Raw genomic sequence first — 71,250 nt, 5'->3', positions numbered from 1 at the left:
AGATGGCTAGCGTGTATGTTAAGCATAACAGAATTACCGAACCGCAATGAAAACGGCATAATAAGCCTATTGCCCGTGCGCAGGCAAACCAATCGCGTATGAAAATTGTGACGTCACAATTTCTGAGCCTATGCCAGTAAACATTTCTGCGGTAGAGCTCTGGGAAAATCCTATAAACACTAACCAATGTCTGTCTCACTATGGCAAACATTAGCTTATTCGAAAGCCAAGACTGATGTATTGAAATATAGGGATTTGAAATATTTGACATGAGTAATATTGAGTGAACTGTATCACCGATTGTTATCTGTTAATGTTCAATTACGGTCAATGTTTGTATTAGCTCCCTTGATGATTCCTTTCTTAGTTAGCTCTGTAAAAGTAGATTTAATTACCGTTCTACAATTTTGCCTGATGTAGCAAATAATGATGCAATTGCTTCTTATATATGTTTTGTTAGAAGATGTGGCGACTCGAGTCTTTGGTAGAACCACTTCCTCTTCTATCAAACGAAGTAGTCTCAGAAGCAGACAGAATCACTCATCTTGGGAAAAGCTTGCAAAGACTGGTAAGCTGTGTATTCATCAAATGCAAATGCTTTTCATCAAATTCAGCAAATGCTTTTCTGACGATTGGTTGTAGAGAACAAATATTTGTACGAACAGTAAGCTCGAGATGGGACTGGTTCGATGCAGCAATATTATACGGTTACTTCATGGACCATTCATGAATGTGCCAAACACCAAATCTCGGGCAAATAAAAGTATTATTATCCAGTAAATGCTACTATAACATATGCCTCCTATAGTGCAAATTCTAGATAGTAGATGCTACTATAACATATACCTCATATAGTGCAAATTCTAGATAGTAGATGCTACTATAACATATACCTCATATAGTGCAAATTCTAGATAGTAGATGCTCCTATAACATATACCTCCTATGGTGCAAATTCTAGATAACAAAGAATTTGTGTGCAGTTTTTGCTTTGTACTACTTGGAAAAAAACCATGTAACGTAAAGTGCCAAGTTGGTGAACTTTCTCCAATTCGAATTGGATAATGATAATATTGTAATTAGTCTCTCTTGCAGCCCTTAGAAGAGAAAGTAGTGTGTGTGGTTATCTCTATTATATATATTTGTACCCTGGCAGTCTAGTGTGGTTATCTCTATTATATATACTTGTACCCTGGCAGTCTAGTGTGGTTATCTCTATTATATATACTTGTACCCTGGCAGTTTAGTGTGGTTAACTCTATTATATCTACTTGTACCCTGGCAGTCTAGTGTGGTTATCTCTATTATATATACTTGTACCCTGGCAGTCTAGTGTGGTTATCTCTATTATATCTACTTGTACCCTGGCAGTCTAGTGTGGTTATCTCTATTATATCTACTTGTACCCTGGCAGTCTAGTTTGTCGTAAAAGATCGTCAGGCTTGTCATTAAAGCTCAGAGATAGGTAGCCGCACAACTATTCAGAAATCATGAAAGGCGATCGATTTGTGTTAGAATGTCGATACACCAAGCTGAATGTCACCAGTTGTAGTCTCGTCGAAAGGTATATCTAATTCAAACTTCGAACCCTGGAGATGGATAGATGGACAGACATGCAATTACGATAGCAAAAAATTTGTTTTGCTATATTTTATACATAAAATGTTGTTTATTTTTGTTAACAATAGAAATTGCTGTCTAGAACAAAAATTATGAGAGAATTGATGAAAGGTGTGCTCCTCCTTGACTGATTGTAATTTTAATGTAATCATTGACTATAAACCGATTGAAAGTGTTAAAAGAAAAATTAGATACAATTCAAACGAAACAAAGTGGTCGATACTAGCGAATACTTACTGTACTGTCATTTAATTAAAACATCTAGTCTTCTTCTGTTTGAAAAACCGAAGCGGTGTTCTGGAAGATTTGGGAATGAATTAGACAATTTACACGTATCTCACTCTTCCTAAAATGTAAAATCCCTGTAATGTAAACGCTCCCGGAACCGACTGTTTACATTGTAGGAGCATCTACCGTAATTAGTGTGTAGAAGGAGTTGTCTGTACAATCAGAAATTTCGTACTACAATCATAATGGGTTCAAGGCTGGGATGTTTTGGACCGATTTCTTTGCACTAATGAAAAGTCTGGTACTGTCCCCATTTTCACCATTTTAACCGCTAACTGTTTCGGGTAGATTAAAATTTGTAATATGTCATTTTAGTTATACGAGTAGGCGTGCATTGAGTTTTTTCATTTAAATTCAGTACTCATCTGCGCCAGACGCTAGTTTGTTTACTTGACTTGCAAATTGAGTTTGTTTCTAGTATGAAATTCAAATAAGGTTTTTTGCTGAGTTTCTAAAGAGAATATACTGTGAAATCTCTAATTGAACGCCATTGCGCTCTATTTTTTTACCTGTCTTCTATAGTGGTGGTCAATTGGAGATGTTGTTCAAATACAGGCTGATGTTGTATTTTTCAGAATTTGGGAAGATAAATTTAGCCTGAATGTTAGAAGCAAATGTTGCTATATTTTTGCCCTTTCTTTCCCGTGGAGCGGTATTAAACGTTTTGGGTGCAATAAATGTGCTAACATAGCTCCAACTTGTCAAAGATCTCGTAACCCCTCGCTGCCGTCCATGTACAAATTTAGCTATCAGCCTACTGCCATCCATTTTACTAAAAATTGCTGATGTTGCTTCATGATATGTAGGGGGAAGACGGGGCACAGTGAGCCAATTTTTTTGTTTCTCAAATAAAATATAAGTGACTGCTTGAATTGAGCTGAAACTTGGTCAATAGAAAGTTCAACATGTTGTTATTATTGTATGTGAATTGCAATGCTCCATTTTGGATCAATCGCGAGAATTTATTGTTTTTGCAACATGTTACACCTGGCTCACTTTGCCCCACTAGCGGGGCAAAGTGATCCATAGCAATAAATATGTGATTTGCTTGCACAAAATATATATTTGATATCTTTAACTGTGTTAAAACATAAAGTGTGAACATTGGCTAACTGAATTTGACTCATGACTAAGACATAGAACATGGTAAACTAAATATACATAGTTTATAACATAAAATGTGGGCGGAAGTCATATGAGCATTATCATGAAATAATGTAGTAAAAAGTGTGTCGCTCACAATGTCTCTATCAGCAGTATTATTGAGAATAGTTTATCTTACAGTATAAGCAGATAAATCCACTCTGAATGTAGTTCGATTTCTAACCCTCAGAGTCCCACAAGTGTTTACTGGCTGTCCCAAAAATATAACTATAGATTCGAAGTCAACATCATGAACGTCTTCCTCCTCTGGATAAACAAAGCAGTCTCCAGCTTTTCTCACGAAATTGATGGTAACAGAGTTTTCATTACATTTCATGACTTTTCCTGCATACTAAACATTAATGGTTGACTTGCAACAAAATTCACATTACAGTTATTTTGTATCAAAAGATTCACCATGTCTTACTCTGCTGTGTTGCAGGTGAGTCTTGTCTTGTCATGTCTTGCGTGCTGTCTTGTCACGTGAGAACATCATGTGACAAGACGATAACCAAGTTTCATGGCTACGTCATCGAAATATAGAGATTCCAATCTACGGCGGCTTTTTGTTTTTGAACGTTTAAGAGCTTGTAATCACATTTCCACATATTTTGCACCTGCAACACAGCAGAGTAAGACATGGTGAATCTTTTGATTACAAATAACTGTAATGTGAACTTTGTTGCAAGTCAACCTTTACTAGTTTCGTACCAAACTAAAACATGATCATTGATGTTAATATTGTCTCTAGTAGGAGTTGGCACATCTTCCTTTTCATCTTCATCTGGACTTTCTTCATCAGAACACAATAATTCTTGGGCTAACTCTCTTCTTCTGATGAAGAATCTGTTTGCTGTTTTTTCTTAGTTTTTGTTGTCTTGTTCTTAGTCACAGTTACTTTGGATGTTTTTAGCGTAGATCTAAACCAAGTAGACACATGTTGCTACACTTTAAACACCGGCTCACCTGCTTTCTTGTTTCTTGACCAGCTTGGTGGAATGCTCAAGTCATTAGCCATGCTGTATTCGTAAGCTAGTTTACGAACTTGTTCAGTAGATAAACCATAAAATCTGTTGTCTAGATTTTTTACATAGCCAGCCAACTCTTCTTCTTGCTTCTTGGTGTAAACTAGTTTCACTTCTACACTGTGCACCTCCAACACGTCCTTTTTCAATATGCCTCTTAAGAGTTTTACAGTTCACACCATGAATTTTGGCAGCTTCTTGAATTGACTTTCCATTTCCTTCTTCAACAATCTTTGCAGCATATTCTACTTGACTTGTCTGCCTGCCCAGTTTTACCTTTGTAGTTTCGTACCATTCTAAAATGTAAGCAGTACTTGCTTTAGTTTTGTGTAACATTTCAAGAGTTTGTGTATGTGCGAGGCAAAGTGAGCCATTGGCTCACTTTGCCCCAATTGACTTTTCCTGAGAAAAATAAGCATGCAAGAAATTGTAGATGCGCAAGAGTTTTCATTTTTTACATGCTTACTATAATCATATGGAGTAATATTTCTCTATATTTTTATTTATGTAAAACAAAGCATTAACGCAAAATGAAGACCACAAACTCAAAGCTGGAAATTTACAAAAAACATCAAAAATCAGTTTTTTGTTAATAAATTTCTTACCTTCAGCTTTCCACTGCTCTTTCTTTATTCAAAAGGACCTCCAGTGATCACATGATCTCTTGTAAAAACGATAACTCCAAATACAAAATACAATTTAAAAAATATATGGTGGATCACTTTGCCCCTTGGCACACTGTACCCCGCCTTCCCCTATATATTTTTTCAATTTAAAACTCTATCTAGAATGTTTTAATTATATATTTTATTTTACCAACATGTTAACAAACACTGCTATGCAAAAATTTCAATGTATCTAAACTTTCTGCATTGATAAAGTGACGTGATGCTACGATCGCTATGAAGCTGAAACGATCCTCTAAAATGTTCCTTATTCTTACAAAACCATTACTTCCACCACCATCAGAGTCAGTGCTTTTATTGTCATTATCTGTGTAATCACGAAAATCTGAATCTGCTATGATGTCATCAACATAAGTAATTATTTGTTTTCTAACTCGAGAAGCACTTACAAAACTTACACAAAAAATGTTCGTTTTTAAAATTGGAAATTTCTGAACAAAGATTTTAAATTGCTTCGTTATTTTAGGCTAATGTTATAGAGAAATCATCGGACAACAATGTCACTACCATAAAGTCCTAAAGATCGTTGGTTATGATATTAACGATGAATAAAATTAAGTTCCCACGCAATTGCTGGGAAAGTCGCAAAAATGCGCCTACGGCAGTCGACCATAAAGAATTCATAAATGCGTCCACGGCAGTGAAAGGGTATATAAATATGATTTGAGAAACCAATGAATATCTCTAACATTTGATATCTATTGCTTGTAATTGACCTGCGATGATATTATAGTCTATGTACTGCTTTGCAACTTGTCGGAGCTTTCAATTTTTATTTCATTTTAAATTTGGAGACATTTTTATTTATATTTAATAATATTGCATGAAAGCTCATTGCACTCATTGATGTGTTAGCTACAGTTCGCAGCGTCGATCCATTGTAAGCCGTGGTAAGATAACCACTAGGGTGCTATTAAATAATATGCTATAAATCTACAAATTTATAAGTTATTTAGTGATAATTGATCAAGCGCTGCAAATATATATATATATTCATGAACAAGTGACTTAAACGAACCATACTTACATTACTTTACTTGCAGAAACAAAAATTAACACTATTAGAACAAAAATATTTCCATCATTTGTTTGGATAGCTGCGTTCTGATTGTTGCTTGTGATGGAACGACATCTTCTGGTTGTCCAATACCTTCCACAATGTCTTCTGACTTCAACTTTTATTCTGCACTGCTAAGCTAGTCGATATTAACGTCTAAGCAATGTTTTGGCAGAGCAATACTTTTACACGTTGCATTTAGCATGGATGCAATGCTTTAAAGTTTTGCTCGCTAAACGCAACATTTACCCTAAAACTAGTCGTTCATCTACCATCGTAAATGTAAATTGTTATTATATACATGTACTTCATCAGAGAGTATGTTTTAAAAATTAAATATGCCATGCTCCAAAATAAAGCAAATTCTAGCCTCGATTTGTAATGTTACCAATCTTGAACAGATTGAACTTCAAACTAAATATTCAAGGTTTATTTGTTTTATCAACTAAAATTGGAACTCTGGTACTCGCAAGAAAAATATAGTAAACTGGACTATCGACTTGGCAGCCAACTATTGATATTTTTCTCTCTTTTTTCCTCTCTTCCCCTCTCTTTTCTCGCTATCCATCCCCCTCCCCTTCTTGAAATCTCTAGTATTTAACCTTTGACTCACCTTGGATATGATTTGGATGTTTTAATTTTGCAAGAACAAAAATTATTTTAATGAGTTTTTTTACATTTTATTTTGAATAGGGAAACTTTTTATCCGAATAAAACATGTAAACTATTCCTACCCTGATATTGTTGTACACTAGTGATGAGCATGGGCAATAAAACTCATTGAACTCGCGGGTTTATCTTCACTCGAGTCTCGGATAATAGAGATTTTGAGCATTTCGGTCTTGCGGGTTCGGGTTTGGACTTATAAGTTTGGGTTTTGGTACACGGATCCGTTGAGTAGAGTGGACAAAAACTCGGTCTAGTGCGCCATGAGCTCTAAACACTGTTTAACAACCCGCCTGTTAGCCCTTTGAATCCTGGCCTTTGCGCGTCAGTAACCTTGGGCAAAATTCGTCCAATCACCCGAAGTTTTTCAACTTTCATTATATATATCTGAATGTACTCATAATACAATGATATTTGGTGAAACACTGGTAAAAACTGTCATAAAACAGAAAAAACAGTACTTGACCATTATTCGGGCTAAAACTATAAAAGTACAAACAATATTAAAGAATTCGTAAAACATTTACGATATGATGTCCTTTTGAGCACATGTTCATCATTATTTTATGATTCAAAGTATACTGGAAACTTATAATTGGTATTATAAAATTCTTTATTTGTGTCACAATCATTTATGACTTACCAACAAGTGAGTCGTGTTGATCTTTTCGCGATGTGGTTCAAATAAGATTTGTTATTGAAACGATGGAAGTAGGTAAAGATTTTTGAAAACTTACAACTGGAAGTGAAATTTCTGGTCTGATATCTCGTGCAAAAATTAATTTGACTGGTTTACGCTGTTACTTAGAAACGGCTTTTGTAACCAAAGAATGCCGCAATTCCGGACAATAGATATTCTGACACTCTACGCAATGCCTGAAAACCGACAGTTGGGCTTCAAGCTTCAAAGGGTTAAGGCTGCGAGCACGAATATCGGTCGATAGAAAATAGTAAAAACCAATAGATAAATTGAATAGAATTATGGTTGCAATGTAAATTTTAGAATATGTCTGAGGTGTCGAAATTTTAGACATAAAACCCATATCAACAAACCCGATACCCGAAAAATCCGTTGGCCAAAAAAACTCGTGCCAAGCCCTACCAGCTACCGATACTCGAAAAACTTGAACGTAAAGCCTGGTTTCCATATGACAACGTGAGGCGCGCGACAAGGCGCACGGCGTCGTGCGTAGGCCAGCTGTGATATGGAAACGTCAGCAGACGACGATCGCGCGACGTGCGTATGCTGATCGCAAGGATCCAACAGAATGGATCCTTGCAATGGGTGTGTGCGATGATGTATCCCACAATACACCGCTAGACCTTTTCAACTTATCTCACAATTCAAACGAAGGGCTGTGGCTCCGAAGAAATCGGTCTTCCGTACGAAAGAGTAAGCCTGGTTTTCATATGGCAGCGCAGTTTCGCAACGAAGGGCTGTTTTTTCCGAAGAAATATGTCTCTCATACGAAAAAGTAAGGAAATTATCCACCCTGTCCAATGCAAGCATGGCGCCTAAGCGCGATATGGAAGCACTGCATCGCGGTCCAAGAAATGCATTGCGCACGATCACTGGGCCGCTCACGATCATTGCGCTGTCATATGGAAACCAGGCTTAAAAGGACAAGTCTAAACTCGTTGGCCAAGAAGCACTCGTGTCCAGCACTATTGTACACTAAAATTTAAAGGTTGACTTGCAACAAAATTCACATTACAGTTATTTGGTATCAAAAGATTCACCATGTCTTACTCTGTTGTGTGGTAGGTGCCAAATATGTGGAAATGTGATTAAAAGCTCTTAAATGCTCAAAAACAAAAAGCCGCCGTAGATTGGAATCTCTTGATTTCGATGACGTATCCGCGGATTTTGGTTATTGTCTTGTCACGTGATGTTCTCACGTGAATTGAAAGGCCAATACAAAGCTCAATATCAAACTTATCGTAGCAATAGTTTACGACAAACACTTCGGGTTTTACCTAAGACCCCGTATCAAATATAGATGCTTGCTACTTTACAGTTTCAGCTTGGCCATTTCGTCCGACTATTCAACATACGTGTTACTACATGTCCGAGTTGCGATCATAAAAATGTCAAATTCTGAAGAGTTAAGACCCTGGCGTTTCGAGCCTGACGCTATATCTGAAGAAGATCCTCAACAGAATCAAACCTCTCAGCAAGTAAGCACCGCCACTAGCCAGCTCTTATGTGCCAAGCTAGCTAGTAGTAATAGTTTTAGCTTGAGAGCGATAGAACAAATATTATTATTATATACATGTATATGATTTTAATGATGATAATTATCGCTTCATATTGCGCAAAAATAATTACATATTTTTCTCGAATGACAACATTAACAATTTTAATATTTAAATCTAGTGCTGCACTGATATACTGTTGGATAATATCGACCTGATGTATTAGCTATGGTTGCATAGACATATCTGTTCATTTCTTTAGGAGCTAATACCACCGGCTTCAGAGTGGTGTGTCTGCAAGCGCTGTCAAGACATGCCATCTCTTCCTGAATGTTTGTGCTGCCATGATGCTGAGTTTGCGCATCGTCTCCATGACCGCGGGGAGCATGAATGCCTGTGTATGCATCTTGGTGTGGACGAACTTGTGGCGCCTGCACCCCTTGAGTTGGGGTGGAATAATTACCTGCGATATCATAGTGAGTTGGATTTACGTTTAATGCCAACAACACCAAAGCTATGCTAATGTGTCATGCATTATCTACAATTCTTGTGTTACACATTTAATGCATCGGTTGAACACACATATTCTGAACTTGTGGAACACAAGGAGAATTGTTATATTTGGCTTGTACCCTTACTACAGTAGAGAGTTTATTAGTTTTATGATTTTATTATATAAAAATCGAGATTGTTTTGATGATCAGCAATTATTGTTTTTCAATGATTGTTTTGGTAGATAATCTATTCCCATTTGGAGAGCCATCGCCAAATGCTCCGAAAAGATTGTGTGCATACCGCAATCTTGTGTTTTGGTTTATGCCGCAAATCTTGTTTGCAAGTCTGCAAACTCTTCTTCATCATCCGTTGGTGGGAAAAGAGCTCGAATCTTTGACACCAAGCAGGCAGGTAGAGACCGTCGCTCACCGCGACGAATTGTCAGGTTGTCAAATTGCGTCAAAAAAATTTGTCAAGCTGTGAAGTAAAAACTGTCAAAGTTTTACCTTGACAAGTTGGCTGCTGACTATTAAACCGCAGCTCTGATCCATCATAGTGTAGGCTCCGTATAGTGCGCAATGCCCCGGACTATCACATCTTCTGTCACCTGCCAAATCAAGCTCCCAATTGATTGCTGCCATCAGTCCCTCGTTATGCAGGGTGTACTGCTCAGCAATACACTGTAAAATATTGTAAAACTTCATTATACAAGATTAATTTGTATCATTATCATTAATCTAAGAATGTAGAATCCTCTTCCCCCTTTTTGTGTTATATTATTATGAAGAATCAGAATTTCAAATTATAATATATTTCGCTTGTAGGATGACATATCTTCCTTTCAAGAAAAAAATTGTTTCTAAATTTCGTTATTAAATTAGTGTGCCTAGCTTTTACTCACATTTTCCAAGTTTATGGGTAAATATTAACACTCACACCATGTAAGTATTCGCTTTGTTGGTAGAGGCAAACGCTGTGGCTTGGTATCGCGATGTTCAGGAGCGAGAGAAAACGGAGGTTCTGCGTAAGGCATCCGCCCGAAAAGAGTGATGCAGCTGCCAGCAGGGGGTTGATGACGTGAGCTCTGTTCACCCTGGCAGTTGTTTCCCAAGAGTACGATTGGTGACAGGAGGCATATGTAACCTTGAACTCTACCCATCCGCCTTCTCGCACCATCGTGAATGAGCAGGGAAGGGCGCAGGCGTGACAGTGAAATAGTCGCTGGAGTGCTGTCACACTTACTATTATTTTCTCCTCTTTGAAGGATTCGGGTCTGAAATCACAAGACAATAGTTGACTTGCAATGAGATTTGTACAACATCATTTCCTGTTATTATATCATATTTGCTTGATCAGAAAAAGAATAAATATATAGCCATGAAATCATGACACAGATTTTACAAAACCCTATCAGAATCCATGATATTGTAAAAATAAAATGTGAGTAATAACTCTATGGATATTTTTTATATTTTGTCAAGTTTGGTTTAGTTCAGCTCTATCTTACATGTAATTGGAGAGCGTTTGACGCTGGCCAACATAGCGCTCAAACTCTTCCCAGTCTTCAGTGGTTGGCACAAACTCTTCATCATCTAATACTAATAATAATCATCTAATAATACTAATATGCTATTAACGATGATACCAGAAAATGACAATAACTATTTTATATAACATATCTATAAGTGAGTGGGGGTTAAGAAATTTGGCGAAATTAATCGTGAAACTTATAACATTATTTTATCAATTATAGATTAATATATTACGTTTTACAGATAGATATGTAGTATGAATTAGTTTTGTTATTATGATAAGAATAATACACGTAATTAAAAAGACAAAATACTAATAATATCATGTTACAATTAAATGACATTAATATTGTAATATTAAATAAAGATTAATACAGTAGTATTAAGAGAATACTAGAAAATAACCCGAGTTACTACTACTAATACAAGTGGTTCATAAAATAAATTACTCACATGCTTTGGTGGCATGTGGAGTATGCAAACAGGTTAGAAAACACATGTCGTCATTGAAATGGCGAAAACAAAGGTAAGAGTAAGCAGGCGAATAAATAAAGTTTGTCACATCCAGCTTCACCCAGTTGCTCCACGTCCGGTAAAGGTCTGGTCTTTTCTCTGCTCTTGGCTAAGAAAAAAGGTGCTTCTCAGCTTGCTAGCTGCACAAACACGATGTGGCGCGTTAGAGATTATGACGAATTGAAATTAACAAGTTTAATACGAGAAAGCATATCTGCTATTTGCGATAGATCAAACTTGAACTGAAACTAACATTATCTGATCATGTGACTTACAATTCCCGCCATATGGAGCGAACAACTTCTACAGCATTTTTTGACCATCATAGCGGACCAAAAGGCTCATCATTTTTATCAGAGGATGATATGCAATCGTTCAAGCTAAGTTTAAAAAATTAAACATTTTTTTTATGCTATGTTTTGAGATATCAGTGCTCAAAGTTGCAGCATTACGATGCCGATAAAATAGACGCGTAAGAACAATAGACATGGTTTTTATCGCAAGCGTGAAGTATATTTGGGAAAGTAGTTCGACGAATAAGGATGTATGAAAGTGTAAACATAAACCATCTCCCACACATACGTCACATTTTAGCCATTTTGGAAAACGAATCCAAACTAGGGCAGTCTTGTGTCGCTGCGATTTTTTGTTCGTTTTTGAGCTTTTAAAAGCTTTTAATCACATTCCCACATATTTGGCACCTACTACACAACAGAGTAAGACATGGCGAATCTTTTGATACCAAATAACTGTAATGTGAATTTTGTTGCAAGTCAACCTTCAAGGAAAAGTAGCTAAGGTAAAAGTTGGACTCTCGTTCGATGTCCTTTGAAAACCTGGTTGCTTCGAAACAGTATAGCAATTTTCCCACGACCAAACGAGTGGATGCGAAGTTTGGGAGCTGCTACCGATTGGCCTGGCAACTCTATGAATGGAGTATTTATGAAAGATTCAGTATACTTTATTTATTACTTGCTATCTAAATATACAGTTTATGGGGTTAAATATTGTAAATGTTTTTTAATTGTTGACTGGATTAAAATGGCTAACCTTACTTGTTATAAAAAATAACGGAATTTCGGAATTCAAATGAATTGCTTTTCGAATAGCTCTCCAGAGCAGATTGTTGTCAGACACAAAGTTGGACTCTTGTTCGATGTGTTATGAAAACCTGGTTGCTTCGAAACAGTATAGCAATTTTCCCACGACCAAACGAGCAGATGCGAAGTTTGAGAGTTTTTATGATAAATGCATGTGCACACAACTTACGAAAATTATTCATTAACAACGTCGCAACCCTTGTTTCAAAATCTCATCAACAAATTTAACCATCGTTTTGTAGAGTCGTTAATGTATAATAACGATACAAAACACATATAAACCTATTCAAATATATTACCAAGTCTTTGTAAATTGTCGAAATTATCTTAAAACATACCCATCTGAACGGAAATGAGCTGAAATTCTTCACAAAACGCTTGACAAGCTTGGTTTAATAAAAGTTAAGACTGAAAATTGAAACGCCGAGCGACAGAGAATAGAACGATTAAGTCGTGTGCATTTCACGGAAAAATAACGTGCACATTTCACCAGTCTATAGCATTGTCGAATTGCCGAAGGTTTCTGTTATTAACATAGGAGTACTGAAATCATTTCATGAAAGTTTCATTTTTGCCAATTTCAAAGTAACTGACATTTTAGACACTCTTGAGTGCTTTGGTATTCTAACTGATGTCCAATGCGGTGTAAGTAAAGGAAATGATGATGATTTTTTTTCTAACGATCCTTATGAGGTTATTACACTATTTAATTATAAGTTTGGATGACTACAGAACAATGACTACGTAGTACAGATTTTCTAAAAATCTATATAAATATCACAACTTCTTGATATTGCTAGCTATGACGTTTTGAAATGTAAACAAAATTGTGCATTGGTTTTATATTATTACTATATTAATAATATTGGTTATTCTAATAATATCAGTGCATTTTACTTCTAATATTAGCCAATATTGCATTTCTCCTATTGCAGGAGGAGAGATATAAACATAATCTTTTCCTTTCATTATAGCTATTTGTTGTATATAATAACACCCACACCCAGTACATTACAGCTACCATTGCAGTTATCCTACTGCACTGCAGTGCCATTTGACTGCTAATATTGCATTTCTCAACCATCAGTACCCTTTCTTTTTCTCCAATATCTCTTTGGTCGTGGGCTGTATGACAGTGGAATTTCTAGTAGTATATTTCTTCAAATTCGATCATCCAAAATTACTATTAGAAAACTATACAATTTATATAAGCGTTGTAACATGAATTGATTTGTGTACATGTCAAGGAAATAAATTACACTAGTGTGTGAATTGCAGAGGATCCTTTATTACAGTTCTGACTTCTACTAGTGTTTCGCATTGCCTTATATTTCGGTTCCAGTGCGCCTCAGTCTTTATACACATTCATTTACTGTTGCAGATGATGAAATGCACTCACCCAGCTGCAAAACAGCAGTCAATCATGTTTCATTTTATCGTCGTTCAAAGAGGTCTGCTGCAAATGTTCGACATGAGTGTGATATGTGCCAAAGAAGTTTTCCTTTAGTAGCTTCACTCAAAAGGCATGCGAAGACGCATCAGACACGAAAGGAATCTTCTTCAAAAGTAAGAAGACGAAAAAATCATAAAGGGAAAAAAGCAAAAAAAAGCAGATTTGTGTTTAATAGAGGGCTCTCCACGACGTCTATTGCCTTTGCAAAGTCTTCTCTGAAAGATAATTTCCATAAAAGAGATTCTGGCAGCAAAGTGCGACATGGTGCTAGTCATCGACTGCAAAGCGCAACTGAGCAGATGCAGCCTGATGGAGCTAAAAGTAATTGTGACAAGTTGTATAAGACACGAGGGAAAATAAGGGAAGTATCTCTCTCAGGCTCGACAAATGATGTCACGCAAAACCTGATGACACAAAAGAAGAGAAAAGAATACTTACCAACAAAAGTTGTTTTAGAGCGGGTGAACTATGATTCCAGCCCTATTTCCATTGGTCAGAAACGGTATGGCCCCCGACAGATTCAAGGTCAGCAGGTACAAGATGTTTATACAGATCTTCAGGTTTTTTTCCAAATGAAATTTGCTGTCAGATGTGAACCTTAAAAACATACAAAAAGTCTAAGAAAATGCTATTTGATTTTCAGGACAAACAAGAAAGGTTCAGTCATTATCTAGAAGACTCCAATCAGGAAGAAAGCACTCTTCCTTCCCAGACACTCAATAAGCCTGAACTTCAAACTTCGTGTATGTACAACAACTACTGTACTTTTTAGACTATTAACTGTACCCCTATATAAGCCGCCTCTGCTTTATTTTCAAAAAATCGATATTAAAACAATACATAGGCTGCACCTTTTGTATAGGTTGCAGAACTCATGTCGGTGCTTTTTAACATGGCAGCAACTTTGCTGGTTAAAACGGAACAGTGCCGTTAGGCACTGTTCCGTATTAACTGACGCTTTTTAACCCAGTGCCTAATGGAACAGTACCGTTAGGTATTGCTTCGGTAATCAGTACGGCAATTAATTTATGCAATATTCTCTTACCTAACTTGTCATTTTACTCGTTTCTGTTTTCATCTGATAAATAAAAAGGTTGTGCTCTGTGTTATTTTAGCTATGCCAAAAAGGCAAGTTGCGAGGGACACATCGTCGAATGAATCCGTTGTAAGAACTCAAGAAACAGGCAAACATAACATAAGCTCTCATGAATGCCATGCTTTCCCAGCAAGCTTTCAACAAGAATGCCTACTACAAGAACACATAAACTCACATGATGCCTTTGAATCAAGAGCTAAGGTTTCAACAAGCACGGATCCCATACACATTTGTCAACATTGTAAGATGAGATTCACTAGTGAGGAGTCCATGGTCACTCATCAGCATGAGGTTCATCCCAATCAGTTGTCGACACTCTTTGTTGACTCAGGGATCAACAAAGGTTTCTATAGTTGTGAGCTCTGCACAAAGCCTTTCAGTAGTCTTAGTTGTCTGTTCAACCATGTTTCTACCCATCAAACGACTATCAAACAGCATGAGAAACGCCACAGATGTAAGAAGTGTTCACTGAGCTTCACCCTTTCATACACACTGAGGAAACATATGGAAATGCATCATGCTGTCACCAATTTTTTCTATTGCGTTTACTGTTGCTTTTCGACTTGTGTAAGATCCCAATACGAAAGACACACGACACTACATAAGACCTTGGCTTTAGATGTAATACGTCCGTATCGTTCATTTGATTTCAGTAGTCTGCTTAAATATTACGAATGTTGTCGCTGTAGTAGAGAGTTTTTCAAAAAGTCGTGGTTTGAATTCCATATGATGAAATGCACTCAACCAAAAATAACACTTCGGTCATGTACTTTGTGCACTAAATGGTTTGCTACGCAGAAAGATTTGGATAGACACGTTATGACACACTCAGATGTCAGCAAACTTTCCACCGAACCAAATACTGATCTAAATGTGCTCACCTTCCCTGAATGAAGACTACGAATTGCTGACTCATAAAGACTCGTTGTCCTTTACCTAACGTTATGTTCCCTTTTCACCCAGTGCATGAATTATCTTTTTGACCAAGTACGATCCAAAATCAAGTGAATTTGATCCATAATATTGGAACTTACTCATTTAGCCTGTTTGTAAACTCAGGTTATACTATGTCAGGCTTCAACCTATCATGGGTAATATTAGGCTAGTATACAAGAATTTTACACGCACATGCAGGAAAAATATTCTTCATCATGTGCAGAACGCACTGCTTTTTAATAGATGGTTTAAATTGGACAACTTTAGTTTGATTTAAGCCAGTTGAACAGGTTTATGTATCATACATTAAAAGTCATAGATTTTTCTAATTGAAAATATATTCAATTGTAAAAATCACAGCAAGACTTCCCTCTTTTTGCGTTACAATAATTGCAGTTGAATAAGTCAGAGATGCAGTTTTAGTTAAGACTCGTGCGTGATAGTAAGAAATTGGATTAAAGCTCTTCATTGTGTTGCATGAAAATCTACAAAATTTACATACATTCACAACAGTAGAAAATATTTCAAAGATTAACCCGTTAATCATATGTCGTATAATGCACTGTAGGTTGTATTGGCATCCAGCATTTTTCACCAACTGTATGGTTTAGGGTTTTACGCTATTAAAAACTGCAGCAGCTTTTTTATGAGTAATACTCACAAAAATGCTGCTGCACAATTACACCGTTTTAATAATGTAAAAACTTAAAAACCCAAAACCAAACAGTTCGGGATTTGTAGATTATATAACTCATTACACACAAATATCTGTAACAATCAGCCATTTTAATTATGAAAAAATATTTCAGTTTTGTTTGCTTTATAGCAACAAAATGTAACACTTGCGCGAAAGTGATACAAGCATAGTTTTAGTATTCAGTGTAATGCAAGCCGGAGTTGTTTTACTCCTATTTCATTGTTTGAACGTTGGACAACTACCTGTAGACGCTTCATACATGTACAATATATATTCAAGTAGGAGAAGCAAAGGCATACAATGACCTGTAATGATTGTGATGCTTAACACCAAATCTTAAACTTGCATATTCAGCGATGACTTTTCTTGCAGCCTACAGGCTTGTTTTTCGTGTTTATTCTAGGTTCTATTTAACAAGTATTCTTAAGCTACTACACTCATTGTACCCCAACGGGTACAAATTGAGAAGAAATTAGCTGCTGTCCTTCCAGATTAAAGAAAAACAAAGCTAGCTGGTTGTAGATGTAGTACAATTGGCTACGCTCATGTTATTACATATTGTAGTTTGTTGCCAGCCATATCGGAGTACCTCATATAAAGGGCATAATCTCTCCAACAACTGGTACAGCCTGCTGAATAAAAACTATATTTAGTGTCAGTGGTTTACCGGAAGTTATTAGATATTTGATGTTACAGTAAGGAACAGTATTAACTCTATCAGCCCTCCTACTCTATTTAAAAAAATACACCACAGAGTTCCAATAACATATAGTTTGTTTGATAATAAAATCGATCAAATGAAATCGTAATGGCGTATATGACTTCCAAATCATTGCATTATCAACCACCACGAGCGACATATATAAGTATTATCTCTTGTTTGCCTTCTTCATTTGCAGCCATCAATATTCATAAAATACTGTCTTCTATGTTTTCTAATTGTCATTTTAATGTCCATATTTGCGGATCAGCATTCGTAGAAGACACCAACACACAGACCCACTTGTGTAAGACCAAGGTTACCACCACATCGGAACAGAAACCAACAAAATCCAGAGCCGAGAACAAAAATTTGCCTTTTCAAATACTTGAGCTTGTATATCATCCTAGCCAAAATTAATTCATCAAGGATAGTGGGAATTGGCTAATAGGGATCCATCCAAGAGAGCATATGGCTTTGCGACACATTTTCAAACACATCTTCCAAATTTTTCCGTAGTTCTCATCTAAGAGTTGTTCAACCTTTCTAGCCAATCTGATTTACTTTTTACTCGTCAATCTGCAAATGTTTTAGTCTATCACTCATTTCAACACACTAGGAGTTTGTTAAGTTTCTACGACTTTGAAATTCAGCAGATTACAAAACTTGCCATACGAAAAAGTGTTTGTTTGAGAGCTTTTCTATTTGTTTCCTTTTAGAAGACCATTATTATTAGATTGTCTTTCTCTCCTTGAGTAGGCTGCTAAGACTAATATAAGACTTGACCACTATAAGAACAGCAGTCAACTAGCAGTTATTCAAGGAATATTGGTGGAGACAAGAAGAGTTCATAAGATCAAAATAAAAATAATTATCTTGAATTCAACCAGCTGACTTGAATTTAAAGAAAATAGGTAAGGACAATAGGCTCAGTGACAGTACATGTACACCAATTATTTAGAATCAGGGTGTCAGATCGGAGCACATGGGTGCTTCCAAGGCTGTCTATCTATGATTGACAGCACCCTGGTGAATATTGATATTTCCAACTGAAACAATCTGTTCTTTGCTGTCTTATTGCAATAGTGCCAATTTCTGCTGCTTATTCGTGTAGCTGTTTTTAATTTACAAGACTTGCCAATGGTGAATGACCACCTAATGGCCTTTACTCCGGTGTTTGTTTCTATTACACCAAGCCGCTGGAACCACCTTCCGTGACCACTTGCTTTCCACATCATCACCAAGTTTACCATAACGCTTTTACACTGCAAGATTCTCTTACTTCCTAAAGGCATAAACTGGTGCTGCCTTCAGGTCAAATTACATTATTTGGCAATCACAACAATGATTGACAGCCAATGCTTTCTATCCAGCAACGTATTTGGCAAAACTTTTGATATATTCCAATACAATTTACTGATCGAATATTCCAATATTCCATCAGTAAACTGAGGCATTTGCCTAAAGTGTATAATGTTAAATTAAAGTTAGCACACAAATAATTTTTATGCTAAGAGTACATATTAAACAGAGTACATATTTAACAGGGTTTTTTCACTCATCTAACATCGTAAAGCAGTTATGGCTGTTGTTCTTAATTCCTGCTGGCCTAGGACAACTGTCAACAGACAGATTTTTAGCTTTAAGGAAATTTATGAAAATGTATTATTTGTGAGCATTTTTTTCTGCAAAAAGTAATTTGGCATATCAAAGAACAAGTAAAGCCGGTGCTACATAATCTTTCTGCTGATTAATGCAGTTCTACATTATGCATATTTACATAAAACTATGGGTTTATTAACCCATAGTTTTATGTAAATATGTAAGGGTCTCAATATTAATGCAGGGTGGGCACCAACATTTACCAGATTGTCTGGATTCCCTTAACCATTAACGACCTGTGTGTTCAGTGCTGATATTCCTGTCCAAACCAATGGACTCGGAACGTGACTAAAACAGTCATGCCAAAATTATGCCTCTTACAAATTTTTTTCTAGTTTATTATAACGTGAGATGCAATGATAGCTAATATTTTAAATCACACTTGAAAAGCAATTCTGCCTAAATTAGGCAAACTGCTAATTTTATTGCGCCATAAACTGATGGTTTGTTATGGTTTAACAACAATCAGAATCCATTAACTCATGACAGTTTGATTGCATACTGAAAAATAGAATATTATAAAAATCCTCAGACTCTAAGCATTGTGCGAAATATTGTTATTGGTTGAACGAATCAAAAGCTGCTTATTGTGGCTCAATCTAGCATGAAGAAAGTAGAGCCAGACCTTTTAAGTAGAAACTGATGAATATTTGCAACTAAAACAACCTGTTCTTTGCTGTCTTATTGCAACAGCGCCGATGTCAGCTGCTTAGTAGTGTTGCCATTTTTAATTTACAAGGCTGGCCAATGGTGAATGACCACCTAATGGCCTTTACTCCGATGTTTGTTTCTATGAGACCAAGCCGCCGGGGCTACCTTCTGTGACCATTTGCTTTCCACTTCAACACAAAGTTTACCATAACGCTTCTACATCTAATAAACTGCAGGAGTCTCTTACTTCTTAAAGGCATAAACTGGTGCTGCCTTTAGGTCAAATTACTCTCACAAAAATGAAATTATGCTTTTCTCATTTTTGGAAAAATCTTTGAAATTTCCCTGAACTAAGTTGTCATGGAATAGACCAATTTACGGGGTCATGTGGAGCCACGTGACACAGCATCCTAAAAACGAAGCTAAAAGACTCGAGACAATTTATGACCACTGGAGTGACCAGAAGATGTAAATATGTCAGCAGAATACGTTGAACACATCAGCAGAATATATTGAACACAAAGAGAGGAAAACGTAACGTGTAAATGTAGTAAGCAGAAACTCTGCTGCTCTTAGAATGATAAATGAGAGAAATTAGACAAACATACTAACATAATTGTACAGCAGTATGTATTATATATAATACATATATATATATATTATACAATAGACATTAGAGTTTTGAGAGAGATGCCCTGATACAGTAATGATTGATTGGATGAAGAGCGGCCGAGCGAACGAGTATACGTCATAATCTATAGCGATCTTTGCACAGTGAGTGGATATGAGTTTAGTCAAAGTTTGACTTTAAAAGTTTAGCCGATTTGTGAACAGATATGCAGAAACTGACATGCTACACTCGATTATGTAAACATTAAACTAAAGCGAATACCGTGATAAGCAAATGTAGTGTCTGCTGAGTAAAAGTTCTACATCAAAGTTTTTTTTCTAGGATGTACTTTGATATGGTTTATGAGGATACACCATTTCAATAGAAACAAACTTGAAAAACACTCAATGGAATGGAAGAAGTGAAGAAATCTCAGGACGATTTATTTCCACCATCCATAGCTTGCTGCTTCTGCGACTCCTGCACAGACATCATCTGAGCAAATATGGACTCTGGATCAGCTAATAGGTTTTCCGGCGCGTCAAATTCCATCACCTAAAGAGTGCCAAGTTAAGGTCAGTCAGACAAGCTGTCATCGTAGCCCATGTATAAATACATACGATTATGCATACTCTTAAATATAAATGCGCATGCTTACCTTGCCATCGTCCAAGACTAGAATTTTATCTGAAGTGGCTACAGTGTTTAGCCTGTGAGCTATAGTAAACATAGTACAATCAGCGAATGCTTCTTTGATAGTCTCCTGTATAAGTGCATCTGTCTCTGTGTCAATGGCTGAAAATATAGCAGACACTTGTCTGTGTATGTCAAAGTAGAAGCTATTCTTTAATAGCTGGAAAACTGTAAGAGAGCTGTTTGCAACAAAAATCTTTACAATGATACGAGCCACCCTGTTATGAGATATGTCCGTCCATCGCCATGCAAAGAGCGTTAGGAAGAAATATTGCAATGTACAGAAATCACGCCTGGATTCATAGGCAAGCGCTCTACACCTAGACCAAACACGCACTTGATCACCTTTCGCCATCTAAGAATAATTGTGTGCTTACTTATTACATATGACAATCTCTCACAGCGCATGGGACAACCAGCGGATTAGTGGAGAATAAAGATATGAAGTAGCGAGGTCATTTCTTTACGATGAAATGTAAGAGAGAATAAGAATGTGGATGATTAGTCATTCATATACTGGAAATCTACATACGACACCGAAACGAAACACTGCAAATCTTAACAGTTGACAGAGTGTCGCCTATGCCACAGTTTTATAATTTATGGCATTTTCATCAGCGATAATGACAACTTCACAAAAAATAGAACGAATGCACGGTAGCCATATAGCTGTTTTCACAAAGTTTAACCCTTCAACTGCTGCATTACATGTTGCACAAAGTGCCTCAGTGCCATTACCAATGCATTCGTTTTACTCAAAAATGCTGCAATTTGTTTTGGCTCTTGCTTTGTTATCACTGTTTCTAGCTAGCCCAACCTAAATATGTTTCTACTGTGACTACATCAGGTTTTTAGATATTTTGTGAATATACTACGAGCAATCACCAGTTATGTTTCATACACATGTAGATTCTGAGCCACTACGGATTCGCCGAAATGCAAAAATGGCACTCGGGTCATGTAAGCGACTGTGCAGAAATGCGAAAATGGGAAAATGCGAACTGGGGCTATGCGAAGATAACATTCACCCAAAGGGTAAATGTTTCTTTTAACTGGTGCTCCACTCTCTCTTCTACTTTAAAAACCATGGAAAATATTTAAAAGCCTAAAATCAAGCCAGCCACCAGAAGATTTAATCGCAAAATAAATTTCCATAAATGGGTAGAACCTATATTTATCTTGTATCCATTTGATAAAGACAATATGAAGAGTAGAAACCTTTGATTGACAAGCAGAGCTCACTAACAATGCTCCTGTGTTTTAGGGCTGCAGATTTGCAAGTAAACATCTTCACTATTGCTAGAAACGAATCAGCTGACAAACAAAAATTGTATGAACAAGCAACTACCTGATCTCTACGGTATAAACATTGGTATAAACATTAACTTTGTAGTTAATGCATTTCACATGCATATAGTTATGATGATTAGTACGCTGGTAGTCCGTGCGCCATAAAGATCGTCATGTGTAATAACTATGTTCACAATTATTCTGTAACACAAAAGGTCGTCCACGTGTGTAGATGGTGGTATGTCTAGCTGCTAAGCCGAACAACCGAGTTTGATTGCCGCGCGATGCATTTTTTCCAACCCTCTAAACGCAGCTACAGATGGATGGCCACAGCTATTATTATAGTAACAATTATAGAAAATGTTTTTGCTATGCTCTGTAGACATTGGCTGCTGAGTTGAAAACAAACATCATTTAAGCAGGTGCTCAATCAGAACACACACATGACCACATGAAACTTTGACATACCAGCAGTTGCCTCGTCTAAAAGCAAAATTTTGCTGTGTCTAAGAAGAGCTCTGGCCATACACAGGAGTTGTCTTTCACCGACTGAGAAGTTCTCTCCATTCTCAACAATATTAGCATCTAGCTGACCGTCTAGAGACAAGATTGTGTTCTTGACATGACATTTCTCAAGAGCTGACCAGAGTTCAGCGTCTGTATATGCCTTGAATGGATCAAGGTTATATCTGCAATAGATTGAAGAAACTTTAGACTTATGAGGTTAACCACAAAAACCTATCGATGAGAGCTAGATGCAGTTTTCTTGAATTTCGGTTTAGCAGGAACATATTTGTGGTTGAAATAATTATAAATTACTGAATAGATGAAGTCAACTTACCTAACAGTTCCAACAAAAAGAACTGGGTCCTGAGGTATAATAGAAAGTTTAGATCGGAGGTCTTCAAGCCCTATTCTGCTGATATCCACCCCATCTATCACGATGCTGCCATTTGCCAATTCCATCATACGGAATAGAGCCATGCCGATTGATGATTTACCTGTAGTAGTAAACAATGTCATATAAGATGTTGAGAACGTTCAACCCTTTTGCTACCCTTTCTATTGAGCTCATACGGCTGAAAATCGCCCAGCGTACCGAGCCTGTCAGAAAGAACTTTCATCGTTTGTTATGATTACGAGAAAGCTGAGCTAACTTACCTCCAACTGGTCGTAAATCTCTAAATAAATATGCAGTGGAAAACTGGAAAACTGAAAAAGATCTCTGCAAGTTGATATTTATTGCTTGAAATTTTTGAAAATTTCTTGAAAAATTTGAAATCTTATAGACTGCACTGCAAAAAGTTGAGCTCTCAAGTTTTTATTTCATTATTTTAAATTAGAAGGCATATTTGAAGGCATATCTTTAACAACTTTGTAAAAAACTCATTGCACTCAATGGTATGTTTACTACAGTTTGCAAAAAACAACGGCCTATTATGTGCAGTAAACAATGAGTTATTAGCATCGATCCACCGGAAGCCGATTTTGGATAATGGCAATGATCGTTTCAAAAAATAATTTTAACATATGCTACAAGCTCTAAGTCGAACATTAATAATCTATTAAATGCTACAGTTTTACATTTAAAAACAATAGACAAACAATATATATATTACATGCAAATACGCACATATTTAAAACAAAAATCTTTGTATCATTTGCTCGGCCAGTTGTGTTCTCATTGTTGCATTTGAATGTAACCATTTTCTAATGATCACCTTCTCGCTGTTTAATACGTTCCACAGTATCTGCCGACCTCAACTCTTCTTCTGCACTGCTCAACTAGTCGATATTAGCGCTCAGTTTTTTCCGCAGAGCAAAACTTTTATGCGTTGCCATTTACAAAACATATGTTTCGCGTAAATAAAGTGAAACTTCTTATCACATGTACAGCATGCGTACAAAGCTTGCCCATGCATACAAAGCACAAATTTTAACCTCCAAATAGTAGGAAATATCCTGTCATAAATACTCAAACTAAAAATTGTTTATTAAAATGCAAATTTACAAACAAATCATAGGATTTTAAAAAGATCTACCGAAGACTGAATTTATACAGGTTTAGATGGGTTTGGTACGCTGAGACAAGTCCCTTACTATAATATAACAAGGGTATATGGAAAGGGTTTGTAAGCTCTTAGGCACTGTATTTACTTCCATTCTTCTTTGGAGCTGCCTTTCCCATTCGCTGTTTATTACTTGAGCAATCTGTATGCTCAATGCTAATTGCATTTGTTCAAGCTCCACCAACTACTCTTCAGTCTCCTTGGAGCAAGCGAAGAGCAGATAATCCCCTACATCATGAATTATGTAAAAGAACTGATTACCTGAACCAGTCCTGCCAACGATACCAATCTTTTCCTGAGCTGCAATATCCAGACTTATGCCCTTGAGTACAAGAGGAAGTCCATCCCTGTATCGCATTTCGACCTTGTTGAACTTGACAGCCCCTTCCCTTGGCCAGCTACTATCAGGCCGGCAATCTTCTACAATCGCTGGGGACTCAGATTCCAAGTTCTGAAAAAGAAAGATACCATATTCATGGCCATGCATAAATCTATCAAGGAAGATGACCATTCACAAATGTAACAGCATGAACAGTCACATATATAGCAGAAGAGAATTCTATCTACAACTGTAACAGTCAAAACAACCATCCACAAATGTAACAGTGGAAACGATCACACATGAATATAATTGGTGAGACAGCTTTTCACGATATAATAAGGAAACCGCCATTAACAAAATTACTGGGGAGATAATTGCTTTGAGCACCTTGACTGCCGAATATATAAACTTGATAGCCTGATAACTTAAATGTTTCAGGAAGAGAATGCATGGGCGACTAATACCCAAAACATAACATCAACTGTTACATATATTTATAGAGAAAACAAAAACAAGCTTCAAATATCAAAAACAACTGCTAAATGTTAAGTCATCTGAAAAGGTCCAAAAGGCTTCATGTTAACAGACACGTCTAACATATGGGGAAAAATAAGAAAATATTAAAGTGCATATAGATAAAGATGCTACTTACTTTTATATAGCTTGTGATTCTCTCAACTGAAGTAAACCTTGACTCGGTTTCTATACACAGTCTCATGGTAAACTGGAAGAGTCCTGTCATCTGCCGAGTAATAGAAACAAAACCTAATAAGAATCCAACTCTAGCAGAACAGTTTAAGTGAGTATATCATACATCACCAGATAGCATCTTTAGAGTGCTAGGTGAGTATATCATACATCACCAGATAGCATCTTTAGAGTTCTAGGTGAGTATATCATACATCACCAGATAGCATCTTTAGAGTTCTAGGTGAGTATACCATACATCACCAGATAACATCTTTAGAGTTTTAGGTGAGTATATCATACATCACCAGATAGCATCTTTAGAGTTCTAGGCCAGTATACCATACATCACCAGATAGCACCTTTAGAGTTTTAGGTGAGTATATTCATCACCAGATAGCACCTTTACAAAGGGTTATGTACAACGACCCAGCTTCTAACTAAAGAAGAAGCGCAGATACTCACATTCATGGCATAAGAAAGTGCGAGGGCTGCGTAGGAAGCCGGAATTAGTCCTTCTGGCATGAATGCTATGAAAAGAGCAGTTGCGAGGACAACTAGCAGAGAAAGAATGTCCAATCTAACTGCACTCCATCTCATTGCCGTTTGAAACAAGAAGAGAGCCATGTTGTTACGGTCCTGCAGCCTGTTAAATCTGCATTAAAAATGAGAGCTGATAACTATTTGCCAGAGATATAATGAACATATGGAAGAGGTTTTTTTAGACAAAATATTGAGTGTATGTAAGACTGGTTTCAGTTTTAGAGAGGTGTCAATGCAAGTATAATGTGCATTATGTGAGACAGATGTCATGACTAGAAATACAGTATATATAGAATGCGTGAGACGGGCAGGTGACACGGGTATAGAAATACATATACAGTCAAACTCGGATAACTCGACCTCGGATAGCTCAAACACATGGTTAACTCGAATGGATTTGTTTGGTTCGTTCCCACGCAATGATAAATTGCTTTAGATAACTCAGCCTCAACCTTAACTCGAGCGGCCTTAACTCGAACAGTTTTTTGCTCAACGGCTACCGAGACGGTTGTTATCGCTTTAGATTTTAGAACATCACTTTATTCCAAGCATCCTTATTACCATCATCGGCAAAATATTTTTGTTAACAACCTTTCTAAGGTTTTTAAAAATCAAAATTTACCAAACATCCGCTTTGCGATATTCCTTCAAGAGTGAAGAAAACCGAGGTAACCTTCGGATAAACTTGAAGAAGAATCGGCAAAATTGATCTTGGTTAAAACGCTCAAAATAAAAAGATGTCTTTTCTTCTGAGTATTTCAACAGCGATCAAGTTTTGTCAATTTTAATCTGAAAACGCCCTGGCAGTCACATCACCTAAAACAACAAACAAATCTCAAGCGATAGAAAAATCTCTGCACTTTCTGATAAAAAAATTTTAAACTTTACATTAGAAACATTTAATTTGAGCCAGGCCGTTTATGATTTTAATTTATATATAGTTTGTATATGTGCATGTACATGTATCTACTAATAAATACATGGACTTGTAACAGTACTCTGATAACTCGAACACTTTCGCTCGATCCCATGAAGTTTGAGTTATCCATGTTTGACTGTATATATATATATATATACCTATAAATATATACATGGCTAGATCTTTATTTATAGAATGCGTGTGACAGGTGTCATGGCTGGAGATACATATAGAAGGCGTGATATATGTGTCATGGCTAGCTAGAGATATATATTAAATGCGTGTGACAGGTGTTATGGATAGAGATATATAATCCCAACAATAATGCAATTACAGCCACTTACTCTCTAAAGAATTGTTCTTCCTTCTTGTAAGCTCGAATCGTGCCCAAACCTTGGACAGTTGTAGCTACATGGCTGAACAGTGGAGATCTTGTTACATTTTCAATCCTATAACGTTATAGCAATACAACATTTTAGATGAGTTTAAATACTGCTTATTAGTTCTCTGAATGCAGTAATTAAAAAAGCGCTAGGAAAATATTTTTCCTAGCGCTAGCAGAAAAATTATAAGAAAATGTTTTACCAATGACCAGTCGATCAAAAATAGTTAATTATTTACCAGTGACTAAAGGCAAAAGCAATATACTGGAAAACCTTTATTTGAACGCCATGACGCTCTATTTTTTAACCATATTCCTATAGTAGCATTTTATTAGAAGTGACGCTCAAAAATAGAATGGTGTTGTACTTTTTGACTAGCTCAGAATTTTGAAAGGATAAATTTCAAATGAGAAACAGCGAAGCAATGCTAATGTCACCTATGTTTTGCACTCTCCTTCGGGCAGATTGACATTCATGCCATCGACCTCTGCATCTTTGCTTGTTTTCATATACATCAAAGTACCAGACTGAGTTAAATAAAGACCTACTTTAATTATAAAATATTAGCAAGATACAGTTATTGATTATTTCCATGGTGTCGCTTTCAAGTTTTAAAAAAAAGAATCGTAAAACTTTGGAGTTAGAATTTGGACATTTTAAAGCTTTCAAGACATCAACATTTAAAGTTAGAATACACCACCATAACAATGGCTGCTATTACATCATATGGTGTTTCTAAAGAGTATTCTCATCGTTCATCAAAAGTTTTCAAGTCTTCAGGTTAGATTGTGAACCACATTATGGAGGCATCTGAAGATAATGCATCGGATTTAGACCTTAGTGACTTCGAATCAAAGTGTAGTTCTGATGATTGTGACAATCAATCTTATAAGGTACACCTTCACTATAATCATGGCAAACACTACAGCAACAACAAAAGTATTAATTATTATTGATGTAGCCGAGTTATTATTAGTAACATTTTTAAGGAAAATCTTTTACTGATAACTTTCTATTATGGGTTCGTAAACATTAAAGAATGTCAAAGTGGCGAACAAATAGAGGTGGCATTCGATTGAAAGCACTGACGCGGAATTTTTTCAAGCTGCTTCTATAGTGGCTTTACGTTAGAGGTGGCATTCAAATAAAGGGGGCATTCAAATAGAGGTTTTACGGTAGACATCTGCAATTATAGAATGGTGAGTAAAAAGCCTGTCAACTGAAAAATCATGGATCTGCAGAACAAGGAAGGCAGCTAAATCTATAACTCCATAGAAAAAATGGTTACGCATAAGACCAAGGGTTACGCATAAGACCAAGGGTTACGCATAAGACCAAGGGTTACGCATAAGACCATAGTTACGCATAAGACCAAGGGTTACGCATAAGACCATAATTACGCATAAGACCATAGTTACGCATAAAACCATAGTTATGCATAAGACCATAGTTACGCATAAGACCATAGTTACGCATAAAACCATAGTTACGCATAAGACCATAGTTACGCATAAGACCAAGGGTTACGCATAAAACCATAGTTACGCATAAGACCATAGTTACGCATAAAACCATAGTTACGCATAAGAGCTAGTTACAAAAACTGATAAACTGATGAAACGCTGACATCAAATGATACTTTTCTGCATGAAAATCGCACCTCGAATGCTTTAAAAATGTATTTTCTTGTTGATCTTCATTCAGTTAGGCAGCAGTTAGGCAGCAGTTAGGCTAGACAAACCCTTGAGATAAATAATACCATAAACAAGTCACAATTGATCTGTATAAGAGAGTTGCTATTGCCCACCTTTTAAGGTTACGGATACCCTTGGAGCAGACGTTGTAGAGCAGGACGAATATAATGATAATAGGAACCATGGCGATAAGGAAGTAGTAAAAGACGCTCCCGATAATACCGACGGTGATCAGAATCACACAAGAGTTTGTCACAAACTGCTCAGACATGAAAGGTAAGTTGACATCAACTACAAAAAAACACCTTATAAGAATTGTCTCTCCTATATAATATGTCAGCAACAAAGAGGTAGATGTCAGAGTCAACTAGTGCAAAGAACTTTAAACAGAGCAAACTATAAATTCTGTCGTGGTTATCAATAGGCTATCATGGATGCTAGCTGCCAATCAGCAGTCAATCTTAGACCGCTAGCAGCCAATCAAAAGGTTATCAAGGCTATTTACAACCAATCAGTAGGCGATCTTTGGCTGCTAACAACCAATCAGAAGGTTACCAGAGCAGTCAAACAGCTGGTTGCGGAGTCTGGTGAAATTGAACTACTCACTTTGCATCATTAGTAACCTTTATTAGTAACGTTCATATTATCTCTTAGGTTTGATGAATTTACAAATTACGGTTTCATCATAATCTCCAAATTATGGTGAATGAAAAGGTATTTCCTATTTAAGCTGTAATCTGTCAAAATAGTATATTTATATTTAATTTTGTAACGAAAGCATTTACATCTTTATAAGCCGCTTGCGCATTCAAAAGTAAGGTCGAAGGTTACAAATATTCTTACAGTGAAGCCAGATGGTTAATGTGAGACAGCACTGCTGCTAATTGTAAACTATCTTAATGTGTTCAACAAAAGATTCCTTCTATAGGCTGTCAGTTAAAAGGTGTACTCTCAACGTAACAGAGTGTCACAGTGGTGTAACTTGCTGTTCATCTCATCCAACAGTTGTAACTTAATATATTTTAAGGAGGCAAGAGAGGCATTTTTCTTAAAAAGCTTGTGTATCATTTTTTCCAACGGAGTATCTGCTGCTCGTATATCGTGTAAGCTCCTAATATTTTCCGCCTGCCTAATAATATCATTCTTGGCAGCTGCAAGATATCAGAGGTGGCATGCTTTTAGTACACTGATGGTCCTAAAGAAGCATCCATAAACTAATATGCTAAGAACTGGCTGATTAACGAAATAAGAATTCATGCCACAAGTGTTTACTTGCTAACATATGCCAACCTACTTTCATCCATATCCTTAGAGAATCTGTTTAGGATGCGGCCAGAAGGAGTAATGTCAAAGAAACTCATTGGACTCGCTACAAGCTTCCGGAACACTTTGTCATGTAGATTTGATGATGCCATCAGTGAAGTCTAAAGTGACAGAAAATAATATACAAACGTACACCATCAACGTACGTACACCATCAACGTACATTTGAGGTGATTTTGAAATACTACAAACATTAAAAGTTATCTTTGTAGGAAGCTTTTTGTAAGATGTTCATCTTTTTAATGCCAGCAAGGTGCCTCCTACTCATGGACACAGTAATCAGTTAGTAATATCATGGTCAGGTGTAATCGTTAGAACAGTTTAATGCCAGCAAGGCGCCTCCTACTCATGGACACAGTAATCAGTTAGTAATATCATGGTCAGGTGTAATCGTTAGAACAGTTTAATGCCAGCAAGGTGCCTCCTACTCATGGACACAGTAATCAGTTAGTAATATCATGGTCAGGTGTAATCGTTAGAACAGTTTAATGCCAGCAAGGCGCCTCCTACTCATGGACACAGTAATCAGTTAGTAATATCATGGTCAGGTGTAATCGTTAGAACAGTTTAATGCCAGCAAGGCGCCTCCTACTCATGGACACAGTAATCAGTTAGTAATATCATGGTCAGGTGTAATCGTTAGAACAGTTTAATGCCAGCAAGGTGCCTCCTACTCATGGACACAGTAATCAGTTAGTAATATCATGGTCAGGTGTAATCGTTAGAACAGTTTAATGCCAGCAAGGTGCCTCCTACTCATGGACACAGTAATCAGTTAGTAATATCATGGTCAGGTGTAATCGTTAGAACAGTTTAATGCCAGCAAGGTGCCTCCTACTCATGGACACAGTAATCAGTTAGTAATATCATGGTCAGGTGTAATCGTTAGAACAGTTTAATGCCAGCAAGGTGCCTCCTACTCATGGACACAGTAATCAGTTAGTAATATCATGGTCAGGTGTAATCGTTAGAACAGTTTAATGCCAGCAAGGTGCCTCCTACTCATGGACACAGTAATCAGTTAGTAATATCATGGTCAGGTGTAATCGTTAGAACAGTTTAATGCCAGCAAGGCGCCTCCTACTCATGGACACAGTAATCAGTTAGTAATATCATGGTCAGGTGTAATCGTTAGAACAGTTTAATGCCAGCAAGGCGCCTCCTACTCATGGACACAGTAATCAGTTAGTAATATCATGGTCAGGTGTAATTGTTAGAACAGTTTAATGCCAGCAAGGCGCCTCCTACTCATGGACACAGTAATCAGTTAGTAATATCATGGTCAGGTGTAATCGTTAGAACAGTTTAATGCCAGCAAGGCGCCTCATACTCATGGACACAGTAATCAGTTAGTAATATCATGGTCAGGTGTAATCGTTAGAACAGTTTAATGCCAGCAAGGCGCCTCCTACTCATGGACACAGTAATCAGTTAGTAATATCATGGTCAGGTGTAATCGTTAGAACAGTTTAATGCCAGCAAGGCGCCTCCTACTCATGGACACAGTAATCAGTTAGTAATATCATGGTCAGGTGTAATCGTTAGAACAGTTTAATGCCAGCAAGGCGCCTCCTACTCATGGACACAGTAATCAGTTAGTAATATCATGGTCAGGTGTAATCGTTAGAACAGTTTAATGCCAGCAAGGCGCCTCATACTCATGGACACAGTAATCAGTTAGTAATATCATGGTCAGGTGTAATCGTTAGAACAGTTTAATGCCAGCAAGGCGCCTCCTACTCATGGACACAGTAATCAGTTAGTAATATCATGGTCAGGTGTAATCGTTAGAACAGTTTAATGCCAGCAAGGTGCCTCCTACTCATGGACACAGTAATCAGTTAGTAATATCATGGTCAGGTGTAATTGTTAGAACAGTTTAATGCCAGCAAGGCGCCTCCTACTCATGGACACAGTAATCAGTTAGTAATATCATGGTCAGGTGTAATCGTTAGAACAGTTTAATGCCAGCAAGGCGCCTCATACTCATGGACACAGTAATCAGTTAGTAATATCATGGTCAGGAGTAATCGTTAGAACAGTTTGCCACCAAATCATCCTTCAATGTAATCTTAGAATGTAACAAAAATCATCAATGCTGATGAATACAAAACATTTAAATATAAATGGCTTGATAAGTGCAGTTGACATTGTAAATTGATATAGACAACAACAGTTACTAACAACAGTTCAAACAGCATCCCCTAATTCATGGACCTACTTTCACTTTAGCATGAAAATCATATAGAATTACTAAAAAGATTTCTACATTTAGTCCTTTCTGACTGTATGTAAATTTGCATGCAATTATATTTTCAGAGGAATCTTGACCACTAGAAAGGACATCTTTGTAGCATGAAAATGGAGAGAATGCAATGGAAGCCATGCTAAGTCAACACATCAATTTGAGAATAAAACTTTTGTATAGGTATTAGTCATGAAAGCTAACACTTTCATAGCCTACTTGACGATGAATTTGATTTCATATTTGCAATATTAAAGAAGAGGTGTAATATTTGTAGAGAAGCAAAGCCAAGTACGCTGTAATTATCTTTCTATCATAAAGCTCTGGCTAAAGATGCCCAAAATTATTCAGGTGCATCATCGATAAGCAGCAGATTGTACTGTATAGGATATGATCTCAGACTTACCCTCATGTACACGACAGATTTAATAATAGAGAAGATAATGACTCCGATAAGGCTGATGCCATAGATGGCTTGATATAAAGAAAGCTTTTCATTGTAGAGAAGGCTGTCAGACTCAACCTGTGTATAGTTTCCATCTTCAGTTGTGATATTTAACATGTAGCCCTGCAAGTAGATAGACTCATAAATGAGACAGATATCATCTGGCTCTACCAGAACAAGAGACAGGTGTCAGATATAAGAGTTAGATCTATCCAAATAACTATAACCCACACTCGCTAACTTAGCTACACGCATTAGCTTAGTCTATTGACTGTTTGTATAGCAAATATCAACCATTTCACTAGAGATTTCCTTGCTTTTTCTTGCCTACTATTTTATTGCTGACACTCGGCATTTTTGCTGCAAGAGCAGATTTTCTGTCATACAACTTAAAAATCAAAACATAACTTAAGAGTCAATGATTTTAAAAACGAAAGGAATGTTTAATATTTTAAGGTTGAGTGAAACTGGATGCAAAAAAACACCATCGTTTTTTGCAGTTTGACCAAAATGCAGGCAGACATTACCTAATATAAAAATATAGTAGCCAAAAATATAATTGGTCCAGTGTTGAAGGATTTCACTAGCAGAAATACCTTTAGGTCGCTGTTTATAATATTTCTATCATTCATCTGGTGAGATGTATTAACGCTAGTCAAACCTCCTACTATAAAGCAATAACAGAGTATATAGAGGAGTATGAGAGTACAATGCTGACTCACCCCCGAGCCCTGATTCAGCCAGTACCCAAGGAAGTAGTTGGTAAAAGAGTGAACAGACATCGCAAAAATCACAGCGAAGAAGACGAGCCCAACTACACAAATGCCGCCAGCCGCCTCTATATAGTTGTAATATGTTGACATCTTCACTTGTCCTGACTCCATGTCTTCCCCCTTTGTCAGAACTCCTAAATAACCACAAACACTTTCTAGAGTAAATATCTAATCTACTATACATTATGTTCCCATGACAACATGTTCCCATGACGCAGTTAGTCTGCAAGTTTCCATCATCCACAAGATGAAAACAGCAAAAACCCGTAAGTCAAGCGAGTTTTGTTATTTGGAAAATTTTACTGAATGTTTCATACTTGTGCAAAATGGAAACAGTGTTGCAAATGATGCGCAAGAAAATGATGCGCAAACTATACAAGTTTAAACATTCTCCACAGTTCAGACATTCCTATTTCGAAAGCGTACTGTTAACTGAGACACGAATGCAGCGCTATGACCTCTGATTTAAAAATCCATATATTTTTCAATAAAGCTTCCGCGTTAATTGGCAACATGCAAATGTCCGATGAAACACTCATCACACGGTAACTCAACATGCAAATGTCCGATGAAACACTCATCACACGGTAGCTCAACATGCAAATGTCCGATGAAACACTCATCACACGGTAGCTCAACATGCAAATGTCCGATGAAACACTCATCACACGGTAGCTCAACATGCAAATGTCCGATGAAACACTCATCACACGGTAGCTCAACATGCAAATGTCCAATGAAACACTCATCACACGGTAGCTCAACATGCAAATGTCCGATGAAACACTCATCACACGGTAGCTCAACATGCAAATGTCCGATGAAACACTCATCACACGGTAGCTCAACATGCAAATGTCCAATGAAACACTCATCACACGGTAGCTCAACATGCAAATGTCCGATGAAACACTCATCACACGGTAGCTCAACATGCAAATGTCCGATGAAACACTCATCACACGGTAGCTCAACATGCAAATGTCCGATGAAACACTCATCACATGGTAGCTCAACATGCAAATGTCCGATGAAACACTCATCACACGGTAGCTCAACATGCGCACAACTCTAAATCCGCATCATGGAAACAGCAATTGAGTTGAGACGACGAAAAACAATAACCGAGAGATCATCACTAGAAGCAATGCGAAGAGAGATCAGTGAAGACAAGATGAGAAAACCTTACCAGTCGGTGCATCATCATTGTTATTCTCGTTGAACTCCAGGTCATCCGGATCAGCTATGCTAGCAAGGTCAACAACGCTGCCTGATATGATGTCCGCATTGGCATCAAGTCTCTACAAAAGCATTTACCTGGTTCCCATTTGGCTCACACTAGTGCAACGATAATGGAAAAAGTAGAGTATGTGATTTGTTTAATGCAGTCGACCAACACCATCCATCAATGAGTGAAACTGCTAATGCTCGCTGGATGAAAGATAATAAATGACTTTATTGCGCATTGACTAACAACGAACCCGTAAACTACGAGCCATGTTTTTGGATGCAACGCTATGAGCACTTTTCATGCTTGCTATAGAAAGAGTTCTCTGTCTCATGCCATCGCCATCAAGATGCTCCTCCGCCAAGTTGCGTACAGAAAGGGACATAACAGGCTTGCCTTCACTTTCTGCAAAAAGATACCGAACAAGGATAGACAACCCCAAAAAAGTTGGTTTATTTGCGCTGCTGACATGTAAGTACTAGAAATTTAGTTTAAACTACAAAATTTTATTGCTGCTCATTTTGATGGAATTAATTCATGCTGAAAAGTTTCTGCTGACATACACTCGGTAATTTTGCTGTAAATGCTGGAATTTCTGTCAAAGAGCTTTAACATCAAACTCATTGCCATCCACAGAAAATTCAGCACAAGAATCAATGCATTTGAAAAACAAGAGCAGTTTTCTTTTTTAATTTAATGAAACAGGATGCAAAATAGAAACGTTATCATTTTTGCAGTTTGACCAAAACGCAGATTCCCAATCTCTAATAAAAAATTACTAGATGAATCCCTAAAGTTGCGCATGTAATAAAAATATTTGCCCACAAAAATATTTAAATCAGCATATACAACATTTACCATTCTAACTTTTAAATGACGGCGTTTGGTTATTTCTGTGTATGTTTGGCCAATGCATAATTCATATAGTTGAAAGCTAGAGGGATAGCTGAAACAGATTGCTGACAAAACATTTCTTACTTCTTATGCTACACATTTGTTGAAGATTTCAAACAGTTTATAAACAGTGACAGGTAGTGTAGTTGCTATTGGCTAAGTTTATAAACAGTGACAGGTAGTGTAGTTGCCATTGGCTAAGTTTATAAACAGTGACAGGTAGTGTAGTTGCCATTGGCTAAGTTTATAAACAGTGACAGGTAGTGTAGTTGCCATTGGCTAAGTTTATAAACAGTGACAGGTAATGTAGTTGCCATTGGCTAAGTTTATAAACAGTGACAGGTAGTGTAGTTGCCATTGGCTAAGTTTATAAACAGTGACAGGTAGTGTAGTTGCCATTGGCTAAGTTTATAAACAGTGACAGGTAGTGTAGTTGCCATTGGCTAAGTTTATAAACAGTGACAGGTAGTGTAGTTGCCATTGGCTAAGTTTATAAACAGTGACAGGTAGTGTAGTTGCCATTGGCTAAGTTTATAAACAGTGGCAGGTAGTGTAGTTGCCATTGGCTAAGTTTATAAACAGTGGCAGGTAGTGTAGTTGCCATTGGCTAAGTTTATAAACAGTGACAGGTAGTGTAGTTGCCATTGGCTAAGTTTATAAACAGTGACAGGTAGTGTAGTCGCCATTGGCTAAGTTTATAAACAGTGACAGGTAGTGTAGTTGCCATTGGCTAAGTTTATAAACAGTGACAGGTAGTGTAGTTGCCATTGGCTAAGTTTATAAACAGTGACAGGTAGTGTAGTTGCCATTGGCTAAGTTTATAAACAGTGACAGGTAGTGTAGTTGCCATTGGCTAAGTTTATAAACAGTGACAGGTAGTGTAGTCGCCATTGGCTAAGTTTATAAACAGTGACAGGTAGTGTAGTTGCCATTGGCTAAGTTTATAAACAGTGGCAGGTAGTGTAGTTGCCATTGGCTAAGTTTATAAACAGTGGCAGGTAGTGTAGTTGCCATTGGCTAAGTTTATAAACAGTGACAGGTAGTGTAGTTGCCATTGGCTAAGTTTATAAACAGTGACAGGTAGTGTAGTCGCCATTGGCTAAGTTTATAAACAGTGACAGGTAGTGTAGTTGCCATTGGCTAAGTTTATAAACAGTGACAGGTAGTGTAGTCGCCATTGGCTAAGTTTATAAACAGTGACAGGTAGTGTAGTTGCCATTGGCTAAGTTTATAAACAGTGACAGGTAGTGTAGTTGCCATTGGCTAAGTTTATAAACAGTGACAGGTAGTGTAGTTGCCATTGGCTAAGTTTATAAACAGTGACAGGTAGTGTAGTCGCCATTGGCTAAGTTTATAAACAGTGACAGGTAGTGTAGTTGCCATTGGCTAAGTTTATAAACAGTGACAGGTAGTGTAGTTGCCATTGGCTAAGTTTCTTTACCCAATGAGATTTAATAACTTGAGCCAGTGTAAATCTTTACTCTAAAAATAGCCGTGTCCATCCTCCCGCCTGAGATGTTAAGATAGATGATTGCACCTCATTATAATGGAGCCCATTTAAATGGAATTTAAGCCAAGGGCGGCAACCTGGCTACCATGCAGCCACCTTGCCACTGTAGCCCGGTTGCTGCCCTTGGCTTAAAATCCACGCATTATTCCTCAGCTTGGAATAATTGTCCTTATAATAGATACACGTGATCTCAACTTAATCTCAACTGACTTAGTTTTTGACGAAATGATAACCAAATGTCCTAAATTTCTTAGGGCAAGATTTAGAACTGTCGGTGTATATGTAGATAGCATATAGGTGCTAAAGGTTGTCGTCGTGAGAGAGTTAATAAGTAGGGACTCACCAGAATTTCGAGTCGATTTTCTTTTTGACGCTAAATTCTCAGTGCTGATGCTGTGGGTGGCAGCTGCTGCTCCTGCACATTAGACATTCAAGTGTCAACAAAGAGAATAGAAAAGATGAGTTTAATGCTATAACTAAACAGGAAACTGAGGAAACATAATATGCATTATGAATGAGCAAAGATTATGTCTTAGATGTAGATTTGGTCAGAAAGTACTGGTATCTTTTTATCATTTGAGATTGTTTTTGATGCTTGAGGTGGTCTGACTGTCAGAATGTTCCAAGATTAAAATCGACAAAACTTGATCTTGATTAAAACACTCAGATCAAGCGAAGCGCGATTGAGATGTCTATAGATTGAGATGTCTATAGATTGAGATGTCTATAGATTGGGATGTCCATAGATTGAGATGTCTATAGATTGAGATGTCTATAGATTGAGATGTCTATAATTGCAAAGAGACCAACAGAATAGAGGTGCGCAACATGGCAACTTGAACACAATAGCCGATATCAGTTATTGCAATGGTAACTAGTAACGTCACTTTGCACGTGTTTTTCTTCTGCATGTTTTCACCGTGATCAAGTATTACAGATTTTGATTTGAAAACATCCTGGCAGTCAGATCACCTCAAACATCAAATACAATTGCAAATGGTAGAAAAATACTAATACTTTCTGATAAACTCTACTAACATTTTGTGTTTTTAATTTAATGCCAAACCATGCGCAAGAACAATCAGAAACAAACAGGTAACGCGAGATATGAACGAGCAAGTTAGGAACAAACACAACATTCAGAGATACGAGGTCAGAGGTCACCACAACAGCTAGATAAACTACTAGACTATAGCTAAAACTAGTAGCTACATTAAAAACTATGGAGAAATATTATTCGGTACGATTCGGTGGATTTAATGTGATAAGTATTCAGCAAGGCAGTTATGTAGGATGTGAACATATAATCATAATATTATGAGAGCTGTTAAGTTAATTGTTCAAATGAATAGTGAATAAATTAGTAAAATTAACTTTTAATAAATGAGCAGTGAGAGGAAGTGAATCTCTCGTGGAATCATGTGGAGCAAAAGAACAGTTAACTGTGTATGTGATAGACTTGGCGAGAGCTCGTAAACTCATAGGGGCAGAGCATGCTTATCTAAGATTGTCAGTCAAGGGTTATTCAAAATGAACGCTATAAAGCGGTGAAATGAAGGTACAACCTTACCAGAAAGAGGCGAGTCACTCGCCACTGAGTGGACAGAGTGAGGCCTCGAGTGAAGACCTTACGAAACAAACCAGCGTTATAGTATTTGTGGGAATACAATTCGCATTGACACGTAGATCAAGGTTCAAGCATGTACGATAATGGCTGGGACGTGCAACTCCTAGCATTAGACATGCTACTAACATGCTGAGAGCATTATGAGACATTCTTCATAAAAATCTCATTTAAAAACATACATTTTCAGCTAAGTACCATCCTAGATGGGTTGAATCTAGGAATTGCTCTAACAGTGAATATGAAAAACTGCAAATAAAGTAGAGTTAGGCAGCCAGAAACCAACATCAACCGCTAGTTCCATATGATAAAAATATTGAGCCCTCCAACGACAATTAGACCATCAAGAGGGTAAACTAACCATAAAAATGAAACCCAGTTGGCGAGTTTCCAATACTTACTTTGTTTTGAGAGTTGCCTCTCTAAAACTGAGTCTAAAACAAAGCAACCATAGAAGAACAGAAATTAGCATTTAAATTTAGTATTTAGTAACTAGATTGCTAGTATGGAGAGATTAGAAAAGCGTGCACCGTGACCTCTTAGAATTCGCATTCAAAGTTGAAACCCCTCAATTGCTTGCAGATGTGCTCCAGTTGTTTGCGAATATTAACCTTCTCTCTTTAAAAAAGATTCTTTGGAGACAAATGTTGTGGAAGTTAATAGTCACAGTCTAGAACTCGTAATAAACTTGAAATTAAAACCGCACAGCAAACTTGAGTCCGTTAGGTAACAACTTCGAATAGAGAAGTGGAATTAGTGTTTGAAATGCGAATCACACAAAAAGCAATTGAGTGACGGGACAAGAAGAGTGAGAAGACAAAACCAAATGGTAAAAGTTTCAGCGCGTGTAACCTACCGACGACCGCTGATGTGGTTACTTGCTGTTCACTCTCTTTCACCTCAGCATCATGAAAAGATTTAATGAGGGAAGAATATTCTCCATTTTCATCTGCCATGAGCTTATCATGGGTTCCCTCCTGGTGGATGCAACCATCTTTCATAACCAAAACATAGTCACAGCCCATCATGAACTAAAAATAGCAAAACAATTGACTATAGTTGATACATGGCTTATACACAGAACAATTCACACACTTCAATATAAGTACATGAGAGAATATCGCCTGAGTGCATATAAATATGCAAGGCAACAAACACTGTACACTGTCACACACAGGCATATGTATGAATACACTGTATACCATTTTTGTCTATAGTTCAAACACTATGTACTTCTCATGTAGTTTAAAAGAAAATTATAACTTTGAATTTTAGTTATACCTGAAGTTGATGCGAGACAAAGAGAATCGTCTTATCTTTGAGGAAACCTTTGAGACAATTTTGGAAGATGTGCTGACCAACATGAGCATCAACAGCAGACAGCGGATCATCCAACAAAATGATATCAGAGTCGCTACAGAATAGTACGAGTAGATGAGTAGACTTGCAAGGCTTTTTACGTCTACAAGCTACAGCAAACTGTAAATACGAAGGAAAAGTTAAATATACCTGTAAACGGCTCTCGCAATACTCATCCTCTGTTTCTGTCCGCCAGACAAATTGATTCCTCGTTCTCCAATCTCTGTCTTATCTCCAGCAGCCAATTGAGTGAAATCTGCACGGAGAGCGCAAGCCTCCACTACCTCGTTGTACCTACAACATAATGTTCATTAGGAGACGCTCGCTTAATCTAAACTATTTTAGTGATTCTCAAACCAGTTTGTTGCGACATGACGGCAGCTTTCCTACCTATCTTCATCAAACTCGTTTCCGAAGATAATATTTTCTCTCACAGTAGCATTCATGATCCAGGCCTGCTGTGAGACGTATGCAATCTTTTTCTCCTTGTTTATTGCAATGGTACCACTGGTCTTTCTCATCTGTAAAAAAAGGGTCATTGCATATGGAGTTGTCAGCTCTTCATCCGCAAGCCCTTGATATTACTATTTGTGTTGTCGTTTTTTAACAGACAAGAGCCGAGGGCTGTTTGTAAGTTTCAAACTTTCATCTGCGCTGATCACTTGAAACATGCATCTAAAACCATAAGTTGCCCGGGTTAAATCACTTACCATCCCTAGCATGGCCTGTATCAGGGATGTTTTACCGCTGCCAACTGCGCCGCATATGCCCACGAGGTTACCATGCTTGAGAGACATGGTGATGTTTTTTAGGGTGACAATAGTATCGGCCTTCCCTCCATCTAGTGGCTCGAGCTCTGCAACCGTAAACCCTCCTGCTTGTCCATTCTTTGGTTTCCCATTCTTTATTGCTGCTGATGTACCATTTCCCTGCGGTTTAGCTATGCCATTAGCCATAGGCGTATCAGGATTTTCTAGGAATATAGTTTTCTTAAGTCAAGATTGCTATTTAAACAAACTGGTCTGCTAACAAGAAAGATAGAGCAATAACTACAAGTTTTAATTAAACTTTGAACGGAATACCTTGAACGGTTTTACTTCCAGCTGCCCAGCCAAACGATCCTCCAGATATTTCCACTAAATTGTTAGAGTCTCTGATAGGACCTATATCCATCTTTTCATCTTCGGCAATAAGCAGGTCCTGGCATAATCGAAAAAGTGTTTTAAACAGATCTAGTTAATCTAAAAGTTACCTGAGAATGGCACTACTTCTATATGAAAAGTTACATTCGAACTAAATCAATCCTGCTTTCAAGGAAAACATTCAACTAGTTTGTATATACATGTACACAGCTTCTGTATTAACTACAGTGATATTGAGGTTCAACTACGCTTTGAACCAGAATTTTATTCTAAAGTCGTCTGAGTACGCAGTGTTGTGACTCTTTCAAGGATATTGGATATTGTAAATTTATACAATGGTTAATAAACTATAATTTTTTCACATTTCATATGAGATTATGGTTAAATTGAGATTTGCTTCCTTGATCTGCAGTTCGAGCATTGTTAACAGTACAATTTAAACATATTTAAGCATTTAATTAAAGAATAATAAACAACAAATTTGGCTGGAGTTGTTTGCAAAACACGGTTTGGGTTGCTAGCCATAATCGCAATAGACCTAGTAGTGTAATTATATTTTACTATTATAAATTACAAGATACTCGGCCTACCTTCATTCTTTGACAGGCATGACGACCTTCAGCCAAAGCTTTCATGCTGTGGGGCATAACTCCGAGAGAGAATCTCAGAGCATTAAGCAGAGAGATAAAGACAAACGCCTACAACATTAATAATATCACAATTACATTTACCATATAACAGTAAAATATGTTTGCCTGTAGCTAAAGGCCCATATTTTTCTGAAAAATTTGTTATCTTCCCTTCACCATGACAAACTGGAACATTCTTTTCTCAAAATCCTGTATGTTATCCACTGATATGTGGGAACCACACCATATGTTACTATCTATGAACAAATGTCTTTATATGACAGGACATAACGACTCGTTATAATGGTATGTCATGTTATACGATGATCAACGATGATCAACGTCTTCCTTTAAGGTCTGAAGTGTTTAATGGCTCTAATGATAGCACTTTGAAATGAACCAGCCTCTAAAACTATGTAATAATCTATTTTCATAATGTTGAATTACAAAACTGCCCTCTTCTCTATAGCCCTGCAAAATATCAGGAGTTACACTTAACTGATTATAGGTCGCGCAGCCTACAGCCGCGCCTGCAATGGTGCCTCGAGTCAACACAAATTCATCAACAGTTACTGTTGCTTCGCCTTATCTAACCTGAAACTGGCTGAACAGGCTGAAAAGGCCAATAGCCGACAGATAAAAGATGCAGTTGCTGTAGTATAGGTAGCTGCACTCATCTATCCGCCAGATAAGTTCGACAATGTCAGCCTATGTCCAGCGTTCAATAGACTTAACTTTTGATCTAGTAATACTATGAAATAACTCTATAGATATCCTCCTTAGCTTACTACATCTACACATATGTAGATCATTAAATCTTTTAAATCCCAAATCTTTTTTATCGTCTGATTCAAGAACTCGAATTACTTTGGAATTGAGCCGATCTTCATCCTTGATGCGTAGTATTTTGTCCTTCATCAAAATATAACAACAATAATAACTGCACTGAAGTCACAAATAACATATTGCTGATTATGCATATTAAACAATAAATATGATGATTATACATATTAAACAATAAATATGATTATACATATTAAACAATAAATATGATGTTTGACTATGTAAATAAAAAGAATGCCATGGCCTTGACACGACTGAGACCACTTTTCATTGGCCAATTGCAAATATGAAGAGTCGTTTAATAACATCATGTGTAGCCACAGCAAATATCTATATACATTACGTCTCAGTCATGCATGTCGTCAAGTCATGTATCCAAGCCTTCACTGTTCTTGCAATCTGTTTCTCGCGTCTTCGTTGAGTGAGCTATACCTATACGCATGTCTTTTACTAGCTATAGTGCAGTTACTTAGAGCAGCTGTCTTAATATTCATCTTGTTCACCATCGAATTTCGTAGTTGATATGCTAACGCATATTAAGACATGCTAAGACAAGGCCCTTCTCATAAACCATCAGGATTAACATAAGGTTGAGCAGAGCCCCTAGCGCCTACCTGGGTAGATGTAAGATCAACGCCGGTGCAGGTCATTGCAAGGAAGGTGAAAGCTGAGGAAAAGATAGGAACTGTAGTTGGAAGGATTGCAGAGAGACTCTGTACCATCAGTGATTTAGCCAGAATCTTTCTCTCATCTTTACGAATATCTGCACAATGGTCAGCGACGTGAGAAATTTATGAGGAATATATCCACTAGAACTATGCGAGGGTGTAATACCTACATCCGTGTTTCCCACTATTACACTATTATAATCCACCCTGCCTTGGATTGGGCTAATTAGATATATTCTGAAATGTTTTTACACTTGGTGAAAGCAGAATTGCATTATTGAAGCACAACACTCTACTTACATTATTGGTCAATATACAGAAAACAGGTATTATTAAGGTAATAATCCATAAAACATGGTTTCTGTTCTTAAATTAACTCGGCGACTTCAGAAGAGGAGTGGAAGACCGTATGCATATTCAGAGGTCAGAGTGCATATTCAGAGGTCAGAGTGTATATTCAGAGGTCAGAGTGCATATTCAGAGGTCAGAGTGCATATTCAGAGGTCAGAGCTGGTCATTGAGAAACTGAGCATCTTATCATAGACAAAGTCTAAACAGATATACAATTATTCATTTCTATATTTTGCACATTTAATTTTGAATTTTTACAAGCCTTTTTATTTTCACATACGAAAATAAAATGTGTCAACAAACATTGAACATTGTGAGTAGAGCCAAATAATTTGCGCGAATTTTACATTTATGTTATTTACTATACTTGCATAAAATTTTATACCAAGCTGGAAAATTTGTATGGCAAGTGATTACAAGCAGATCCGACTGTATTTAAAAAAAAGCTGGGAGTTGTGGGCACTTACTGCTGATCTTCTTGGCAAAGGATTTTTCCCAGGCATACATCTTGACTAATTTAATGGCTGTGATGATTTCACTCATGAGCTTCACCCTTTTGTCTGTTATGGGAATGGCTTTTCTACGCATGTTAAAAATGACTTTGGAGAGCAGGACCTGTAAAACAACAAAGTTATGTCTGCGTTTACTAACACATTATTACAAAGTGGCAAATTGAAGCGAACACTTTCAACCCATCAAAGATGACATCTTGTTTGTAAACACAAGATAATGCCACTGTACTAGTAGCTGCTCCCATGCACTCAACATTGGACTTATAATAATGCAATCCCACAAAGTGTAATGGGCGAGCCTGTAAAACTCACACAAGAAATGGTACTTATCTGGCTGTCGTGAACAGACTATTTGTTGAAAAATATTTAATCTAAATACTTAATATCTGACATCTAAATATTTAATGTTTTGCAGCCGTGGCCTAGTGGTCTAGAACCTCTGACCTGTAAACAACAGGTTTGATTCAATTCTCAAAAAAGACTACTGGTGGTGACAGATATGACATCTAAACTGAAATTCCTCTCTGCAACTAGGCATGCCACCAGTCGTCACTGAACTCAGACATGTCCAACCGATATCACAGAGACATTGTTGGTGAACATGGTTCTTAAAAACATGCACAACCTTTCCTTGTGGTAAACTAAGGAGACATCCTACTCGATCTTCGAGGGATTGCTTACACACGCACACTCACACACATTACATGCCCGCGTCAACTGGGCCTCATTTGTGCTTACTATTACAAAATTTAAAAAGCTTAACACGGTACACGGTGCACAGCATAGAATGATAATGTGAAGCCATGTCGGCCTTCCAATAAAACTCTGCCAGTATAAAGTGAAAGAAACGAAAAAACCTTGACTAGCTAGAGACACGCATAGTGTTTTATTGTAAATGCAATAGTATGTTAGCTCCATCACTGCTTGATATTTAAAATAAGATGTTAACAGTAATAGCTGTCTAACAAACATACCTGCACTGGAAGAAAGGAAAAGAAGGTGACAAATCCCAGGATTCCCCAGGCACCCAGCAAATATATGGAATAAGCGGCTCCAATGATTGATGTTAGAGCGCCAAGGGAGAAAACCCCAAGCATGGTTGCATCAAACAATCGTTGTCCATCATTGGCACACAGGTTGACCAACTGTAAAGCATTAGGTATGGATTTATGGATATCATTGAAATGATCCGTTCACACTTCGCACTATAGAAACTTCCCATAAGTTCGGTATGTCGCAAGCTCAATGGACTGCTCCACTTGTCACACAAGGCTCTTTCCACTCGTAAAGGAGGAAGTACGACCCATGGAACGCAACATGAAAACAATAATAATGTCGTTGTCTGGTTTCTTGCTTACCTCCCCCACACTTTTACTCTGTATCTGCTGATGTAGGATCTTTTTGAAGGCGACCGCTAGGACTCCTCCACGGACCCTCACAGCTGCAATGCATATTCATGCTAAAGCACTACCATATCCCTTCGCGGCATAGTAAACGACTCATAAATTAAACTACATGCTAATGGTTTAGTCATACAATCTCTTCCAGGATTCGCAATCCTTTGGAATGTAGAGCTTGAATAGCGTAGTATAAGAAATCTGAGAGGGAATGTTTCAATATGACATGAGTCACATGACATGAGTCACATGACACATGTGATTTCTGTGCTACATGTGGGTAAAATCACAGGCTGAGTAAAGTAAACCTATGGAAAATGTAACTGTAGGAAAGAAATGGGCAGAAAAAAGTGGTACACATAACCTGTTCAATGTACTGCAGTCGCTTCGTATCTCAAGTTTAAATATAACCATCAGCTTTTTACAGAATAATTTCAAAAAAACGAACATTATCTATATTTACCAATAGAGAATTCACTTGTAAAATATGCTTTCTTCAATTGAATTCCTACCTCTACACACCAGAGTTTAGATTTGGCTAAAACTGATCTAAATTTCATGTCACATGTAACGTAGGTAATGATATATACAGGTAAGTAAAACAAGTCACGTGGAACTTTACTCCTGTAATGAAACCAAACCATTCAGAACAAAAACACAGAAAATACTAGTGTTAGTACATAGAAATAGACACATGAGCAGACATGACAAATTATGAGCGCAACACAGCAACCACAGCAACCACGAGCAACACAGAAACATCAAGCAGAAAGCATAAGTACAAGCAGAACACAGAAGCCAGCACTGCAGGGCTGCAAAGCAATAGAATGATAAATTCTGGGCAAAGCTGGTAAAACAAGCTATTTGAATATTGAAATGATGATTTACCTCAATTACAAACAGTCTGACAACCAACCTACTGTATAAGGTTTCTATATATAGAAGATTAGCCGATTTACCTGGTTTACAAACATTAGGCCTTGCTTGGCAGGCTTGTTAGTCAATGTCAATAGAGAAAAAACTGGCAGAATTGTGATTGGTTGAAAGTGTTTGAGTACCAATGAACATCATCCCAATTTCATCATATTGACAACTAGCTAAAATTGATGGTTTACGAGATGGTCACACAAAAACAAGTGTTTATATGTGGACAAACATTTTCCTCGCTGTAACAGATATGTAAAGAAATAGTTCACAGGTAGCATTAATGTTTTGTTCTTCGCATTCACAGCATATTCTGTAATAACATGGATATCATCTCATCGGATGATCCACTGTCAAACATTGAATTTCATGGACCACTTAAAGGTTGTTAGTATTAATCAACAGCTCATTAAATCTACTGAAACTGAAGTTTCTTCTCTTGTTGAAGTCATTTCATAGACTCAAATTTTTTGAGTAGTTAATTCACTTTAATTATTAACACACAGGGTTTTTTTTAAACCAATTTATAATCGCAGAAACAGCTAAGAAAATAGTTGATGATCCACCATAAGTAGGGCAACAATAATTTTTACCTGAAAAAACTCATTTCACCCAAAAAATTGTCATGCTGACCTAAAAATAGCTAAGCTTGTTTGTATTCTGACCTGAAAAACTACTAGCAGGTAGATATGCAAGGATAGTATTCACCAAAATTCATACTATAAATAGATTATAGTTCACACAAATTTATCAACTTTATGATCTAAATTCTTTTTGTTTTTAATGATAATTGTGAAAAGAAGCGAAAGAAGCTGAAAACACAACATAACGAGAAGAGCAATTGGAAATCACTTTTTAATTAACTAAGTGTAAAAGAAACACTATATATGATTTCACTTTTGACTTTTTGATTTATAAAACTTGATCTTGCCTCTATTGATTTCAAACAAGGCATTTAATTATACATGAAAGATCCGTTTCATGCCAGATTGGATCTTGGAACCTCCTATTCACCAGGCAATAACCAAACCAATTAAGCTACGCAAAATGCAATGATTTCATTAGGCGATATGAGTCATTATGTCGGTTAAAATACGCATAGCACTTTGCATTACGCAACGTCACTAAAGCTTGCTCTCACGGCTCTTATTAGTAAGTTTAGCAATACGAATAGTAGCTTACTCAAATTAGTCATTGGCGATGTGCCAGGTTAATGGCAGGCAACTTCATTACCTGCCACTGTTCATAAGCTGTTTTTTAATAGCGATGCAACACTGGACGTTCGGCTAGTAAGCAATATAAGTCTGATACAAATGCTTTTATAGTTTTAAGGCTTTTACTAGATTCTAATCAACATTTGGTGATGTCGGTAGTTGGGATAAGAATATCGATACAGCCGCACTGGACAAAAACCATATTAGTAAGCTAGAATGTTGTTTTAAACTTTAAGAATGGGCAAGCTCCAGCAGCCAATACCCATCGCAATGCATACTACCAAAAGATAAAGATACGAAAAGTGAAAAGGAACAAGCGAACAAAGGAATCTAAAAACCCTGAGACGAACCAGCTGCGTTTGTTGTAGAGAAGGCAGAAAGTAGCACAAGATTCTTGCCAAGAAGAGATAATCCAAGAAAAAAGACCCAGACAGAACGGAGTTCTATCGATGGAATATCGCTGCGCAATTGTTCTAGGAGCCCTTGGACACAGAGAGCCTGTATAATACAACCACACTGTTCTACTTTCAAGTTTTAGAAAAGACAACCTGAAATTTGCAATAGAAAATGACAAAGTAAATCCGTTGAAATTTTTGAAAAAAAGTAGTTTTAGTTGTTTGTAGTCTATAGGAGTTTGGAGGAACAGCCAAGAATATTGCTATCAGATAGTCGCGTATCTGTAAGTTCACCTGAGCGACAAGTGATGCTTGAAGTGTTAAGGGAGGTCTACTATAGTTTAACTTCTCCTTTTGCAATAGGCAAATGAAGAATGCGGACCTACAACACTTATCCAATACTTCAGTAAACAGAGGTTACTACAGAGTACCAAATGAAATGGATTACGATAAGACTTGAGTAAACTCTGCTGAAGAAGTCACAGATAACAGCTGTCAGGTCGGACAGACCAACATTCTCAGACCATAAACCAGGACTATACAATGTACACAATGCTGGCATGTTGTGGAGGACAAATACCCGGAAATGGTACAAATATTGAGACATATGCAAAGTTTGGAAATGTTAGTAAAGCACAATATTAACAACAGTGCTACAACAAACACATAATAAAATAACATTAATTTTGACCTTTGACCTGCGGTAGTGAACCAAAATTATGAATTTTTAGCACTATTAATCTCCTTTAACCAAGTTTCAACTCCTACAAGCCAATAAAAATCTGGTATAACCAAAAACATTTAGATGGTATGACAACTGGATCATCGATGAAATTATTTTACAAATATCGAAAATTTTGTGATACCAAAAAGAGTAGTCGCAAAAGTTTAAATAAACTGAATTAAAACACATCTATATCCGTCTGAGTAGGGAGATGAAGGCAGATAGGAAGAGAATTATAGACATGCACCAAATAGGGAGAATCCAGAGCGCCAGGCATTTAATAAGGAGCGGTACACACAAGCTAAAAGCAAACTCGTGCATGCAAGGCATCGCTATACCTGCAGTATAGTTGACATGAAATGTTGCTGAGAGGGAGGACGCTAGGCAAAACAAACCGAGTCCAAGCCCGCATGCATAAAATATGGTAAAGTCGATTATGCCATCAGTTTGCCTGTCGAGAATTCTCGGTACCATGAATATCTACAAATGCACAAGGCAGCTCATCAGACTAAGCGAATGAAGCCATGACATACTCACACCCCTTCAAATACCTACAGCGCTCATGGATTTATGCAGCGCATAAATGGATTGCGACCACTTACTGCTACTGACTGTAATTTCCACAAAACAAACTGCGAATCACTATAGAAAAATCAATGAAATATGTTGGCTGCAGTTCATGTTTCGCGTAGTGATTGCCACATACTTGCAAATTCTTTCTGAGAAACGAAAGACTTCTGAAAGACCTGAGTCTTTCAGATGTTATCACTTAGACTAAAATAACCTACTAAAACAATCATCCCGGTGCTGTCAAAGTGTGCACAAATGTTGTACAGCACATCGGTAGAGAGAAAGCTGATTTGTTAAGTTGGTAAAATATATAGCAGATAATAATTAGTCTTACAGAATACTGTTATTACTGTAAAATCTGTGATTAAATTTGTTATGCGTAAACCTGAAGGACAAATAATTTCGCTAGTTTTTCATCAGAGCCATCAACGCAACACCAAAGATATGGCCACATGTGACAATTTTATCGTTAGTTCTGACCGAAATTACGAAATCAACGAAAAACAGAATTATTCAGCCGGAATTCACAGAATTGTCAGAGCTGCGCATGCACACCGAAATCGTCGACGAAACGCTTTCAACTGGCTAAACAAATTATTAGCGAGCACGATTCTAGCAGCTTTAGCAATTTATATAGTCCAAGACATTTATTACGACACACAATAAAGTACCAGCGCAACTCAACATAGTACATACGATGCAGCTGCCTAAATTGCGCTATTGTTGGTTTTTATCGTTTGGACAGCATGGCTACAATCGTTTCTCTTTTAATAATAACAATTTCTTTTTGGCAGCAAAAGTGCCGTTGTAAAAAGAGTTGCCATCTTTAGCGTAATCAAGTCAGTGCATCATACTTACTACGGCAAATCGCGTTAATATTTTTCTTGCGCGTCGCGTTATGTGTTTTGGACTATGGTACATAAATTGCGAAAGCTGCTAGAATGGTGCTATCTAATAATTTGTTTAGCCAATTAAAAGCGTTTCGTCAACGATTTCGGTGTGCATGTACAGCTCTGACAATTCTGTGAATTTCGGCCGAATAATTCTGTGTTTTTCGTTGATTTTGTGATTTCGGTCAGAATCAACGATAAAATTGTCACGTGTGGCCATACCTTTACACTGGTTTCTTAAAAAATGTTAGCTTCATGTAGATTGTAGGCCATGCAACCATCTTTACCGAACATCACTAAATAAAACTACATACAATTGGCAATTTTACAGAACCTCTGGAAACTTAATAAATACTAAGCATTCTTGCTGGGATTTTGAAATGAACTTCAAGTAAAGCAAACACTAAATTAATTTCTATAAGCTCAACATTGGTCTGAGGTGAATAAAGCATTTCCTACTGTAGACATCTATTGATGACTGTTTCACAGTTGAACCAAAAGTTAGCAATCTTGGGTAGAACTTAGTTGATCGTGTGCAATAGTTAAAAATAATACAATTGAAAACACTGTTGTAAAAAACTGGAACAATGAAAGGAATTAGGTAGCTGACACTGGAAACGACACCTGCTGTTATACGCCGACATGTGACTGATAAACAAGCAAGATAAAGAATGCACTCCATTCACAGTTAAATACAACAAGAATTAAATAAACCATCTGTCCTAAAGCCATGTAAATTTATGCCTGGGGCTTACGGAAACATCATGTTAACATGAATAATAAGTAAATTATTGTTTCCGAACGCTTAGAAAAACTTGAACTACCATTGAAGTCCAATAATGCGCTAATAACAAGGTTGACAAACACACCTCCCTGTGATAACCAATAGAAAACATCTACCATAAAACAAGCTAGATACTGTTTAAAACGAAAAATATTTTATCAAAATTTTTTACAGAGAAGATTAAAGCTAGAAATGCTGCTGAGTGTGTTCAAATAGAATACTTATGAAATCTAATGGTAGCTGTATGACAAATGGCTTTATGTTGTTGGGTCTATCGACTACGGCATGACAGTTATAAAAGGTCAATTTCAAACAGTCCAGTCGCTTAACAGGTTTGAATATTGAAAGATTTTAGAATTGTAAATGTGCATTAATGTATGGGTTTGCTGCTTAAAATGGTGTGGTTGTTCGATGGCATGCACTCAGCTTTGCTTCGAAACACTTGGCAAAGCTAGACAAGTGTCAGCGAGTGTCCGCGTAACTCATTTGCTCACAGCATCGCTATGAACCTATGGCCATGTCTGCCAGTCATGTTCCGGTAAGTTCTCTCATGGCAACCAGATGTATAATCATATTCTTATGTGAGCTGACATCGACTATTTTTCTATGACATGGATGATGCGCAGTTGGAATTGTGTGCACATTTAGTTGCCGAGCGCTAAGTCTTTCAATGGACATTCGCGTGATACGGATAATGCAGGTGTTGTGTTAAAAAATGTAAGAATTTCTATATTATCAGAAGTCATGGCAACGAATTCAGAACTACTCAAATTGACATAAAAACAACTGAAGCGTGGAAAATGTTTAAAATGGAATAGCTTGCGAAGCATGTTCTTGCATATCATTTAGATGAGCCATTTCCATCTTTCGCAAGCATGAAGCACTTGGTAAAATTTGAGAGTACCAAAATTGCTTTCACTTGTGGATCTGTACCGTTTCCATCTCGCAGATGACGCAAAATTGTGGACTAACCGCGTCATGGAGACATAATGATGACACTGCCAGAGGACAGTCAATGACTGTATACTTCGCAACGTCAACAGAATGCAAGAGCTTGGAAGAGACCCGGTTCAAATTGGTTCACATATAAGCAAGATGCCAAGCCCAGAACACTCAACAGAATCTGCGAGGAAGATACTAATGGACATATGCATAACAAAATGATAGTAAATCAGTCAAGGACAGAAACACTTCCAGGGTTGAGACAAGGCTGCCATCGTTGAGTGACAATGGCTTATGATTGCGGGGAAATCTCAATGACATATATCATGGTATTACATGATATATGTTATTATATATGTCATTTGTCATGACATATGTCATAAAGCCTGTTTATCATGTAAAACATGATAAACAGGCTTTATGAATTTGACTTAAGCATGGTTCCCATATACGCCGCACTTGCCGGCGACAGCACCGCAGGGCTATCAGCGGTGTAATGTGCACCTACACGCCGAGTACCGCCGATCAACGCAAGAGTTCAGCGCTGTTCAATTTTCGCGAATAGTCGCAGGCAAAACCTCCCTAAAATGTATTGTACAGGTGAAGGCTAGCATTTTTGAGACAGCATAGCTGGCGGCCATTTTCATGCGATCACCAGCGATGCAGCTTTATGTGAACATTAGCCACCACGCCTTGGGCGGCAAGTGTTTTGCTGCGCAAGATTGCCGCTGGGGTCTTGCCTTCGATATGGGAACCAGGTTTTAGAATCAACAGCAAATCAGTGTAATGCAATTAGCTGGCGGAATCTTGCGAGACAGTCCAATACCTGCGCAAATGACAATGTAGAGAAACGAGGCAAAAGCGAGTGTGCGGCAGAATAATGTCAAGCAGAGCATGATGCTGTAGTAGGACTTGAGGAGACGACTATCCTCGGGTCCAAAGATGACTATAGGCCGAAGAAAAAAGCCCTGTAATTTCACATGAGGTTAATAATATAGCGTGTCAGACCGATTTGAAACCAGTTAGCATTTACTGCTAAACAATAGTAATAATAACAGTGTACAGTGCTGATGCTTCTGACTAGACAACTAGGGCAAAAAGTAGAAATATCAAAGCTGCTTCAACTAAATGAGAGTTGCGTTAGTCAGCAATTTTACGAGAGATACAGCAAAAAGATGTGAGAAATTATATGCTTTTTTATTATGTGAAATTTTATACAGATTTTCTAACAATTTACTAATTTTCCAACAAAAGAACAGTTTTTTATTCTACTGTTATCATTGATTGTATAAGGTGTAAGGTTATATTTGATGTCCCAATATAAAGCTATGTTCAACTGGTTTGGCTGGTAAGAACAACAGCTATTAGTAACCAATTGGAGACAAGAACAAAAGAAAACCAGGTCAAGGCCTAGCTACACGAACCAATGAAATGCATCGACGATGCGCAGGGCAGATATTTGGACTACTATTTGCAAATAAATGCATCGTCGTGTTAATAAATAGATTGCCCAATGAGCATCGATATCATTCACATGAAGCCAGTGTCGTTCTTGCTGTATTTTCAGATGGCTTATTAAGGTATCGACTGGATATTTCTTAAATATCAGCAAAGATTTGTGATGATAATAGCGTTTGTGTAACTATTTATATTGTTATATTTTGTTCAGAAAAAAATGCTCTATTTTAATGATGAAAACAGGTAAGTACAAAAATGCTCTATTTTAATGATGGAAAAAGGTAAGTACAAAAATGCTCTATTTTAATGATGGAAAAAGGTAAGTATCAAAAATGCTATATTTTAATGATGAAAACAGGTAAGTATCAAAAATGCTCTATTTTAATGATGAAAACAGGTAAGTACAAAATGCTCTCAAGTTTCTAATATACATTCGAACAACAAAAGATTTCAACATTTAATTTCCAAAAGAAATATCTGAATTGTACTCAGTGCTCCAATTTGTAGATGTCATATAGCTATTACAAAAATAATATTTTTCCATGTATAAATAGTTGTCTCTGTGAAGCCCTGTTGTCATCAGTTCATAAGCCAAACTTGGATTACATGGGAAATGAATTAAATTGAATTACCTTAGCCAATCACAGCTGTGTCAGTTTTAACTCTATTGGCATAGACCAACAGGTTTGTTAATGAAACAATGGTATTTGTTGCAGTTTGTTACATCGGAAACAAATAAAACTAAATTGAGATCGCTACAATAAACTGTTATAATGAATTACAGTAGCGTCGGTTCTGACGCGGATCAACATGTCGGATCAACATGCCGGTTGATGAAACTACCCATACCGAGGCATTAGACATCAGTCTACATTCCCATTGCAACAAACTTGTGATGTTCAGGTGTCATACCATCGATATATCAATAGCATAACTCATTGTTCGTAGAATAGAAGCCTGGACATGATACAGGGTGTGCCCAGCTTAGCCAGCAACCTGTTATATTGCTTGTATCAAACCGCTACTGGAATAAACATGGAACCCTGATAAGTGAACCACACCTGAGACTTATGATATTTTTATATACATATTTGAAAACCAGCTACGCAGTGTCCTTCACACGTCACACCTAGACACTGCAATATCTCATTGAACAATAAAACATTACATTAGTGACAAACCAAAGTCTGTCACATAGTATGTAAACAAACCACATGTTTATTGTACAACTAAAAATCTCTGTTTACATTCTACATGTAGATAATAGAACAGTTCCAAATACTATAGCAACTGCTCTTCTTCAATCACGTATGCAACATAGGGTCATAAGGCAAGGGGTGAAGTCAAGGTGAAGAAATCAAACAGAAGCATTCCGTTGTTGCGATTGCTTTAGTCACAGTTTGAAAAGATAATTGTGAGAAAAAAGGCCAGAGGTTCAAGTATGAGAAAGATACACGTAGATTCAAAAATATTACCAATAATTACACAAATATAAGTCGACCAAAAACTGTTTCTGATTTTTTGTTTCCCATTGCCGGCAATGATATATAGGCAATACTTATATATAATATATATACAGTATTTATATAATATTTATTTAATATATACAATATTAAATAAATATATAATATTTATTTACAATAAAGGGCGACTGCTACTACCTCCTGATTTTAAACATAACCAATCCTTACGTTTCTTGTTATTTCATGGAAGCACAATAATGTGTATAATTTACATTATTTCCATTACAAAGAAATAATGTGTATAAGTGTTTTTAGACCAGTTCGTTTCGACCAATTGAAGATTGTTTGTTACAAAATGCATTTCTATAAACTTGCATGATTAGCACGAATAAGAAATAAACCGAATCTCATATACAGTTAACATTAAGATAATAAAGTGTTTTTCCATACATTTAAAACAAAATGGAAAGAGGAATTGAAAACTTTTTTATTACAAAACAAAAATTCCTACCAGCCATGAGCGACCAAAAAGATAACAAAGGGTTGCTGTACCGACTGTGACCTAAATACTTTAGTTGCTAGAACAATTTAAAGAAAGTATTGTAAGCAATAAAGCAAATGAAGTTTATGTGAGGCTGATACGAAATTTTTGATAACTTCACGAAACTTCCCTTTTTTGTCATAATTCTGAAATATTAGCACTAATCAAATTGCGTGTATCTATTTGGATGTGACTAGACAGGAGATGACAACCTGTCACTTATTGTCAATTCAAAGTTGCTAGTCACACAACTCACTCATCAAGACTTATATCCTGTTCGTGCCAACATATCAGCTGACTGACACATCGAGTCACCACACAAAACTCACGGTTTCTCTTTCATCTCAGAGCAAGTTTTGTTTTGAATTTCACAATCCTATAATGACTAAGGATTGTTCACGTACACATTTAAAATACTAACTGCAGGTGGCGTGAGTATCAGCAGCCCCAGCCTTGTTCTCCTCTAACTCTGAGGCTATAACCTCTACTAAGTATTTTGACATACATAAAATGTTTGAGGTAACATTCTACAGCATTAAGTACAACAACTGCTAAAAGGATGTGCCGGATGCCTTAGTTAAGGAGACTCCCAGGGAATATCCTTCACGCCTGGCTAGCATGATAACAAAGTCTCATGACCCGTATGCTTGCCAAGAAATCTAACATCTAACAACTAACTTATCGCAAAACTTTCAATCTACAATGTCATGCTACAACAAACATGAGTGTTATACATAAAATACATTGAAACAGCAACATTGTGACTTACTTTTACTTTACACCATACGTATATGATGGTTTTGGCAATATAGGAGACGGACAGTGCATAGTTTCGTAGGTGACAAATATACACAGCTAATTCAACTTTAGACTACAAGAAACTTATATTAAAATCAGCTATTTATTTTTTGTAATGTACGATATTTTTCGATTCATATTTAATTGTCGTGTCCAGCCTCTTCGCTTTAACTTCTAACAAACTTTCATTTATTTGCATCATTTTTTTGTCCTTCCTACAGTTACTAGCTTGGGAAATTATTTAAAGAACTTGTAAAAAAAAATTACTGCTGTTTCTATATTAAATTTTGCTCTATAAAAAGCACTCCTTTCCTCATTTTATAGGCATTACTCCAACATTAGATAGTTTTCCTGAGAGCCATCATCGTAAAACTGGCAACAGAAAGTATGAAATTTTAGATTATATATTTTATTTAAAATATATGTTTTCTATTATTTGACTCAAAACAGAACTATGCACCAGTAAACTGTTTATACGTCGATGGACAAAACTCTAATGTTTCCGACAATTTTGGATGATGTTTGTTGATAAATAATTTGAGTTTCGAGACACATGTTTGCTCAATTTCTGCATCGTATGTCAAAGTGATAAGTCGAGATTCGCTGTATATAAATACCCTAAGATCTCCTTTGCTACAGTTAAAAACTACACATTGTTTGAACAGGATATTTTTTAGCTTTTATCATACCGAGAGCCGCGATTAGAGTCAATTTCATCACTAGATTGGTACACTAATCTTTACTATAATATGAGCCGTGTTTACCGCTCTAGTCGACTGCGTTAGTCGAGTACCATGATGTGACGCGGAATAATTCTACAGATACCTATCATACGTAACGATGTCTCCCAGCTCACCGGACTGCCACGAGCTGCTAGCTGTAATAATGGATACGAGCCGCGCGAATGGCGCTGAATGGTGCAAGTTTGAATCCTGTTTATAGCAATCTTTTATCTTAAACAGCAAGCGTGTCGGAAGAGCGTGACACATCACAAATGAACCGACCACAAACTATCGCATTAACATACAGATTTTTAGTTTTGTTAGTAAGTTAAACATCAAAAACTTTTGGCTGATGCTGTCTCTTAGAAGACTGACTACAACGAGCTGATGAGTCTTCTAATTACTTTAAAAACACATTTCAACGAAAGCTTACACTATATGAATTTAAATGACACGCAGTTTCATTTATACATCAGTTTTGACACAAAGTATGTAGGAATGAAAATCAAGGATGCCCATAATTCAAATCATTAGAATATGAAGCAAATATATAGCTTCATGTAAAATGAATAACACTGTTGAAAGTGTTGCTAAGATATCACAGTAAACATTACAGAGTGTGACAGCAACTCACGCCTTCTCCTCACATTACGCATAGTATTTCTATTACATATCACTAGCGTGTGAACAATATTATAAGCTGCTCGACAACGATGTTGAACTTAGCACAAACATCAGAAAGTGCTAGATACACTCTATGAGTAGTCAAACAAAGCAGCATTACCCATGACTTCTATGCAGTCAGCTTTCCCCACTGCTCAAGCCTTCCTACCTAACTTTGGTATAAGGTAATTACGAGAGACAGCAGTCAGCAAGCCGATCTTACCGGGCCGATAATAGCGAACCCTGAGAAGAGCAACGTCAACAACATGGCAACTATGAGACGGGTTAGTATCATCCGCACAATAGCCCGACCGACTGATGCTTTCTCTTTCCCATGCTTTTTTAACTCCTCATTCCAAAACCTTTCAAAGCTGAAATGAATGAACAGTGAGAATAGAATAGAATACAGCCAAGTGAATAAGAAAAGTCAATAGTTGAGTCCCCCTTTGACCAAAAACCAGAATCTTATGATGACAAACTTTTAACCGCTTATTATCACTATAACTGATTACAAAATGTATTAGTATGATAGATGTATTAGTATAACAGATGTATTAGTATAATAGATGTGTTAGTATAATAGATGTATTAGTATAACAGATGTATTAGTATAATAGATGTATTAGTATAATATATGTATTAGTATAATAGATGTATTAGTATAATAGATGTATTAGTATAATAGATGTATTAGTATAATATATGTATTAGTATAACAGATGTATTAGTATAATAGATGTATTAGTATAATATATGTATTAGTATAATAGATGTATTAGTATAATAGATGTATTAGTATAATAGATGTATTAGTATAATAGATGTGTTAGTATAACAGATGTATTAGTATAACAGATGTATTAGTATAATAGATGTATTAGTATAATAGATGTATTAGTATAATAGATGTATTAGTATAATAGATGTATTAGTATAATAGATGTGTTAGTATAACAGATGTATTAGTATAATAGATGTATTAGTATAATAGATGTGTTAGTATAACAGATGTATTAGTATAACAGATGTGTTAGTATAACAGATGTATTAGTATAATAGATGTGTTAGTATAATAGATGTATTAGTATAACAGATGTATTAGTATAATAGATGTATTAGTATAATAGATGTGTTAGTATAATAGATGTATTAGTATAATAGATGTATTAGTATAATAGATGTATTAGTATAATAGATGTATTAGTATAATAGATGTATTAGTATAATAGATGTATTAGTATAATAGATGTATTAGTATAATAGATGTATTAGTATAATATATGTATTAGTATAATAGATGTATTAGTATAATAGATGTATTAGTATAATAGATGTATTAGTATAATAGATGTGTTAGTATAACAGATGTATTAGTATAACAGATGTATTAGTATAACAGATGTATTAGTATAATAGATGTATTAGTATAACAGATGTATTAGTATAATAGATGTATTAGTATAATAGATGTGTTAGTATAACAGATGTATTAGTATAATAGATGTATTAGTATAATAGATGTGTTAGTATAACAGATGTATTAGTATAACAGATGTGTTAGTATAACAGATGTATTAGTATAATAGATGTGTTAGTATAATAGATGTATTAGTATAACAGATGTATTAGTATAACAGATGTATTAGTATAACAGATGTATTAGTATAACAGATGTATTAGTATAACAGATGTATTAGTATAATAGATGTATTAGTATAATATATGTATTAGTATAATAGATGTGTTAGTATAATAGATGTGTTAGTATAATAGATGTATTAGTATAATAGATGTATTAGTATAATAGATGTATTAGTATAATAGATGTATTAGTATAATAGATGTATTAGTATAATAGATGTATTAGTATAATAGATGTATTAGTATAATAGATGTATTAGTATAATAGATGTATTAGTATAATATATGTATTAGTATAATAGATGTATTAGTATAATAGATGTATTAGTATAATAGATGTATTAGTATAATAGATGTATTAGTATAATATATGTATTAGTATAATAGATGTATTAGTATAATATATGTATTAGTATAATATATGTATTAGTATAATAGATGTGTTAGTATAACAGATGTATAAGTATAATAGATGTATTAGTATAACAGATGTGTTAGTATAACAGATGTATTAGTATAACAGATGTATTAGTATAACAGATGTATTAGTATAATAGATGTATTAGTATAATATATGTATTAGTATAATAGATGTGTTAGTATAATAGATGTATTAGTATAATATATGTATTAGTATAATAGATGTATTAGTATAATAGATGTATTAGTATAACAGATGTATTAGTATAACAGATGTGTTAGTATAACAGATGTATTAGTATAACAGATGTATTAGTATAACAGATGTATTAGTATAATAGATGTATTAGTATAATATATGTATTAGTATAATAGATGTATTAGTATAATAGATGTATTAGTATAATATATGTATTAGTATAATAGATGTGTTAGTATAATAGATGTATTAGTATAATATATGTATTAGTATAATAGATGTGTTAGTATAATATATGTATTAGTATAATAGATGTATTAGTATAATATATGTATTAGTATAATAGATGTGTTAGTATAATAGATGTATTAGTATAATAGATGTATTAGTATAATATATGTATTAGTATAATAGATGTGTTAGTATAATAGATGTATTAGTATAATATATGTATTAGTATAATAGATGTGTTAGTATAATAGATGTATTAGTATAATATATGTATTAGTATAATAGATGTGTTAGTATAATAGATGTATTAGTATAATATATGTATTAGTATAATAGATGTATTAGTATAATAGATGTATTAGTATAATATATGTATTAGTATAATAGATGTATTAGTATAATAGATGTATTAGTATAATATATGTATTAGTATAATAGATGTGTTAGTATAATATATGTATTAGTATAATATATGTATTAGTATAATAGATGTGTTAGTATAATAGATGTATTAGTATAATATATGTATTAGTATAATAGATGTATTAGTATAATAGATGTATTAGTATAACAGATGTATTAGTATAATAGATGTATTAGTATAATATATGTATTAGTATAATAGATGTGTTAGTATAACAGATGTATTAGTATAATATATGTATTAGTATAATATATGTATTAGTATAATAGATGTGTTAGTATAATAGATGTATTAGTATAATATATGTATTAGTATAATAGATGTATTAGTATAATAGATGTATTAGTATAATATATGTATTAGTATAATAGATGTGTTAGTATAATATATGTATTAGTATAATATATGTATTAGTATAATAGATGTATTAGTATAATATATGTATTAGTATAATAGATGTGTTAGTATAATATATGTATTAGTATAATAGATGTATTAGTATAATAGATGTATTAGTATAACAGATGTATTAGTATAACAGATGTATTAGTATAATGTGTTAGTATAATATTATTACTTAAAGGTTGACTTGCAACAAAATTCACATTACAGTTATTTGGTATCAAAAGATTCACCATGTCCTACTCTGTTGCGTTGTAAGTGCCAAATACAGTCAAACATGGATAACTCGCCCACGGATAGCTCGAACACATGGTTAATTCGAACGGTTTCTTTGGTCCGTTCCCACGTAATGATGAATTGCTATAGATAACTCGAACTCAACACTGTTAATTCGAACTGTTTTCTTGCTTTTTGCCCAACAGTTACCGAAACGGTTGTTATCGCTTTAGAAAATCACTTTATTCAAAGCCATAGAGGTAAACCTCATCTTTTCGTAATTCATAAGCGTCGTTATTACCACCATCGGCAAAATATTTTTGTCAACGACTTTTCTAAAGGTTTGGTCAAATTTGATTTATACCAAACATCCGCTTAGCGATCGCCCTTCGGAAGCAAGGTGATGGGTCTACCCTGTTGTTTTTGTTTTGTGTATGCGTGGCGAAAATCCTTGAGTGCGTGACCCGGCTAGCCCGTGATGAATAGTTTTCCGACGTTGATTCCGTGTTGAATCAACGTCAGAATGTTGAATGTTTAAAACGTCTTAAAAATTGTTGCAATTAAACGTATACGTTGTCTTAGCTAAAAAAACTATTCATCGTTTGACCTAAACACAGAATACGTGTGTACATTCAATAAGTATCCATTCAAAAAGCGTGAGTGATATACAATGTACCGTAAAACCTCGTAAAACTTCTAATTGAACTGCCTCGGAGTGTTGCTCTTAACGAATCCCAGGTAAAGTAAGCTAATCTTTGCATAAACTTCAAGAAAAATCGGCAAAATTGATCGTGGGTAAAACGCTCAAAAGAAAAGATGTCTTTTCTTTTGACCATTTCAACAACGATCAAGTTTTGCCAATGTCAATCTAAAAAACGTCCTGGCAATAACATCACCTCAAACAACAAACCAATCTCAAGTGATAGAAAAATCTCTATACTTTTTGATAAAAACGTTTTAAACTTTACATTAGAAGCATTTAATTTGAAACAAGCCATTTGTGCTTTTGATTTATATTATAGTTTGTATATGTACATGTATCTACTAATAAATAAGTAAATACATGGACTTGTGACAGTGCTCTGATAACTTGAACGCTCTGATAATTCGAACACTTTTGCTCGGTCCCGTGAAGTTCGAGTTATCCATGTTTGACTGTATGTGGAAATGTGATTACAAGCTCTTAAAAGCTCAAAAACGAAAAGTCGCCGTAGATTGGAATCTCTTTATTTCAATGATGTAACCACGAAATTTGGTTATCGGCTTGTCACGTATGTTCTCACGTGAATTGAAAGGCCATTACAAAGCTCAATATAAAACTTATCGTAGTACTAGTTTATGACAAACACTTCGGGTTTCACCGAAGACCCCGTATCAAATATAGATGCTCGCTACTTTACAGTTTTGTTTCGGCATTATTCAATCGTCAAGTCGTAATCTGATCATGTGACCCAATACTTCGCAAATAGATTTTGCAGCACTTTTCAATTATCACAGGTGACCAACAGGCTCGTCATGATTATCAGACAATGATATGTACTCCTTTGAGCTAAGGTTAAAAAGTTTAACGATTTTTTACGGTAAGTTATAAGATATCAGTGCTAAACGTGACAGCACTACAATGACGATAAAACAGACGCGTAAGAACAATAGACATAGTTTTATTGAATGGGTGAAGAATATTTGTAAAAATATTTCGACGAACAAGGTTGCAAGAAAGTGTAAACAGAAACCATCTCTCACAACTACATCACATTTGAGCCGTTTCAGAAAGGGAATCCAAACTACGGCGGCCTCGTGTGGCTGCGATTTTCTGTTCGTTTTTGAGCTTTTAAGAGCTTGTAATCACCTTTCCACATATTTTGCACCTACAACACAACAGAGTAAGACATGGTGAATCTTTTCATATCAAATAACGGTAATGTGAATTTTGTTGCAAGTCAACCTTTAAGTCAGTTTGATCAGGAATGTACATGAATTTGGAAAAGTCTATAACAGACAATGAGAAGTACTATTGTTGATTACATATAACAGACTATAAGAAGTACTATTGTTGATTACATATAACAGATTATAAGTACTATTGTTGATTAAATATAACAGACTATAATATGTACTATTGTTGATTACATATAACAGACTATGAGAAGTACTATTGTTGATTACATATAACAGACTATGAGAAGTACTATTGTTGATTACATATAACAGATTATAAGAAGTACTATTGTTGATTAAATATAACAGACTATAATATGTACTATTGTTGATTACATATAACAGACTATGAGAAGTACTATTGTTGATTACATATAACAGACTATAAGAAGTACTATTGTTGATTACATATAACAGACTATAAGAAGTACTATTGTTGATTAAATGAACGCAATTAAATCTGACGATTTGTTGTCTATACATTACATGATTATAACTAATAATCTGGATACTTTATGGACAGTAGAATCCGCTGAGATAGGTGGAATAGTCATATTAGAATTGGCTCATACGCTAAACCTGTACCTGTCCAGGATACATTAGATATAATGATACCTACATGAGAATATTAACTTGTCAGCAATAGAAGGCAAGCTTTACGTATTATAACCACTGGCTCATCGCTTATAGTAATGCTCTTAGATACTAACTCTTGGTGTGAACACAATACATATGTATAGCTACATGTCAGACCGTTCACACGAGCCCCTCAAATACACTTTCTTTATCACGCTTTTTATGATGATGACAATTTTACAGCAGAAAAACAATTGAAAAAATGATGAGTTACCCAGACATGTTCACCAGAATTCGTCAGTGCACTTACTAGTCAGTTACTATATAATAATAGGCTCCAGTTCCCACAGCAGCCTATGTACAAGTTAATATCTCACTAATCTCATCTTATATTAACTCTCTATTGTAGAGCGGTAAAGCATAAATCAATGGACTGCCTTCAAGTATGAGTGTAGCTAGTAACTTCTACTACTAGGAGGGTGCATTCCCTATGACGTTATGCTACATGAGCTCCGCTCGTAGAAATGCCCATCAACAGATTACATACAGGAGGGCCTGATGCATTTTGCATGTATGAACTTTGAGCATGATGGAATCCAGCAAAGCATATTACCGAGCCATTTAAGTAAATATGGTGAAATTGAGTACCTTTGAGAGTTGTAATCCGCCGAGTCTTTCCACGGGGTGTCATACAGATCGTCTTCCTTCAGACCCTTTTTATAGGCTTTATACAATATAGCTGTCGCCCAGTGTGCCACGGCAAAGTTGAATGGACCAGCTGCTATTAATGGTAATGTTTTAGGGTTTCTACAAAAAAAAAAAACATAAAACACTGCTAAAAACTTTTAAACATGCTTTTGTTACAGTCTCCAGAACGATTTGTAAAAAAGTACCTCAAGTATATTCATTCTCAGAGTTTAATCAGCAAGATAGAAAACAATAAAAGAATTTGCCACAAAAATAGTTAACATTCAATTAACAAGATCTATTTGTCCATGACACGGTGAATCTACAAGTCTTTGTCATCCACACGATAGAAATAGAAAAAATTTGCAAGTCAAGTGGGTTCTGTTACTCGCAAATTTTCAACGAGTGTTTCATTCTTGCAAAATATGGAAACGACACTTACGAATGATGCGCAAGTAAATGTTGAGCAAGCCACTCCATTTCTAACATTTCCCATACTTAATTTGTTGTTTTTCCGATTTGAGCAGTTTCACACACGCCGCTATGACCTCTGACATAGATCTTTATCATTATTTAATAAAACACCTGCGTTGATCAGCAATACGCGAATGTCCATTGAACCACTTCTCGCATGGTAACTCAACCTTCGTTGAATTACCATCTTTGGAATTGGGCACAATTCCGTGTCCGCATCATCCGCACAGCTGAAACATAATGAATGTTTCGGTCTCTAGCACGAGTCCTGCCTGCTAGGCACAGGTGTGATGCCGGTAACACTTTACTTCAAAAATAGCAAACTTGTATGAATCAGCGTTCAATACCATTATTGTCATGAAATCATTCAGCAACACATCAATGGATCCTCAATTTATCTACCCTGAAATCCAGCTAACCACAAATTTTCAAAGAGATTTAGTTCCGTGCATCTATTATAGTACTATACACAATATTTAGCTTCAAAGTAAAGGGTGATGATAAAGGTCATTCGGTGTCCTTGCGCTGGTCACTTATATTCCTTTTGTGTTTATCACTAACCATACAAACCAGACACTATTGACATGTGGTTGGCAACTGAAGAAAGCTTAGGACATTGAAGTTATTGGAAAATGATAAAGAGCATGACCTTGCAAAGTGTAAAAGCAGCTGCTGTTAGATACGCAGCTCAAGCAGCATTCCAGTGTTAACTTCTGGTGTTAACTTCTAGTGTTAACGGGAACAACATAATTCCTCACCCAGTGATAGTTCACCTATATAGAGGGAATGAAGCCGTATTCTATCAGATATGGTGATTGCTCTCTGAAGTGGCCATATTTCTATCACATAGCATCATGCAAGTAGATTTGCAGGCAGAAAGGAGAGCTTGAGTTGAAGATGTGAGTTGAAGATGAGAGGAAGCGTGTTTAGGAATGATTGATGACAGAGAAATACATGCTAACACTGAGGGTATCTCTTTGTCCCTCTCATCTTTGTAAACCTCTGATTAGTCTCTAGGGATATACATAGGAGTGCATGAATTTCTTTGTCCAGTAATTTCTTCATTATTCATGGAGGGATAACTTAATCGGAAATACCCATCTATACTGGGGCCCTTTCGGGGGCACCTTACAGAGCTATATTGGGGCTGTCCTGGGGTACCTTAAAGAGCTATATTGGGGCTGTCCTGGGGTACCTTACATAGCTATATTGGGGCCCTTCTGGGGTACCTTACAGAGCTGGCACTATATTGGGGCTATCCTGGGGTACCTTACAGAGCTATATTGGAGCCCTTCTGGGGTACCTTCCAGAGCTGGCACTCTATTGGGGCTCTCCTGGAATACCTTACAGAGCTATATTGGGGCCCCCCTGGAGTACCTTACAGAGTTGGCCACTATATTGGAGCCCTCCTGGGGTACCTTACAGCGCTATATTGGGGCCCTTCTGGGGTACCTTACAGAGCTATATTGGTCCCTCCTAGGGTACCTTACAGAGCTGGCCATGCCAGAGAGTGAATACCCAACTAGCAAACCGCCAATTTGGAATCCAATTGTAACTTCTGCAGAGCTGACAGGCACAAGTAATGCTAAGTTTTTATACAGTGGCAACGTCATGACATACCAACCCCCATATGCCTTGGCACATACATCGCTCTACTGTAGAATCGTGATCTGATTGTCGCTCAGGGTAGTATTTCGGCGCTGGCGCACCCAGGTGTCAATACGCTATCACTCTATGGAAACTTAATATAAAACAAGCCTGATTTAACCGATATCAAGTTGACATTATAGCCTGGAACATAGAAAGACCGCCAGTTTCCATTGACAACGGTTAACTAAATACAGATAATATGAGCCAGTGGAAGCAATAATACATGAATAGCTGGCTTGGACTCACCCAAAAACAAGCCCTCATATCTACATCTGTACTACACGCTACCATTCCCTAGATACCGCAAAGAGTTGCAATAAAAACGAACAACAATATTCCAACTGGTAGTTCATGCCTAAACATAAACATATGGAAGCATTTAATAATGAGTTAAATTTCTAATGCTAGACGGGAGAGCGGCTTAGAAAGAACTAATCTACTAACTGGAGTTGATAGCAGCAGCTACAGACACTATAAATTACTACTTACAGTATAAAATGGTGCTGTAAGCCGATGTTTACTACTAGCTCTACTAACACACCCTGAGTACACTTCAGGCTATATAGTCTATGCTATATTCATATGACTAGCCAGGACAAACTGATCAACTGCTTACCCAAAGGAATGCTTATATTATTCAAGGTCAATATAAAGAGATACATTAGCAGCATAACAGGGTAACAGCTAGGTAACAGATAGGATGCTGCTGGGAGTGCCTAGTGCTCATAGCCAGAGTTTTCAGGACATACACGAGTTAAATCTGATAAAGGGACTAGGAAAAGTGTTTGTCCAATCACTATATAACCACAGATATCAGTAAACATGTGATGTCACACGTACGGCTGCTAGCAAGCATCCTAGTTGCTTGTTTGGTTACATTTCAATACCAACACAATGAAAAGAATGTGTGACGTCATCAAGGATGTTAACAACTCCAAACTCTGCCAAGTGAACATATATGCTACAGACTACAGCAAACATCATCTCTGCTAGTGCCTCGAGCAATAAAATACAGCTGAAAACTGGCAACCTTGAGAACGCGGTAACAAAGACCTCTTGAACAGCAGCAAACACAAGGTCTGAATGAGAACCCTTGAAATAGACACCTTTGGAGTGAAACTACAAGATCGAAAAACAGAATAGGGTAAACTGCTAGAGCGGACGCTGTTATCACGATGACAATTTCAATAGATGATATGGTGTTACAAGCCTATGTATGACGGGAGAGGTGCATGATATGCAGAAATCCAGGCCTCCTATTCACCATCCTAGATGTGACAGCGATGAATGACAGGGGTTAATAACTGGGACAGCAATGACAAGCCATGGTAAAAGGAGAGATAAAAAAGTGTTCTTACTTGGCTGATGGTCTGCAAGGTAATAAATGTTTCCATCCTTCGTAAGCTCTATCCTCATCTGTTGGCTCGTACTCCTTCCCGGCAGCCATCATCTTCCCAACTCGAGTACCATTTACCATCTCTGGTTTTGCCTTCAGCATCTTCTCCTTCTCCTCTCCCCTATGAAAGAGACACAGTATGCAGTGCATGAGAAGCCATGGCCATCCTTTTCTACCATTGTGACAAAAATGAGTGTTTTAGGGAGTGATGTTGACTCCCTAAAAAGATGAAATTACCTTGACTGCAGGCCATATGTGGCCCAATGTGGCCTTTGTTAGAAAAAATCTTCTAATTGGTTTATTATTGGGCCTGGTCTTAACAGCTGCTCACAGTGATCATCACTCAATGATTGTATAACCCACTACACACGGCCTAACACAACTGTAGACAACGCACTGACAGGACTACAGACATACTAACAAGACTATATACATACTAACAAGACTATAGACATACTAACAGAATTATAGACATACTAACAAGACTATAGACATACTAACAGGACTATAGACATACTAACAGGACTATAGACATACTAACAGAACTATAGACATACTAACAAGACTATAATAGACATACTAACAGAACTATAGACATACTAACAGAACTATAGACATACTAACAGAACTATAATAGACATACTAACAGAACTATAATAGACATACTAATAGAACTATAGACATACTAACAAGACTATAGACATACTAACAGGACTATAGACATACTAACAGAACTATAGACATTAACAGAACTATAGACATACTAATTATAGACACGATCACAGGACTATAGATGAGTACAACAAAATTTGTCAACAGACAGATAACAGTAACAAGCATCGCTCTATGCAAAAACAGCTAGCACAAACATTGGCATGGATCGATTACGAGTCACTTTGCATTGTTCAGGACCCTTCTCAGTGGATGAGTTTGCGAATCTTTAACGCTGATAATTACCACTACATTTTATCATCTTGCACAGTCTAAGTTCAATCGGATTAATAGAATTCGTATGTAGGTGATAAGATAAATCAGCTTCTATCTATTACTCAGATTAGGTGCTGTCAAATTGAAATCAGCAAAAAACTGATATTGGTTACACACGGATTAACTGAGATAGTTTTGAAATGAAAATAAATAATGCATTTGTTCAAAATGCATTCTGTCCATGTTGTTTCATCTCAGGTCATCTGTGGTACCATATCAGTTAGGCAAATTTTCGAAACGCAAATAACCATATGATGAAATTGTCTGCGTTTTAGTACAACCGACACTAGCTTACGTGGCCTGCAGTTGAAATGTAGCGAAAGAAAGCTCTCTGAAGAAACTTGACCCTTTGACTACTAGCTGTACCTCTACAGATTGCCTAGTAAGAGCTAACTCTACTCTAAAACTCATGCATGAAAAAGTGACAAGTGAACAGAAGGGTTGAGGGAATAGTTAACACCAGTGTATTTTACAGGTCTTTGAAGAGTCTCGACAAACCTGACATTTCTTGTGCAGTTTAGTAGCGGACTGTCTAAGATTTGAGTGGATTAACTTGTCATTAAGGCAAGTTAATCCACTCAAATAAGATTCAGAACAAAACTAGGAGTTTTAGAGAGCTTATCTACTTCATTCAATGGATTAATTCATCCAGATAACTGATTTCAGATAGAAGCATGCTACCAGTGTTGGCTGACGGCTATCTCAGCAAATTATGCCAGCACACTGCTATGATTCATTATCTGCTATTCAAAGATATTTTGCAATTCCTATTATTTTGATCCTCTGTCCTACAGCTGTGTGCAGACTATACTAATTTTTGAACTAAAATATTACACAGATTTATGAAAAAACTAATTGAAACCATCTTTAAAGTCAGTCACAAGTGCAAAGAGAATTTGGAATAGGCCCAAGAGCAATGAAACATTTATTGGTATTGAAGCCACAGCATGAAATTCGACTACATCAAATAAAAATCATAACAATACAAATACTTACATAACTGGTTCTGTTGTCCACTCGTAAAAGGTGAGGAAGATAAGTTAGACGCTGTCTATAAGGAGCGCAGTGCGAGAGAGTAGACGCACCAAACACGAATGTACGGAGCATGTAGCACTGTAGGAGTATATAACCGTTCACACGAGAGATACGGTCCTATCAGAGCCTGCCGCTGGTAAGGTGACTAACTGGAACAAAAACGCGAGGAAAGCTGCAATACCGCAGGGACAAAGGATTGCATAGGGATGCTGCAGCTAGGCTACAGCCTAGCTGCTTTTATCTGGCACATGAGATGTATTGGACAAGCAACAACATCTGCTCTATCGGTGAAAGACAAATGCTTGACTCTTTGAAACTTAAGCGAAAGATCGCGTAAAATAACAAGAGTACTCTACACCTGATTTACCTGCGACCTTGTTCAGAGAAAAACCACTAATCTCGACTAGCACTTGTAAAGTGAGAGCATTGCAGTACTACACCAAATATCTACTAGGCCTACTTATCCATCTACAAACTCTAAAATCCCTTTAAAGTTTAATATTTGCATTTACTTCGTGAACTACTTCATGACAATAGAAGACTTCTAAAATCTTATGTGAGTCACGACCATGTGATGCTGTTATCTCAATAGACCTCAGTGAAAACGAGCCATAATTAGCCGCAGATAACTTATGTTACAGTACATCACAGTTATATATATCACATTTATGTTAAATTCCCTTTCACTGATGAGCTACAAGGCACCTTTAATAGACCTACCCCATCACTGTAGACTTGAATCTGTACCTAATCTACTGAATTAAAAGTCTGTATAATTGGTATCTGATATGTTTTTCAACAATTCCTCATGTATTCATGATTAATAAATTCTTAAAGACCCCGTTGGGTGATGTACAGGTGGAACTCAGTCTAGTATTGAGTAAACAATACAGCACAATTATTTTTAAGTGTCATCAAATGATTGATTGAAACCAGTGTAAGTTTTCAAGCTATGGACAAATATTCATGTAGGCCTACATTTTAGACAGTTACACGAAAACTGATGTTTCAAATGACCTGAAATTTAGTGTTTATACATAAAAGACTCCTAAACAAGATTGTGTTTAATCTGAACATGTCCTACCAGAACATTTTGTGTTATTTTTGTGTAAACGAAATGTTAATTCTAAAAAGTTATAGGTTAAGCCGAGTTGAGTAATTCAAATACTACTTAACCGCTGTTAACAGAATTATCTATAACGATCTTTGAAACGAAA

General features: G+C 36.4%; 2 protein-coding genes across 2 annotated transcripts in view; one reads left to right on the top strand and one right to left on the bottom strand.

Moving 5' to 3' along the window:
• The window catches only part of LOC137406303 (zinc finger protein Xfin-like), a 21,739-nt gene extending 5,680 nt beyond the window's left edge, over window positions 1-16,059 (top strand). Inside the window, exons 2-5 of the mRNA XM_068092857.1 lie at window positions 461-568; window positions 13,703-14,307; window positions 14,418-14,517; window positions 14,890-16,059. Of these exons, the coding sequence (XP_067948958.1) occupies window positions 461-568; window positions 13,703-14,307; window positions 14,418-14,517; window positions 14,890-15,764 (1,688 nt within the window). The 3' untranslated portion in view covers window positions 15,765-16,059. The remainder of the gene's footprint in view (window positions 1-460; window positions 569-13,702; window positions 14,308-14,417; window positions 14,518-14,889) is intronic.
• Window positions 16,060-20,002: 3,943 nt separating this feature from the next.
• Window positions 20,003-70,173, bottom strand: LOC137405879 (ATP-binding cassette sub-family C member 5-like). The gene is made up of 32 exons (XM_068092319.1): window positions 69,995-70,173; window positions 67,974-68,132; window positions 64,453-64,611; window positions 57,981-58,128; window positions 49,265-49,406; window positions 45,631-45,713; window positions 45,247-45,417; window positions 44,228-44,375; window positions 43,356-43,504; window positions 41,860-41,967; window positions 41,210-41,327; window positions 40,838-41,100; window positions 40,518-40,648; window positions 40,278-40,421; window positions 40,050-40,182; window positions 39,625-39,799; window positions 39,170-39,202; window positions 37,488-37,559; window positions 34,994-35,145; window positions 34,702-34,813; window positions 33,462-33,646; window positions 32,701-32,862; window positions 30,021-30,150; window positions 28,840-29,017; window positions 26,994-27,098; window positions 25,653-25,842; window positions 25,153-25,242; window positions 24,440-24,629; window positions 22,951-23,110; window positions 22,578-22,798; window positions 20,785-20,921; window positions 20,003-20,681 (listed from the first exon to the last, which is right to left on the bottom strand). Coding segments are annotated over exons 1-32 (4,473 nt in total). The 5' UTR covers window positions 69,997-70,173; the 3' UTR covers window positions 20,003-20,558.
• Between the last annotated feature and the right edge of the window lie 1,077 nt (window positions 70,174-71,250).

The sequence above is a fragment of the Watersipora subatra genome, chromosome 10 (genome assembly GCF_963576615.1).
Source record: "Watersipora subatra chromosome 10, tzWatSuba1.1, whole genome shotgun sequence".
Lineage (NCBI taxonomy): Eukaryota > Metazoa > Bryozoa > Gymnolaemata > Cheilostomatida > Watersiporidae > Watersipora > Watersipora subatra.
This window is presented reverse-complemented; position numbering and strand designations above follow the sequence as displayed.

Excerpts from the sequence above, each read along its gene's own strand:
- LOC137405879 (XM_068092319.1), bottom strand. Across the intron at positions 49,407-57,980 it reads GGTTCGCTATTATCGGCCCG|ATATTCATGGTACCGAGAAT; the intron begins GTAAGATCGGCT and ends GTGCATTTGTAG. Across the intron at positions 45,714-49,264 it reads TCATGTCAACTATACTGCAG|CTGTGAGGGTCCGTGGAGGA; the intron begins GTATAGCGATGC and ends TATGCATTGCAG.